At 33.4% G+C, this 72,089-nt stretch overlaps 1 protein-coding gene and 2 pseudogenes across 1 annotated transcript; all 3 read right to left on the bottom strand.

Annotated features, from left to right (window-relative positions):
• Positions 1 to 36,855: 36,855 nt before the first annotated feature.
• LOC142608795 (uncharacterized) lies at positions 36,856 to 39,580 on the bottom strand (annotated as a pseudogene).
• A 6,438-nt stretch (positions 39,581 to 46,018) lies between these two features.
• On the bottom strand, positions 46,019 to 49,489 carry LOC142611396 (putative receptor-like protein kinase At3g47110). The gene is made up of 2 exons (XM_075783512.1): positions 46,786 to 49,489; positions 46,019 to 46,446 (listed from the first exon to the last, which is right to left on the bottom strand). The coding sequence occupies exons 1-2, from the start codon at positions 49,487 to 49,489 to the stop codon at positions 46,019 to 46,021; spliced, it is 3,132 nt and encodes a 1,043-aa protein (XP_075639627.1).
• Positions 49,490 to 63,035: 13,546 nt separating this feature from the next.
• Positions 63,036 to 66,324, bottom strand: LOC142609842 (uncharacterized; annotated as a pseudogene).
• Positions 66,325 to 72,089: the final 5,765 nt, after the last annotated feature.

Below are 72,089 nucleotides of genomic sequence, written 5' to 3'. Positions count from 1 at the left end.
ATAATCTAGCAGATCCCTTTACCAAAGCCTTGCCTCAAAGGACTTTCGAGTCACATTTAGAAGGAATGAGAATTAGATTAGTACACAATAGTCTTTAGGGCAAGTGGGAGATTGTTAGGATTAGTGCCCTTAAATCCTATTGTATGATGCTATGTATGATATTATGTATGACATTATGTATGACATGATGTATGACTTAATATTGTGATTGATAAAGTTATTTTATTATTATCTAAAATAATGATAACATGAATATGAGACATTATCATATAGTCCATAAGATGCATTGTATGTGATTTATGTGAAAAGTCACAGAAGATGTAAATCACAAGTTCTTTGTAAATTCAGAATTTATAGTTCGTAGTCGGTGATAAAATTGGGCATTTCATCTGCGAAGACTATAACGTGTCAACTAAGATGATTTGTCTTGATCATGGAAGTGAAGACTTCTAGTTGATATGTTGATATGTTTTAAGAGTTAAAACATATTGAACAGGACCGCTGTGAGATTTATTATTCTCCTAATGACTGTCAAATGAATAATAAATCTCACGACTTCTATTTGCATGAATTCTTAATCCTGAGAGAATAATGGACATGATCATGAAGTGTAGGTTGCTTTGATATATTAGGAGTGAGACCTGAAGTGACAGTCAAAACCTCAGTATGTTGGGCAGCCACATATAGTGTTGATGGAACATATATTCTCAATATGGAATTCATAGTCTCTTGATGGAGATATAAAATATTCCCTTGAGATAAGTTTAATGGTTTCAGTTATTCAGAGAGTTAGGCCTAACCACTTTAGTAAGAAATTACTAAAGTATATATTTATGAAATTGGATTTCATAAATATATAATGAATAACTTTAAAGAATTAAACCGGGTACTCAAGGATAAGATGTAGTAATTTACAAAGTGGCAGTCTATATTTATGACTTTGTGTTACTACGAATATTTTATGAAGGGGTTACGTGTATAATAAAGTCTTGGGATATAATTTATTAATAAGGCCTAGAGTGCAATTATATTTATATAGTGGTATTAAATATAATTAATGGTAACTTTGGACTTGTCAAGAGTTGACGGAAAAGCCCAAGACCCATTGGAGCTAGTGTCTTATTGGTCCCTTTTGGTCCCACTGCAAGCCACACACTAAAACCCAATTGGAATGGCACAATAGGCCAGCCCAATTAGATAATCAGTTGGTTATAAAGGGAGAAACATACAGAATTTTTATCAGAAGAGATTAGAAAAGAAAAAGAAACGGTGTGTGAGAGAGTGTGAGACACACTTTCATTCTCCCTTTGAAAAACTGATTGAGAGACCACACATCTTGGGCGTAAAGTGGAATTGGAGTGAAGATTAAAAGTGTTCCCAAGTGCTTCTAATCTTTGTTTTGAATTTCTCCACACCAAGGTACGCTATCTTGTTCTTAAATTCTGAAATTTACATAGTGCACGTTATCAATCATGAATGAAATAGATCCTAGTTCGTTGCTTCTGCTGTGGGTTTTGTATGAGATACAAAACCAGAATTTTTCCTTCAACGCATCCCTTGATTAATAATGGGTTGCACTGCTAGAATACTCCGCCAGACATATGAAGGATTTCTACCTTTCTGAGCATTCACAAAGTCAGTCCCCGGGAAGTATTTACTTTTAAAAACCTTATAAAATAGAGAGTTTGAACCTTGTTGCAACCTCCAACCTTGCTTTGCTAAAAAGGCAAGGTTAAAAGATCTCAAATCTCTAAAGCCCATACCACCGCTAGCCTTAGGCGTACATAATTTTTCCCAACTCATCCAACTCATTTTACGCTCTTCATTTTTTTGCCCCCACCGAAATTGCCCCACCATACTATTTAATTCATCACAAAGGGACTTCGGAATTAGAAAACAACTCATAGTGTGAGTTGGGATTGCTTGAAAAATAGCTTTGATCAAAACCTCCTTCCCCGCCATGGACAAAAACTTCTCTTTCCAACTTGACAGTTTACTAGCCACTCTTTCTTTAAGTTGTTGAAAGGTTTTACGCTTATTCCTTCCCACCAAGATTGGCAAACCCAAGTATTTCTCATGTTGGTGGATGATATCAGCCCCAAATCTATGCTTTCCATACTCTTTGATCTCCTCAGATGTATTCAGACTAAAAAATAAGGAGGTTTTTTGCATGTTTACTTGCTACCCTGTTGCCTTTTCATACAGCATTAGCAATCTTTGGATTTCTTCATAATCAGCAATAGTAGTATTACAAAAGAGTAAGCTATCATCAGCAAAGAAGAGATGAGTGATGCGAGGGCTCCTCTTGCACACCTGTAAACCCCGAAGAGTGCCTATACTTGCTGCTTTATGTATTAGTGCTGAAAGACTTTCTGCACACAAAAGAAACAAGTAGGGAGAGAGAGGGTCCCCTTGACGTAAGCCCCTAGACGGGGTAATACTCCCATGAGGAACACCATTAATGCAAATATAGTATTTAACAGAAGTAACACAATTCATAACCATAGTAATCCATTTTTGATGAAAGCCCATTTTTCTCATAATATGTTCTAAACAACTCCATTCTACCCTATCAAAAGCCTTACTCATGTCAAGCTTTAAAGCCATGGACCCTGTTTTTCCACTCTTCTTTTGGCTAATACTATTCATAATCTCAAAAGCAACAAGCACATTGTCAATAATCAACCTTTCAGACAAGAAAGCACTTTGATTTTTAGTGATAAGAGAAGGTAAAAGAGTCTTAAGCCTATTAGCAAGAACCTTGGAAGCCAGTTTGTAGACAACATTAGATAGACTAATGGGTTTATATTCTAAAACTTTTGTGGAGCTCTTTACCTTAGGGATAAGAACAATATGGGTTTCATGGAAATTTTGAGGGGCAGTACCATTATTTAAAAAATCCAGCACAACAGAAACTACACTATTACCTACAACAGGCCAAAAATGCTGATAAAAAAGAGGGGGCATACCATCCGGTCCCGAGGACTTAAGTGGATACATTTGGTCCAAAGCTTTCTTAACCTCAGCAGCTGTGAAAACTTTGGTGAGCATTTGGTTCATCTGTGGAGTCACACCAGTATATATTGCATCAAGGAATTCCTGGCAGATAATAGGTTGGGACGTGGTGAAGAGTTTCTGATAATATCCTGTAATGATTCCTACAATCTTATCTTCATTCTCATGCCAAGTATCATTCTCATCCATGACACCCAAAATAGTGTTATGTTGTTTTCTAGTTGAGGCTTTCTCATGGAAAAATCTTGTATTTTTGTCTCCCTCTTTTAACCAAGGGTTACAAGACCTTTGTTTCCACATTCTCTTTTCCATATCCAACAAATGATTGACCTCTGCCCTCTATTGACACACCTCCACAGTGTTCGACATCCCGGTGGATCTTGCCTCTAGAGTCTGAAGCAATTCTTGTGCCTTAGCTAGCTTTTTCGCCACATGGCCAAACTCTTGCCTATTCCATTTTGTCAAAGCTTCTCTACATTTGTCCATACAGGAGGAGAAAATGTTTCCCCTGCCCGTAAGTTCACCTTCAGCCCATGCCTCCTTCACAATATCACCACATTTACCATCCTTGAGCCACATTGCTTCGAAACGAAAAAGCTTAGGATTTTTCCTCTGCTTTACCCTCGGATTCATCCTCAACATCAAGCAACAATGATCTGAAGCCAAGGTAGCCAAATGATAAAGTCTGGCACCAGGGAATCGATTCAGCCACTCTGTTGTTGCAAAACAATGATCAATCCTTTCCCGTATCCATCCCAAATCCTATCGATACAAACTCCAAGTAAACCAAGAGCCCACGTAACTAATGTTATTTAACCCACAAGAATTGACATAGTTCCAAAAATTATCAATCTGCCTAAAAGGCCTGTCCATCTCCTCTTGCTTCTCTGTAATACTGAGGACCTCATTAAAATCTCCCACACACAACCAGGGGAGATTACTTCTTGCAGCAAGCTGAGATAGGCGTGCCCAAGACTTTGGCCTCCCACGGGTATCAGGATTACCATGGAATCCCATCAATCTCCAAATCCTAATGGAACCTCCAGAATCAATGAAGGCCTCAATATGCCAGCGGGAAACCATTTGTATATCCACTTTGACATCTGGCTTCCAAAGAAGAGCAAGACCACCACTCTTCCCATCACTAGGAACAAACAAGCCCTAAGTCAATCCTAAGGAGTGTTTTATGTTAGACATCCGTTTCATGACCTTCTGAGGGAGTTTAGTTTCCATAAGGAAAACCAAACTGGGAGCTTCAGCTTGCACTATCTTCTTTAGTGCGTTAACTGTACGGGGGTTCCCAAGCCCCCGACAGTTCCAACTTAATGTATTCATTGCTTCCAGCAGGGTTGCTTAACAACCTCCACCGATCTAAACTGCTCCTTAAAAACCTTCCCCAAAGACACTGCATCCTCCAATTTCGACCTCTTTGCAAGGACCAGAGCATCCTCTCTTGTATCTTCCAGTGCCTCCAATTTCCGTTTTGAAATTTCATTATGATCTCCCATTACCACTTCCTCAGAGATTTGTGACTTCTCCAGACGTTTCCAAGTCCCCTTAGAGTTCATTTTACCACATTCATCTTTGACAGATATACAAGTCTTTTTTGTCGCCCCACTTACATTCTTTTTGCCTGAACTTAGAGTGTTAGTTATCACATCCCTAGGGCCCAAAACAAAAGAAGGAGTGACCATACTTACCTCAGACGAAGGCCCACTCTTAGTCGGTCCACTTGATGGGGTGACCCCTAGCCCACCTGACTTTGCAACAACATCATCAAGTTGTATTGCTAAGGAATCCGAAAAATCCTCCACGGCTTGAGATTCCTTTGAAGCCATATCTCTAATTGTCGTATCAATCTCCCTTAACTGATCCTCAAAATCTGCGGGAATTGAAGTATTTTAAATTGAAGGGAACTCCGGATTTTGTGGGATATACCTATCGATTGGCGCATTATTTCCAAGATTATCGGGATCTTGATTTTTCCTCCTGGCCATACCCTCCATATTTTGCCCCTGATCCATCACAATCCGCCGTATACTTTCTCCATTAGCTATCTTTCTATTGTCCTGCGGCATGTCATGACCTCTAACCTTGACCACTTGAGTTTTCTGTAAGCGGTCAGGAGTAGCTTGGAGCCATGGACCATATTGCTACTCTTCTCTACACAACGAACCATTACTTTGTATCCACAAGCAACAATCCTTCTCATCGTGGTCAAGATGACCACACCAAAAACAATAAACGAGGAAACGCTCATACTGGAAAGATACCCATCGTCTGTCTGATTCATCCAACCGGACCATTCTTCCCCTATACAACGGTTTTGTGATATCCATGTGGACCCTTACACGGATACAAGTACCCCAAGCTCGGCCACTCTTAGGAGCATTGACTGAAATTACCTCACCCAAAGGGAAAAGTGTTTCACCAGAGCAGCCTGGGAAAAAACGGCACTTGTAGGACAAGTGAGTAAAGTTCCACCGTCTAGGAGTTCAGAGAAACCCTAGGAGTGGGGAAAATTTTGTGTAGCAAACAACTATTGATGACTATGTCTCTTGTTTTTGAGTTTAATGCAGAGTGAAGTTTATCAAAAAAAAAAAATGTTTGGGTTTGTTATTGATTTTTATTGTATTTGGTTGCCAAAACTGTTGTCTTCTATGTTTGTTCTTCTCATAACGTCTGTAAGTCTCAAAAAAAAATCCTGCCTTTTTCTTTTCTCTATCATACATTGGTAGTTTTTTTATTACTTAATTTTACACATTGGATGTGCTGACAGGCTCTAATATCAACTAAAGTTTTGATATTTTCCTTGTGTTGCAGTTTTTATTATATTTATGTAAAGAGTGAACATGTTGTCACCTCAAACCACTACAATTTATGTAGTACATTTAAAATGGCCACTTACAAGACGCCACATACTATTTAGTGGGTTTCACTGTCATTATTCAGAGGCCAATGACAATATTCCAAGCGTTAAAGAATAAAAACCAATCAAATGTAAACACTTGTTAATTTAAATGACATAAGCAGTCTAATTAAATGTTGTCATGTGTTATTTTAAATTAAGCCACTATTGCTAAACAAATAATGTCATATGTCTCTTAGAGAACAAGACATAAAGTCCCTCCTTTTAAATTATGACAAATGTCATTAAGGATAGCCAATCACATGTCATCACACCTCCCTAAGACTCTTATAAATAGAGACCCTTCTCAATCCTAAAGGGGGGATTCACACACATTCAGAAGTCTGGAAGCTCTATCGGAATTAAGCTCCAAAGCCTCCAAGAACATCAAGAACTCCAACCTTCGAATAACATTCGAAGCAAAAGCATTCAAGTCATCCTTCTAGATCTCAAAACTCATTGGAATCAAGCTCAAAAGCCTCTATAAATACTAAGAGACTACAAATCAGTAAAGCTCTATGGATCCAAACCTCCAAAGCCCCAAAGAACTTTCACTAAAAATCTTCGAAGATGGAGATCATTCTTCCAAATCTCAAAGTTCTACTGGAATCAAGCTTCAAAGCGTCCAAAAACCTCAAAGACTTTGATCCATCAAAACTTCATCGGATTTGAGCTCTAAGGCCTTGAAGAACTTCCACCACAAATCTTTAAAGATCAATAAAATTCAAAGAACCCACAAAGAACACGAAGTACAGGAAATCCCTAACAAGCACACAACAAGAGATTCATCGCAATTTCATTCCAAAGATCTTTCAATCCACTTTCCAATCTAAGTGGTGGACATCTTGTGTTCAAGTCAAGACTAGAATGACGCAACACTTGAATTGAAGACTTTTCTAAGGAGATCGAATCAGAGAATTGTTCTATTGTATTAGAATCTAAACATAGAGAATTGTACCTACAAATTCATCAATACAAATTTACACTTGTGACACATTGTCAATTGTTTGATTTCCAAACTTGAGATTTTGTGTTTACAATTTATTAAGTCATACTAGATCACGCTGGTGAAGATAGATCATCCTAGCCCTAAAAAGGTGAAATTTCATACTCTAAAGCTATCCAAAATCAGATTTTTATGTGAGTTCCAGTTAACTCAATTGGCAAAATATATTATGATTGCATAAGAGATCTGAATTCAATTTTCACTTACACCAAAAATTGGTTGGTGTCTTGGTTTAATGATAGAGAGCTATTATCAAAAGCGCTATTATTAGGAGTGGACGTCATAAGTTAAAACTCTCTAAAAAAAGTCATATTTTTATTATCTAGTTTGTTTTTGGCTATTTACTCAATTTTTGAATAATTTTTTAAGATTCATTAAAAGTTAGAAAAAAGATGTTATATTCTTTTGCTAATATTATATATTGTTAACTAGAGAAACAATTTTCCACTAGATTTGTTAATTAGTTTTAAGATTTATTAAAATTTTTTTAAAAAAAAGTGTTATATTCTTTTGCTAATATTATATATTGTTAACCAGAGAAACAATTTTCCATTGGATCTGTTAATTAGTGAATTGCCCGATAAAATTCTTGAATCCATTCTGTCACTATTGACGCTGAAAGAAATGCAGAGGATGAGTATACTCTCTAGAAGGTTGAGATATATGTGGACATTTGTGGCTCATAACTTGGTTTTCGATGATCCAAACTTGCTATATATCTTTTTTGAAGAAACTGTCTGATGAGAAGTTTAAAGTTAAATTTGGATAAGCTGATGTATGTATTTTGTAAAAGTGGGTGTGTAAAATAGAATTTTTTTTTTTTTTTTTTTGCAAAATGAACAGAAATTTTACACCCACTGATGCAATTGCTCTTCTATTTTATATGTACAATTCAGATTCCAAGATCGAACTAGTAACTACCTCTCATTAAAATAACTAGTTAAATTATCGCACAACCTGCGGTGCAACTTATTACTAGTTTTCACCAATATTTCATTAAGTTTACCAAGAATCTTGTAACTTAATTGGTTGGCACTTCAATTTCCATTAGAAACATTCATGATTCAAATCCCCCAACTATCAATGCATACAAAAAATTGAATAAATTTCATTGTAAAAAATTGTAATCTTTAGGTATTTTATAGACAAAATAGAAATCACACTATATATATGTGTGTGTGTGTGTGTGTTCACAAATTGAAAATTGCATAATATCATGGTTAATATAGATAAGCATATTTCATGCCTACTAAAAAATGCATATATCCTTCAATATATATATATATATATATATTATTCTTGATTGTGTGTTACTAATTTTTTCCCCTTTCTGTTGGACATTGCTTGCAGGATATAGTGTTTCAATTGTTTCTCACATAAAAAAAATGTTTCTCATATAAATCTTAGAAAAATTATATTAAAATTTCATTATGATATAACAAAATATATATATTTATTCTATTACACACACTCACACACTCACACACACACACACACACACACACACATATATATATATATATATATATATATATATTACATGTGACTGAAAGGAGTTAGGAAATTCAAAGGACTAAAATTTATTTTAGTGAATTCACAAATATTTAATGAACTGATATTTTGATATAAATGCAAACTTTGTTGATTTAAAACTCTAAATAAAGAGAATTTCAAGGTATACACCACATCACACAACCACATACTCTCTAACATGAGATCTCTGCTTTTATATATATATATATATATATATATATATATATATATATATATATATATATATACACTACTATTATGCTTATGCGATGCACGACTTAATTAAGAATCATGTGTAAATTAATGAAAATAAAAAATTATTTTAATTAAAATTAAATAGATAATAAAAAATAAAGTAACCTTTTACACTACTCTTTTTTTAAAACAAAGTAACCTTTTACTTTAAAATATATAATGAATTTATATTGTGTAAGATTAAATTTTTATAAACAAAAAAGAAATCATATATAAGCCCAAAATTAACTGAATGGAATATGGTAGATAACTATGTAGCTAATATAAAAGGAGATGCCTAAAAATATATAAAGTGAGTTTGCATAATTAAAGCTCAAGTGCATATTTAAATTAAAAACCTTGAATTCAATAATTAAAAAAAAATTGAAAGCATATTTAAGTGGTAACCTCAGTGTAATAGTTAAGAATTATGAACAACCCAAATTACTAAATATTTAAAAATAAAAATAGATAAGCTTACATAAGAATTTAATTTTTGTCTTTGAAAATGAGATAGGAGGCACTGAATTTCATCCTATCAAAACAAAATGTGTAAATATAAATTTCAAGAAATTTTTTTGAGTAAAACTCAATACCAAGATTATTGTTTGATCGAGTGCTTCAAAATCTCAAGGAAACACCCTAAAATAAACATGAATAATAATAAAAAAACAAAATTAAACAAATAACAAATAACCCTAAAAAATGATACATACTTGGACATTCAAAATATTAATAAAAAAATCATGAAGCTTGCCTTATTATTTATAGTGACTTTTTTTTATGAACTATTTATAGTGACTTGAAAATCTAAAAATGTGAGTCATGGTATAATAAAACTATTATCCATAATCATTCCTATATTTATCCAACAAACAAAATTTCAACCACAGTAAGCTTCAACCGAAAAAAATAAATAAATAAAAAATAAAAAGTTGATAAGAAGTTGTTTCAATTTAAAACAATAATTTCAAGTTGCGAAGAAGTTGATATAAGGAAAAAAAAAAAAAAAGATGGAATTTATTTAAAATCAAATACCATAAAAATCAAGTTGTTAATGTTAATTACAAATTTTTATTTTCTGTTATGCCATGAAAATGATGTTGTTAATTAACATTATTAGCTTTTTTTTATACAAAAAAATTAACTTAAAAAAAATATATTTGAAAAAAAAAGTTGACAAAAAATTTATTATCAATTCCTCCCCTTGTGTATATCCTCCCAATGAAAGTGGTTTATATATATATATATATATATATAAATTGCTACTTTTTTTATAATACACTATACGTTAAAAAAAAAAAAAGATTTGATGGATTAGATAAAAAATTTGGATTATAATATACTACTCCTAAAAATTAAAGATTAGATAAATTAGATGAAGAATTGACATTGTCATCAAATTAAGATTTTTATCAACTTAGAAATTACTGGAGAAAAAAAAATTATACATATATATATATATATATATATATATATTAAAATCCAAATATCTATAAAAAAATATCTACAATTTGATGAAATCAATTGACGTGACAATGGTTTTTAAGTCCAACTTTTATTATATAGTATAGTATTTCATATAATATGATATAATACATTGGTATTGATGATTCACTTGGCCGGACTTTCTAAGTGATTCATGTTGGAAATAGCTTGAAATTTGGAAAATAATTATAGCTAGTCCCATTTGGACACAAGTTGACTAGCATGTGTAATAAGTGTGGTAAATGAGAATTAAATTCACTTACCCCTACCATTAGCAAACACATTTTGGTCCACCAACAATTATTCCATAATAATGCAATCTGCTGCTGATACAAGGCCGATAAGAAGAATGGCTACTTGAGTGGCTTCGTCACTAATTGGTTAGTTAGTTATATTGTATTGACAGTTTGTTACTATATGATTGGTTACAAAAATTCCGTTAGTGGCTGTGTAAATATTCATGTTTTTGGGAGTAGAAAAAAAGGCTGGATAAGTAATAGGTATGTATCAGATTAGATGAGGAAAGTCAAATCATTTTACAGCCGGAACAAAATGCCTTTTAGTTTTGTTTAGTACTCATGCCTCCTATAAACAGCCGAATCTTTAGGGTATGTTTGGTTAGGGTGGTTAAAAAAAATAAGTAAATAAGAGAAAAAATGGTTAGAAGATGTTCAGTTGGAAGGAGAAAGGGGGAGAGAAAATTAGTAGACCTCAGTTATTTTCTCTCTGAGCCTACTAAATCACAATTTCTCAAAAATACAGAGAAAACTTGCGTAAATGTGAAATGACTATTTGGTCCTTACTGTTTCTTTGTTAGTTCTTCTCCCCTTTTTTTTTGTTTATTTATTTGTTTGTTTGTTTGTATTCTGCTTGCTTTCTTTCTTCATTTTAACTTTTTTTTCTTTTTTTTAGTTTTTTACTCGCTCCTTTTTTTTTGCTGCACCTACTTCTTTTTTTCTCTTCAATCTTTTGTTCCTTTTTTTTTTTTTTTTTTTTTTTTTTTTTTTAAATCTGCTTCCTTCCTTTCTTCGTTACTATTTTTTTTTTATTGACACTTTTTATTTTTATTTTTGTGCTTATCCATAAACTATATACTAATAAATTGTTTGTATCTATTTTATATACATTAAAAAAATTAATGCTATCTAAAAAAAACACTATTATGTAATAGGGATATGTGTAAATACATACCAACTCAATTTTCTATCTCAAACAGAAAAGTTTTCCATCTCTCCACTTTTCCACCCTTCCAACCAAACACAAATGAGAGAAACTAAAATATCTTCTATCCTCCCACTTTTCCACCCCTTTCTTCATTTTCAATTCTCCCACTTTTTTACTCCTCTAACCAAACGAATCCTTAGTTTCTTCTCCAAAAAAAAAAAAAAGAAAAAAAGATCTTTAGTCTTGAGTCTCTTGAGTTTTTTTTTTTTTTTTTTTTTTGGTTTTAAAATCTAGGTTTTCATTATTTTTAAAACAAAAATATTATGAAAATTCACAAAAAAATTTATAATATTAATTTTAAAGTAGTCAATTAGATGTTCTAAATTCAATTAGACATCTCAGCAAAATATATATATATATATATATATATATATTTAATTAGACATGAAATTGGAATAATTGAAGAAAAAAATATATATGAAGAGGATAAAAGTATGAGACAGATCTTTCTTTAAGAAGAACAACGGAGTGAGGTCGACGGATTAATACCGCAAGGATACATATCGGACGGATCCAACATTTGGTATTCGTCCAGTATGATTAGTTGTCATAAATTCTTAATTGTACGTCACACGATATGTTTGACATGGCTTTGCTTGACCTCCACACAAGCGTGCACACCTGGAGTTCTTGCGTTACACGTTTGACCATAATAAAAAGACTCCTATATGGAAAAGCGCTCAAGAAGGAATGGAGAGTAAAAAGAAGTATTGTCCTAAAAGGAAAAGGACTCCTGACCAAGGCAGGAATGATAACCCTACACCAATATAAATACCCCAGAAACCCTAGTATCAAGGTACGCATAATTATCTCGACTCTAGCACTCTAGGGTTGTAAAAAAAAAAGACTCTAACTTGACCTTCAGAGGGTTTTTGGCCGGCACCACACCGGTGCTCTCTTTTAGGTCCTCTATTTTCTTTTTGCAGGTGTTGCTTTGGTTTGAGGAGTGCTTGCAGCTTACTGGTGATTTTTTAGCCAAAACTTCTACTTCCACCCATTTGGTGAAGTAGTCAATACCAACCACCAAGAACTTCAGCTGCCTTACTGCTGCCAAGAATAGATCCAACAGTCATAGTTCACAGGTTGAACGTATCACCCTCCTTCTCTCCAGTCTGACAGAAAAAGCGAGTGTTCGCCCCCGAACGAGATCGAGCCATAGCGGAAAGGTCCAAACGCTACAAGAAGCAAACTTCATACGCGAGGTGTACTACCTTAATTGGTTGGCGAATGTAGTAATGGTCAAGAAGTCCAATGGGAAGTGGAGGATGTGCGTCGACTTCACGGATCTGAATAGAGCCTGCCCCAAGGACAGTTACCCACTCCCACGCATTGACACCCTTGTAGACTCCACCGCAAGACATGAACTTTTGAGCTTCATGGATGCTTTCTTCGGTTACAATCAAATCAAATTGGATAAGATTGATCAGGAAAAAACCTTATTTGTAACAAGCCAGGGACTTTTTTGCTACAAGGTAATGCCTTTCGGGCTTAAGAACGCGGGAGCCACGTATCAGAGATTGATGAACAAAATGTTCGTGCATCAAATTGGCGGAAACGTGTAGGTTTACGTGGACGATATGTTGGTAAAAAGCGTAAAAGTGTCTGATCATTTGAAGGACCTCCAGGAAACTTTTAATACTCTTCGGACATACAAAATGAAGCTGAATCTGAACAAATGCGCGTTCGGAGTAACCGCAGGAAAATTCTTGGGATTTATGGTGTCCCCGAGGGGCATTGAAGTCAACCCGGAGAAAGTAAAGGCGATTATGGAACTGTCTCCTCCAAAGACGGTAAAAGAAGTACAAAGCTTGACCGAGAAGATAGCAGCCTTAAACAGGTTCGTATCTAGAGCAACGGACAAATGCCTCCCATTCTTTCGAACGTTAAAGAGATCTTTCGAGTCTACGGACGAGTGTCAAAAGGCATTCGAAGAGTTGAAGACATATCTCTCCGCTCCGCCGTTGCTTAGCCCATCTATGCTAGGGAAAGAATTGTTCTTGTACCTCGTCGTCTCCTCAGCTGCGATCAGTGCAGCTCTTATCAGAGAAGAAGGAAAGGTACAAAAGCCCGTGTACTTTATAAGCCGGGCACTAAGAGGAGCAGAAGAAAGATACCCACCGATGGAAAAACTCGCATTTGCTCTTGTGACTACGGCCCGGAAGCTCAAGCCATATTTTCAAGCACACACCATAAATGTCCTAACAGATAGACCCCTACGGAGAGCAATAAGCAATCCTGAAACGGCTGGACGGATGGCTCTATGGGCAATCGAGCTAAGTGAGTTCGATATCCAATATCAGCCACAGATGGCAGTGAAAGGACAGATATTGGCAGACTTCGTTGCCGAATTCACTACCGCAGAGGAGCAGGGGGCAGAAGAGATGCCCACCTGGAGAATTCACACAGACAGCTCTTCCAATAAGTGCGTTGGGGGTGCTGGAGTCATACTCCACACCCCGGAAGGAGACAAGATTGAATGCATGATCCGTCTGGACTTCACTACTACTAACAACGAAGCAGAATACGAGGCCCTGGTTGCGGGACTGGAACTCGCAATAGCGGCAGGAGCTAAGAAGGCGGTCGTCTACTCCGATTCACAAATCGTGGCCAGTCAGGTTAATGGGAGCTATGATTGCAAGAATGAGAGGATGAAAAGGTACCTTAGGGAAGTGAAGGGTCGAACGAGTGACCTCCAATTCACGATGATTCAAATCCCAAGAGACGAGAACCAAGAAGCGGACCGACTCACAAAGGCAGCTTCGGCCGAACCAATGATCGTCCTGGAACAGGTATTGTCCTTCGTCCAGTTTTCATCATTATTAGATGACATTAGCATGCAGGAGGTAAGCAATGAGGATTGTTGGACGGCTCCAATTATGGCGTATCTTAAGGAAGGCCAGCTGCCCGATAACAAAGAAAACGCGAGGAAGTTGAAGGTTAAAGCTGCCCGGTTTGTCTTGATCAAAAACGTCCTATACAAACGAGGATTCTCCTGACCATATCTAAGATGCCTCGGCCATGGAGAAGCAGACTACGTGATGAGGGAGATCCATGAAGGGGTTTGTGGAAACCATTCTGGATCAAGGTCTCTAGTGCACAAGCTACTCCGAGCAGGATACTGCTGGCCAACAGTGCAAAAGGATGCCCATACATACGTTAGAGCTTGCGACAAGTGTCAACAATTTGGCAATCTCATTAGGCAGCCAACGGAAGAACTTACCTCAATGACGGCTCCATGGCCGTTCGCACAATGGGGGTTAGACATCATGGGTCCATTCCCAACAACAGTAAAGCAGTTGAAGTTCTTGGTGGTTGGTATTGACTACTTCACCAAATGGGTGGAAGCAGAAGCTTTGGCTACTATCACAGAGAAAAACATCCGTAGCTTTGTGTGGAGAAGTATTATTTGCAAATATGAAATTCCAAGGGTGCTCGTTTCAGACAACGGGAAACAATTCAACAACGACACCTTCAGATACTTTTGTTTTCAACTTGGAATAAAAAATCACTACTCATCGCCCGCCCACTCGCAGGCCAACGGACAAGTTGAAGTCACGAACCGGTCCCTGTTGAAAATTATCAAGACCCGGCTCGAGGGGGCAAAGGGCATCTGGCCGGACGAACTACCAAGTGTTTTATGGGCATACAAGACAACGGCGAGGACATCGACAGGAAAGACACCGTTTAGGTTGGCGTATGGTACTGAGGCCCTCATACCGGCAGAAGTAGGATTAGCAAGCTACCGTGTGGAAAGCTACGATGAGAGCAAGAATGACGAAGCTTTACGTTTACAACTCGACCTTGTAGACGAAGTCAGGGCAGTAGCTGCACAAAGACTAGCGCGATACCAAGACATGATGGCAAAACATTACAATTCCAAGGTCAGGCACAGGGATTTCCAGGTGGGAGATCTGGTCTTACGAAAAGTACTCGGCGCTACAAAGGATGCCTCCCAAGGAAAACTGGGTCCTAACTGGAAAGGACCGTACAGAATCATTTCATGGCATAGGAAGGGAATGTACTACTTGGAGACGTTAGATGGAAGAAAACTAAGCCATCCATGGAACACAGAGCACTTGAAGAAATACTACCAGTAGTCGAGGGGCATAAACAACATCTACCTCCTTTCCAGTTTATTTTTAAACAGTCATAGTTTTTATTTATTAGAGCTAAAATTTTTTATTTTTCCATGAACAATATAGTCTACCAGTATGTCATAATGAGAAGAGTTTTTATTTAAAACGTATGAAATGTATTGTGCTCAAAATCTACAAAGTCCACATACTGGACAGATTATCCAAAATGGGTAAAAATTTACTAACCCCACGAAGTGGACGAATCTACACTAAGTCCACATAATGGACGGACATCTACTAAGTCCACACAGTGGACGGATTATCCAAAATGGATAAAAATCTACTAAGTCCACATAGTTGACGGACCCCTACTAAGTCCATATAGTGGACGGATTATCCAAAATGGATAAAAATCTACCAAGTCCACATAGTGGACGGACCCCTACTAAGTCCATATAATGGATGGGTCATCCGAAATGGATAAAAGTAAAATCGTCCACCTAATGGACGGATCTCTATTAAAGACCACATTATGGATGGATCATCCAAAAAGGAATAAAAAATTATGTCAAGTCCACACTATGAAGGGATCTCTAAATCCACATTGTGGACGGATCACCCAAATGGATAAAAATTGTCCACATAGTGGACGGATCAACCTACGAGGATTGTTCTCATATTATTTCACATAGCGTACGGTCCATAAAATGGACGGAACGACCTCTAAAGTGAGAAACATACCAGTTAAATTGTGGGACGGACCGACATCATAAATGAAAGATGTCTTCATTGCATTCAACTCACAATTGGACGGACCCCCGCGACATGATTAGACTATTACATGCAGCAATAAATTAAAAATACACGACAAGTAAAAAGCAAGCGAATAAGCTAGTAAGATTTCATAAGATGAAATGTTCACAATTAAAATACAACGGTTCAACAAAATAAATTACAACGGTTAAAGTTTTGACTGTGATACATTAAAAATAAAAAAAAAAATAAAAAACTGCTACTGATGCTTTGGGGAAGTATTCTCAATCTTTTGATTGTCGTCTGGTTGATTTAGAGGGAGAGTTTGACCTTCATCAGCTGGAGCAGTGACGGCAAACACATCGTCTGTACTCTCTGAACGGACGGATTGCGCAAGTGTTTGCCCTTGAGCGTCGATGGAGACATGGGACACGTCCAGATCGGGATACGAAGACTTGACCTGACGGATGGCGTCGTCGAATCCGTCAGCAAATGAGCTCCCAAGCTCTGCCAAAAGAAGGTCGGAGTCACGATACTCCTGGACCGCAACTTCTTTTGCATCGCGGAGTTGAGTCTTGTTGTCCGTCAGCTCTTTTTCCTTGTCTTTTAAAATTTGACGCAACTGCTCATTCTCCTTCTCCAGCTCATCTCTAACCTGCTCCGAGCATTTAAGCTTCCTATCCATGTTGATCTCCCAGATCTTTAGGTCGTGAAGCTCATCCTCCATCGCCTTATTCTTCTTCCTAAGACGGTTTATAGTTGTCTCGTGATTGAGACAACGACCCATTAGCCCTTTCATCATTAGCATGGCCTAAAAGCAAAATACAACACTATGTAAACGACAGATGAAAAGGAAGGTTACAAAAGCTAGAGGACGGGTTAAAAAGTACCTGTGCAATAGTGAAGAGGCCTATCTCTCCCATCGCCTCCGTCGCGTGGTTGCCAAGGTCCTCATAATCGTCAGCCGTCATGATGGACGAGAGTCTTTCTAGGGCATAACTTGAGTCTTCTCGAAGTAGGACGGGTGGTTTCTCACCGGTGTGAATTGGACCCTTCATCAAACCCTTACCCTTGTCATGCCTGACGGGTGGTTTCTTAACCTCCAACGCTACGACGGGCTCTGGGGTGGTCTTTTGCTTCTTTGGCAGACGGTCCATCTTCTCTAGTTGATTCCGTTTTGATGGAACAGATGGAACCGTCCCCTTAGCTTGACCGACCTCTTGCTTCTTCTTCGCTGCTTGCTGCTTGATGAAGGCTCTTCTTTTGGCAGCGTCCATTTCTGCACATCAAAGACGAATGTGAAGTGTTAGAAAAGCACAAGTAAAAAAGACGGAAAGAGTTTATGACGAGTTTACGTTTACGAACTCTGTTGTCGTAGCGACAGGCGGCAGAAGTGGGTTCAGGGCCGTCACAATACCAATGGAGTGTGTCGAGGGTGACTAGTTGAGCCCACGTCCTCTCCTCAAGCTTCGTCTTGTTGAAAATTTTCTCCAGGAAGCTCCACTCCTCTAAAGTAACTTGTGGACAGTCCCGAGCTACAAAAAAGACGGTTAGACTAACTTCCAAACAAAATCAAATGTTTAAATGGACGGGAGCTAAAAGCAATTGCATACCCGACGGAGGCATTATGCCCCATGTGGTGTCGACGGGCATATATGTGTCGTCTCCTAAACGACACATCCATTTGTCCCCTTCCAAGAAAAAATACCTACTCTTCCAGTCCCTATTGGAGTCGAGTGTCTCACAGACAAGCCTCAACAATGGGCTCCTAGCTACGAAACTGTACAATCCTTTTGACTTAGTGATCTCCGTAGGACGGTAACAGTGGAAGAATTCTTCCACCATCAACCTTTGTGCACCGTTGGACATAGCCCCGTACAAGACCTCCACGCCTATGAAAACTCTCCAGGCGTTTGGGGAGATCTGAGTGACGAATAGGCCAAGATATTGAAGCAGTCGACGGTGGAGAGAACTCAAAGGGAATCTGAGCCCTGCCTTCAGTGCTTGCTCATAGACCCCAACACCGTCAACCCCTCTATAGTAACATTTCTCAGACTTGTGGGGGAGACGGAGACGGACGCTGTCAGGAATTTGATACTTGGCCCTAAGTGTTTTGAAATGGAATTCTATGATTGTGGACCTAAAATCATTGACCGTCCATAGCGGTAGCATGACGAACTCTCTAAAACCATTTGGACCGATCACAGATTGAACGGGGGCATCGACACCATCTAAGTTATCACTTGACGACTCTGAACTATCAGTCTCCAAACCCTCGTCATCTAAGGAAGGAGAGGTATAGGACGGATTCCTTTCTTCACTTGAAGTGTCAGGATCTCTTTAACCTGACGAGAATCCCTCATCGTAGCCCGCCCCGTCGCGGACAAACGATTGATTACTCGACACACTAGACATTACCTACATATATGACGGTACAGCCTAAGACACTGACGGATCTACAGAAAGTACGTATATAAAAGAAGAAGAAGAAGAAGGGTTCAGAGCACATACCGGATCGAGATCGAGCAGATATGAAGTGACAGATAGTCTAGCAGGACGACACGAATGCACAATATAAATGACGGATGCGCTCTGATTGCAAATCTTTTATAGGAGGACAAGAATGAAGGAAGAAAAGGCAGGCTTTTATAGAAATAAGGACACGGAATACGAAGGGACACCTTGTTTCAGGGGAACAGCAAATCAATAAGGGCCACGTGTCCTTCATCATAAATATTGGCCACATGTCCTTCGTCATAAATAAGCCTGGACCGTCATGTCTCAATAGGATGCCATAAGGACGATTGCCACTCCATGAATCCGTCGGGTATTTAGCGACGGATTCAAGGAGTGAGGGGGCAACTGAAGAGGATAAAAGTATGAGACAGATCTTTCTTTAAGAAGAACGACGGAGTGAGGTCGACGGATTGATACCGCAAGGATACATATCGGATAGATCCAACATTTGGTATCCGTCCAGTATGATTAGTTGTCATAAATTCTTAATTGTACGTCACACGATATGTTTGACGTGGCTTTGCTTGATCTCTACACAAGCGTGCACACCTAGAGTTCTTGCGTTACACGTTTGACCATAATAAAAAGACTCCTATATGGAAAAGAACTCAAGAAGGAATGGAGAGTAAAAAGAAGTATTATCCTAAAAGAAAAAGGACTCCTGACCAAGGTAGGAATGATAACCCTACACCAATATAAATACCCCAGAAACCCTAGCATCAGGGTACGCATAATTATCTCGACTCTGGCACTCTAGGGTTGTAAAAAAAAAAAAAAGACTCTAACTTGACCTTCGGAGGGTTTTTGGCCTGCACCACACCGGTGCTCTCTTTTAGGTCCTCTATTTTCTTTTTGCAGGTGTTGCTTTGGTTTGAGGAGTGCTTGCAGCTTACTAGTGATTTTTTCAGCATCATTAATATATATATTTGTTTATTTATTTATAAACGTATAATATAAAAAACCAATGGAAGATCAGTAAAGATCAAGTAAAAACATGGCTCAAACTTTTAACCATAAAAATCATAGCATATTTATTCAAAATGAAAAATAAATAAATAAAATTCTAAACTAAGTAAATGATACTTAGGTCAGATTGCTCTAAACTACGCTTTGTAGTGTTACACTTTATCATGGTTGATTAAAGTTTCTGTTAATAACTTGAATTGGAGTTTGTGACTGGTCCTGTTATTTTATTTGACACTTAGGGCATATCTTTTTACCATGAACTTGCATACTATAGTGCCTGAATATCTTGCGAGAGATTTGTAGCTGTTCGCCGTTAAATTGATTAGGATGGTATTAGTTGGATGAGTAATTAGTGAATGCGATCTTCATCAAAAATAGTAGTCATCATGGAAATCCATTAGAAATCGTAAACAAAAGCGTTATAAATAGTTGGATGTGATATGGCAACCCGATTTTTCCTTGCAAGAGATTTCTAAAAATTTTCTAGAAATGTCGGTCATTTGATTTTTGGTGTTATTAATTGGATGAGAATACTAGATATTCTTGTTGGGAATACTAGGAAGTGGAATTGGCTTAAGGTTGTTGACTAATGTGATTATTAAAACAAGAGAAGAGTAGAGTTGAATTTTTAAGGGTTTTGGGATTAGCAATTTAGCATGATGAATCATGCAATGTTGAGGATCAATTTTTGCTCAAGATAATGTCAAAATTAAATATGAATGAAATGTTGGTCTTTTCTGTTCACCTTTGGGTAACGATTGAAAGGGAGGCAATGTGAAGTCCTATTTAAAAAGTAAACATATAAATTTTCTAACGTGCCAACAAATCTATATTACTTCATATTATGTATAAATCAACCTGCACAAATCTACTCTCCACTTGAATGTATTTTGGAGATCATTAACCTTTCTTTTCAAAACATTATTGTATTTATTGTCTCAAGAATTTCAACAAACACTGTCGCAACATCTATCTTGACACTAGGCATCTAAGCTACACAAAAGCCAGTGGCAACCACAAGAGCTATCATTTACTCAATGTTAAAGGGGCATCCCAAGTAACAGTCTTCACCCAAGCATCCTCTTAGAGTCTTATATTGTTTTTTTAAGAAAGTTTTGATACTACTTTTTTTTTAAATAGAAAAAGCTATAGTTATCACCATGCATCCTTAGCATGATAGTCACTCTACAAGTATAAGTGCTTATGCAGTAGGGGATAAGAGTCAAGATTCAAGTTTCCAGAAGGGATATTCACACATATATACACTAAGGATGTGTTTGTTTGGAGGTGAAATAGGGTGGATGGAAAATTTTGGACAGAAAATGGGAAGGAAAACTTTTTTAAGTGTATTTGGTTGGATGGAGAGGAAGGAAAATCAATGGTGGGATCTAGGTGTTTTCTCTCCAGACCTACCAAAAAGTTTTCTCTCCAAAATGGAGAGAAAACTGAAAGGAGAAAATAAAGTTGCTTAATGGACAAAAATACCCCTGTCTAGCTCCTATCTTTTTTTTTCCCCTTGTTTTTTTTTTGGTGCTAGGCATGTTGCCTCCCCCTTTTTTAGCTTTCTTTTTTTTTTTTTTCTTTCCTCTGCACGTTGCTTTTTTTTCTTTTTTTGATTTCCTGGGCTGAGAGTGGCACATTGCCTCTTTTTTTTTTTTTTTTTTACTTTCTTTTTTCTTTTCTTTCTTGGACGTTGCTTCTTTTTTTTTTTTTTTAACTAGACATGATTTTTATTTTTTAATAAATTGGGTGATTGCTTTTTTTTAGTTGCTTGTCACTTTTTTGTTTTAATCGAACATTATTTTTTAACAAAGGTGTATGAGTAAATTTATATAAACTCATTTTTTTCCATCTCTCCACTTGTCCACTCCCAACCAAACAAAAAACAGAGAAATTAAAATATTTTCTATCCCTCCACTTTTCCACCCCTCCAACCAAACAGACCCTTAGATTAGGTTAGAATATAATTTCTATCTTGCATAAAAATAAATAAATAAATAAAGCTATAATTAAAATAAACAAATAATAAAAAATTAAAAAGTGAGGTTCATGAGTTTAAGCGGATATTGATAGCTCAAGTCCAATGAGCCTGTTTCTAAATTCAGCCACGGAGAGTGTGCGTTAGGCCTTGTATCAGTATAGAGTATGGACTTGAAATTTAGCCCACATTTTTACTTAGTGGGCCCAGAAACTAAATTGGATTTGGACCGGATTGACGTTTGTCCACCTTCAGATTTGCTTCACATAGCCACCGGTGCAAATGTATTTCACGATAAAATTCTAAAAATCAAGTCATAGAATTTGATTTTCTTGGCTTTATGATCTATGTAATTTTACTAGCGGGTTAACTCTCTCAAAAAAAAAAAAAAGTAATTAAACTAAAAGTTTTGAATTTTTCTTTTACTGAAAATAACAATGAATATTTACTAATAAATATGATTATATGTGTAAGTGCACAATTACACCTGGTCCCAAGAACAGTTATGGGCTCAGGCCCAATGAGCCTTAAACAATATGAATTTGTAGAGTGTGGGCTTGAAACCCAGGTTAGAAGTGTGTGGGGATTAAATGACAAACTAAAGATTGCAAATATTTGGAAACAACAAGGAATATTATAGATAGGCCTCCTCGGATGTAAGCCGAGAGCTGTTCTTATATTATATCTTTCTCTTAGCCTTTTTTCTTTTTAGGTTACAAAAAGTCCGTCCCCATTTTTCTTCCAGGTTCCCCCTTAAATACTCCTCTTTTTAATACTTTGTACACGTGTTACCCCAACTCCTCCCTTAGCCTAGATATTTCTTTTCTTAGTGCCTTTGAACAGTAACTAGAAGTTTCCCTTCCACTGTTCAGGTGTCACTTCCCCATAAATGCGGCCAGGGTGGTAGGTGCAGGGTCTTTAATGTGGAGGCAGCAGCCTTTATCTTTGACATTTCTTCAACACCGGTGCTTCTGGGGCGTTCTAGGGTTCACCCCTCTTAACCATTGGCCTTAACCGTGTCATCCCATAATCTTTACCATGAAATCCCAAGTTCTTCGATGTTCATCCGAGGGTAAGCTCACCCTCGGCTGGATCCTCGGATCCTCGGCGTATGGGCCGACCCATAGTACTAACAGATTCTAAACCCAGGAGCAGGTCGGCCTTCCTTAACACGGCCCAAAAGGCCCACATTCCCATCAGGCTCTTTTTACCCCCCACAATATGAATGTTTATTGAATTCTTTGCTTAATAATTAACAAGGATATTTAGTAATTAATTATTTTAAGTATGTCCAATCCATCTTAGAAGGTCGTTCTGTTTAATATCGTAATTCAAATTCTTGTTAAGAATTATGTAGCCATTTAACTATTATATGCAATGGCTCCTTGAATATTTTTAGAAGGATCAAAGTATGAATAACCCTCTCACCCAAAATGTATATATAACATTAAAAAAATGAGGCTATATGCCTAAAAACAACTATATAAAATTCCACCCTATCCCACACACCAAAAAAAAAAAAAAAAAACCCTCCGCCAATGAAGCCATGGTTCAGTTTTACAAAAATATTAATATTCTTAGAATAAAATTCCTCCTATTTGGAATCCACTAACAATTCAGTTGTCTCTCTTATACATTGGATGAGGGTATTTTTTATTTGGGTATGGAAGTTGGAAAACACAATTAACTCGTGGGATTCTCACTATGAAGGTGTTTTTAATATGGCTATGGAACATGGGATTCTTTAGGGCTAGAGCTTCATTTTTTTTTTTTTTTTTGAAAGCTAAGGCTTTAGCATCTTTAAACATAAAACACTGGCAATAATGCTTGTTCAAACTAGGGGTGGCAATTCGTGTATACTTGTCGAGTTCGTGTCATGTTGACTCATGAGTATTCGGCTATATAGGCCAACCATAACCTAACAAGTTTATTAAACAGGTTAGGATTTCTCAACCCTAACACAACCTATTTATTAAACGGGTTAGTCATGTTGACCTGTTTATCAGATTTTATCAAAATGAAAAAAAAAAACACTAATTTTAGTATTAACCAAATTGATATGAATTATGAAAAATCAAACAAATATATTTTTTAATATAAAATTTAGAAATAACAAGTAACTGTATCACAAATAATCATTCAAAATTAAAGCATTTCTTAATATCATAAGTAATCAATCATAATATGTTAAATGTGGAGTTCAAGAATGGTTTGTTTCTAGCTGAATTCGAGTTCAGCTGGTCTTCCAAGAGAGAAGAAGTGAGACAGGAAAGGAAAGAAAGGATTTGGACTGAATTAAAGCATTCTTATTACTTGATTCTGTACAACAACCACTTCCCTCCTTTTATACAAACTCTGGCACTAGCTGTCAATAACAACATAACTGCTACTAGTAACCACTCACTCCTAACTAACTCTAACTCACCAGTTGTTACACTCACAAACTAACTACCACTACTAATTCTTATATAATTGCACTCATTCTCATACAATACAATTGTTTGCTGCTATACCCTGTCATGCCCAGCAATACCGTTCCTAACAATACCCCCCCTCTATTAAAGCACCTTGCCCACAAGGTGAGGAAATTGTTGTTGAAGTAAGTACAAGCTCTCCCAAGAAGCATCTTCCACACGCTCCCCTTACCATTGAACCAAGACCTGAGTGATGGACCTGTTTCTCAAGTGATGAGTCCTTTCCTGCAAAATAGCTACAGGTTTAGGTCTAATGATGCCCTCGGAATCCACAGAAGGTAAGGAAGGAAGAGGAACCACATGCTGTCCCAACTTGCCTTTTAGATAGGAGACATGGAAGGTGGGATGAAGCCTTGAATCTGGGGGCGAATCCAACTTGTAAGATACCTTACCAACCTTCTATAATATTTGAAAGGGCCCATAATATCTAGGCGACAACTTCCCTAATTGTTTCTGCCTCATAGTCATCTATTTATATGGTTGCAACTTGAGATAAACCCAATCACCTTCTGCAAACTCCCTATCAATTCTATGCTTATCAGTAGTGGACTTCATCCTTTCCTGAGCTACCAAGAGGTTATGTTTCAATAAGGTAATGAATTGCTACCTGGTTCTCAAATGCACATCTACACTCTCAACCTTAGTTGTGCCTGGTATGTTATCCATTAATCTAGGAAGAGGATAATCATATAAGGCCTCAAAGGGTGTCAGCTTGATAAAGGTATGAAAATTGGTATTGAACCAAAATTTAGCTAATGGTAACCACTCCACCCAAGAGTGAGGTCTGTTTGCTGCAAATGCCCTTACATAATGTTTTAAGCTCTTATTAACTACTTCAGTTTGGCCGTTTGATTGGGGATGGTAAGCTAATGAAATAGCCAACTGCACCCCCTGCAATCTCATCAGTTCTTGCCAAAAGTGAGAAGTAAACACAGGATCCCTATCACTCACAATTGTAGCAGGCATGCCATGCAACTTGAAGACATTTTGCTGATAAAGATGGGTCACTTTAGTAGTAGTATAAGGGTGGGATAATGGCATAAAGTGAATAAATTTGGTAAACCTATCTACCACCACCAAAACCACATCCTTCAACTGTGACTTGGGAAGACCTTCAACAAAATCCATGCTTACATCCAACCAAGGTTTTTCAGGCATTAGCAGGGGTTGTAAGAGTCTAGCTGGATTACAAGTCTCAGATTTAAGTCTTTGGCAAGTATCCCACTCTCTAACATGCTTCCTCACATCTGCTCTCAGCCCAGGCCAATAAAAATCTCTCTTAACCCTATACAAGGTCTTAAGAAAGCCTAAATGACCCCCTAAAGGACTATCATGAACTTGGTACAAAACAAGAGCCTTTAAATCACCACAAGTACCTCAATAAATCTTCCTTTTGTACAAAAGTAGGTTATTTTGCAATGAATAGCCCTTTGAAACTTCCTTACTTGAATGCAAAGCCTGTAAAATACCCTGCACCTGCTGATCTGTGGCATAGCTAGTTTTAAGGTCAGTTAACCAAGCTGGAGAGGGAAAAGAGATCATGCATAAAAACCCCATCTTAAGAACCTAAATCACTCTTAAAGGTATAATCCTCAGTTCCAACCTTCCTCGATAGTGCATAATCCACTGGATTATCCTTTCCACTCTTATATTCAACTACAATAGCATACCTTAACAATATAGCAAACCACTTTTGCTGAGTTGGGGTACCAATTTTCTACTCCAATAGATACTTTAAGCTTTGTTGATCAGTCTTAACAATGAAAGGTCTGCCTACCAAGTAAGCCCTCCATATCTTGACAGTAGTAACTAAAGCCAATAGTTCCTTCTCATAGGTAGATAAAGCCAAATTCTTACCCTTTAGAGCTTGACTGTGGAAGGCAGTAGATCTACCTTGCTGCATCAAGACTACACCCTGCCATTTGCTTGAAGCATCACACTCTATCATAAATGATTTGTCAAAATTTGGTAAAGCCAACACAGGTGGGTGAACCATAGTTGCCTTGAGTTGCTGGAAGGCTAACTCAGCCTCTTCAAACCAAGCAAATGAACCATTTTTCAACAAAGCTGTCAAAGGGGCTGCAATCTATCCATACCCCTTAACAAACTTCCTGTAATAACCAGTGAGACCTAAAAACCCTTCCAAGGACTTTATATCTATAAGGATAGGCCACTGCAGCATAGCAGCAATCTTCCTAGGGTCAATAGGTACCCCTTCACCAGTGATAAAATGCTCTAAATACTCCCCTTCCTTACAAGCAAACTTGCATTTAAATCTTTTAGCATACAATTTAATAATAGTCAAAACTTCCAAAATAGATCTAAGATGGATGACATGATCAGACAATGAATTACTATAAACCAGTATATCATCAACGAAAACTAGCACAAACTTCCTAAGGTAGGGCTTGAATACTTGATTCATCAAGGATTGAAAGGTTGAGGGAGCATTGGTTAGGCCAAATGGCATTACCAAGAACTCATGATGGCCTTCATGTGTTCTGAAAGCTGTTTTGGGTATATCCTCTTCCTTCATTCTGATTTAATGATATCCTCTTCCTTCAAGCTTTGAAAAGATAGTAGCCCTATTCAACTCAACCAACAGTTCATCAATGATTGGAATTGGAAACTTATCTTTAACAGTGATGTTGTTCAAGGCCCTATAATCAATACACATCTTTCAAGATCCATCTGCCTTCCTTACTAACAAAATAGGAGAAGCAAAGGGACTATTGCTATTTCTAATTGGCCCCACAGACAATAACTCCTTCACAATTTTCTCAATTTCATTATTTTGACAAAAAAGGGTATCTATAAGGTTTTTGGCAAACTGGTTGAGTACCCTCCATAAGGGTAATTTGATGCTCATGACCCCTAAGAGGTGGTAAACCTATAGGAGTCTCAAAAACTTCTCCAAACTCTTGTAATAACGACTCCACTTTTGTAGGCACCTTATCTTCTGGCATATCACCTTCTGCAGAAGTAATTTGTAGCAACAAACCCTTCTTCACTAGACCCTTGAAAAACTGATCACAATCCATTAAAGAAGTACCTGAAGATGGACTCAAACCTTGTAACAAAACCTATTGATTCTTATAGCAAAAACACATGGTCAAAAGTTGGAAGTTCCATTGTATTTCTCCAAGAGTACTCAACCACTGAGTGCCCAACACTACATCACAACCTCCTAATGCCAACACATGAAATTAGATACAAAATTCTAGCCCTTGGACGCACACTGGTACACTACTACAGAAACCTTGAGTCCTCACAATAGTACCATTAGCCACCTTAACTTCCAAAGTTCTTAAAACATCAACCCTTAGCTGTAAACTAGAAACCAATAATGCATCAACAAAATTGTGAGTACTTCTTGTTTCTACAAGTATCACTAACTCACTACCATTAACCTTACCCATAACCCTCATTGTGCCTGGTGTGGGAGTTCTTGTTAAAGCATACAATGTGATCTCCACATCTTCTTCTTGATCAGTTTGCTTATACCCAGTAATCTTAGAAGTAATATCACTATCTACATCCTCATCCATATAAGTAAGGTGCACTCCAGATTTTATCCCTTGAATTATATTAATACCTTCTAAAAGGAACAACTTAACACTCTTACATTTATGCCCAAGTCCCCATTTCTCATCACAATTATAACATAACCCCTTCTTCCTTCTCTCATCCATTTGGGCAGGAGTTATTTTTTTAATAGGTATCTTAGGTTTAGTTTCTACCATTGCATTACCCTTAAGCAAACCTAAGATAAAATTCTTATCTGATTCTTGTTGATAACAAGTGGTTGGTAGGTAGTGATGAATAATGAAATGGAAATTAGAATGACACTTGGCTAAATGAATAATTTTGTTTTATATATTGTGGACTTTTTATGGTTCTCGAGAAACTTCTTATGATTGCTTATAGCCCACTAAGAGACATAGTTATCCTTTTACAAAGGTCTTAGTCTAAAAGTTTTTTTTTTCTTTCTTTCTTGGCTATGTGTGAAATTTTCTCTTTCTTTCCTTTTTTGCATTTTTTTGTGTGACCAAGTCTAGAACTTGATATATGCATGTGCTTTGTCTATTTAGTCATGTGTGTACATGTTTTTTCTTCTTCTTCTCAATGTTGTTGTTAAAGGGAATCATTATGCTTAACACGTAAACCATATTTAATGATACTCATGGAAAATGTATAATTATTTTCTATTAGCTCTAGTCTAGTAATTACATTAATCTATTGATAAGTCTTAGTTTAAGTGTTCAATTTTAATTCCCCTTTTTATATATATATATATATATATATATATATATATATATATATATATATATATATATATATATAAAAGGATAATGTAAAAACCCTATCCAAATGATTAAAATGATAATTTTTTGAATATGTTTACAAGCATGGGTCTTTGTTTATATAGACAGATAGGTGGCATAGATGTGTACACCCAAAATAATACTTAGGCAATTAGTGATAACTAGAATAGAAGAGATTGTTTGTTGGACACTATTTTAATATTTAAATGAGGGGGAAAACACTAAAAAAAAAATCTCACAAATCATAATTGAAATTGGTTGATGATACGATATAACTAGTAAAGAGATCGAATCAAGAAGGTTTGGATTTGACCTGATAAAATATGGGTCATATTTAAATGGTCGGGTTGTTATTTTATATGACCCTTACCTAGATTTTAATGGTTCAGTTTGACCTGGTCTAAACCTTAGTTTTCCTCGTGTAGAGGAAAATAATAATAAAAACAAGGAGAAGAAAAAGAAGAAGAAGAAGAAAGAAAGAAAGAAATTTAAACGTACGTGTTAACATCTTTTTTCTTTTTTCAGTTAATATACATAAAAGAACAAAAAAATCTCAAAAATAAAAGCCAAATAATACATAAATCGCTAAATTTATAGTCCGATAATTAATTTTAATAGTTGATTAATCTAATAATTTCACAAAAGAAGAAAAGAAAACACTTTCACTTGTTATAAATAAAACACGAAATTTTAAATCTCCTATAAAATAACTATATAAAAAAAAAACTTTAAAAATAAAATAACATACTAGGTAAAGGAAAAACACAGTAAATAATTAGGGAGAAAATTTATAAATAACTTATCAAAAAAAAATCTCAATATTATTAATAAATTAAACATTAAAAATATTTATATTTGAGAATTGTATTTCAAATTGATGGGTTGTGTGACTAAAAGTTACATTTGCTACTCAACATGTATTCTTCCTGAATCTTGGCCAGGCCAAAGGCTTCATTCAAGGATTGAGGGTTGAGCATCCTCACAAGTAAACCTATCTCATCCTTCAAACCACTCAAAAAGCAACTCAGCTTGTGTAAAGGAGAAAGACCCTTGATCCTATTAGACACAGCTTCAAATTATGCCATATGCAAAGCAATTGTTGATGTTTGCCTCAACCTTGTCAACACCTCCATAGGATCGTCATAAGCAGTAATCACAAACCTCACATGTAAAGCTTGCACAAAAGACTCACAATTAGAAAGCACTCCAGCCTCCTCTGCTTCTTGGAACCAAATCAAGGCCTTAAACTCCATATGAAAGGAAGCTATTAACAACTTTTCTATAATTGGGGTTTGATAATACCCAAAGTACTAATTTCCTTTATAAACCCAACTAGCAGGATCATCACCTGAGAAGCGTGGAAAGTCTAGCTTCACATGCCTTGCAAAGGATAAAGTTGAGGAATTCTAGTTTGTAGGCATGATTCTCTAAGGAGTGTGGATTGACATCTGGAGAATTCAACTTCTGTAAAATGGTGTGGATATTCTTATTCATCTCATTCAAGGTTCTAGTGTGAATTCCTTGAATCTTTTGGATTTCTTGAATGTCTTTGTCGTGATGGTCTGAAGTGGTACGAAGAGAAGCAATAGCTTCATTTACCATGTTCATGGCAGCAACATGTGTTTCAGTCATGGCAATGCAGGACCAAGGCTTTAATACCAATTGTTAAATGTGGAGTTCAAGAATGGTTTGTTTCTAGCTGAATTCGAGGTCAACTAGTCCTCCAAGAGAGAAGAAGTGAGACAAGAAAGGAAAGAAAGGATTTGGATTATATTAGAGCATTCTTATTACTTGATTCTATACAACAACCACTTCCCCCCTTTTTTGCACACTCTGGCACTAGCTGTCAATAACAGCATAACTGCTACCAGTAACCACTCACTCCTAACTACCTCTAACTCATCAACTGTTACACTCACAAACTAACTACCACTACTAATTCTTATACAATTACACTCATTCTCATACAATACAATTGCTTGCTGCTATACCATGTCATGCTCGGCAATACCATTCTTAACATAATATGTCAAAGAAAATAAACTACAACAACTAATAAGTTTATATACCTAAGGTTTGAAGGGTATATTGGTAAAATGTCATTTAATTAAACAGATCAAACAGGTTAAACGGGTTTCATGTGATGGACATTAATCCAACCCATTTATTAAACGGGTTAGTCGTGTCAACCTGAATATGACACGAACCCATTAAGCCTCAACCTATAACCTACTAATTTTGTATCGTGTCGTGTCGTGTCGGGTTCGCAGGTTGTGTCCAATTTTGCCACCCCTAGTTCAAACATATCAATCCAATAAAGTGTGCAAAAAGAAAATGTAGAATAAACCCAAGTTTAATGGTTTTATACTTCTATTATATCAATTTCTTCCATCCAAAGAGTTCTTTATCAACACTCTAGAAGTGTGGAAACTAAAAAAATATTTCAAAGTTTCACAAAACGTCTTCTTGACTTTATTAGTTTCCTATCATTTTGAGTCAAAACTTTGAACCCTAAAAGTGCAAATATTGACAATTCCATTTGTAGCCAAATGGGAATGAAAATAGCAACAACAGAAGAAAAAAAAAAAAACCATGTATTTTTTTAATCTTTTGGCTAAGCAATTCAACGTTAACTAGACCAGTCCCTCAATGAAAACAGGTTTGGTCAATTAATGTGTCTTAGAATCAGAGGAAGTATATTATGCTTAAAAAGGATTCAAGAGTCAAAAATTCCAACATTTAATAAAATAAATATTACTACATATTTTGAAAATCTAATCGTTAAATTGTATAGTTTTTTGCTCTTAATACACATGTTAAATTTTGTGTCAATTGAATATTATTTATTATATGATCTATAAGTTTATATTTTATGCAAAATCTTAAATTATAAAAACTTGTAATTTAAACAATTTATTAATAACATAACTATTAATCTTTAATTTTCTAGAAATTTTGCAAGTATGGAGAATATAAGAAGAAGATGTAATTCAATAATGAATTTGTCAAAATTCATTTTTATTAAAAAAATATTGAGTAAAGTAATAACCTAAAACTACAACTAATTTTATAGATAAACTATCTTCCGAACCAAAATTTTCCATTCTTATACCAATTTCACATCAAAGAGAGCGTGTCAAATCCGCCACAGTTTCACAAACCGTAGCCAATGAAGTTGAGCCACATAGTGGAATTTGACCCATAAAACAAAAACTGTCTTGTTCTTTCCTACCCTCTGGCAATTATAACTTCTTAGGATTCATTATCAAATTAATGGTCCATGTATGTTAATAAGCTTCATTATCAACATGTGGCATGCAGTCAATCCATGCAAAAAGAATCAATCTCAATGTCCCATTGATTACTCCTAGCTCCTTGGCATTGTGCGGAACATAATTTTTCAAGGACACATGCACATAGGCCCACTTTTTAGTAAACAAAATACAGGAAAACTGGAACAAGTCATGAGGTCAGAAAATTAAGCAGCACTAGATACGTTTCCCCTGATCTGTGGGTCCCTTATACCATGATTCTAATCAAACGGTCAAGGAATCTTCAACCAGTGCGGCTTGAGGAGTTTTCTTTTTCTTCAGGGGTTATTAATAAACTTAAATTTAATAAAGATAGAACCTCAATATATTGAGTTATCTAAAAAAAATGTCAATACAAATATGTTACATTATATTATTTTCTTTTACAAGTTTTTATATCTAATATTATTATGAATTTTCATTATTTATTATTGGTGTGGTAGGTAAATGTAACCATTTTATTTTGTAAAAATTTGTATAACATTTTTTATTTTTATCAATTGTCATTATCTATTTCACATTGTTTTTATAAAAATATTTTAAATTGAATGACAAAACTCAACCCACGTGCATTGTATTAATTATTGACTAAGGAACCACGCCCATCTATACATATATAATAGTCTTAAAAAAAATCCATACATATATAAATAATACACTATATATCTACTTAACTAATCAAATGGTTGAAGAATTACTAACTTTACTATTTTTTTAATCACTAATTTTATAACAAAATATTATTATAACATGATACCTATACGTACACATGTAGCAAACTGTAAGCGCGAGTTTTGTGTCCTAAGCCCAAGAGGTAATTGCATTAGGGCCCAAAGAGTCCAACACAATAAATTTGTAGAGAGTGGGCTTAAAAACTAGGTTTCAATGAATTGAGCAACGCACATAGTGGATTAAAGATAATAAGAAGGCAAAGAAAAAGAAAAACAAGTTTTATGCAAAGAAACCCTTCCTCAGCAAAATCCGAGGAGAGTAGTCCTTGAGTATATTTCTTATAGACTTGGATACAATTTTAGTTCTTGTTATTACAGTATTTTTTCCTACCGATTCTCCAATCCCCCCTTTCATTTCTGGAGGATCTTTTCCATTATATAGCTCCCTTCTCTTGATCTTGGCCTTCTATTTATTGATTATGTAGGTCACTACTCGAGTGCTTGTTCCATCAGACGCCCTTCCAAGTCTTCTGTGAGTTGCGGCAACCAAGACGACACTGTTCAGGAGTCTTCTCCACATAAATGCGGTTAGGGTGTTTGGTGAGGTGGATTAAATGTGGTGGCAGCTACCATCTCTCTAATCACGTCAAGGCTAATCCCTTCTCTAAAGCTCTTCATCTACAGTGTGGCCCCCTCTAGAAATGTGTCATTGACGTGGCCATAACTCGCTTCTCCGCCCTTACCATCTAAGTGTATGGACTCCTCGGAACTGTATTGGCTTCCTCGGCCTTGGGTATGACATGTGGCATGATTTCCTTATTAAATTTCTGTACCCCACACAAACCATCTATATTTCATAATTATTAAATTATATAAAGTTATATTATATTTATTAAATTAACTTTATTAAATTATTATAAAAGTTATATTACATTCACACAAAAAAATTATAACAAAAAATAAAGCACACAATCAATATTAGACAAACACTCACATAAATAATATATAAATTTATAATAAAAATAGATACACTTACAACTCTCAAAAATTCAATCTTTACTCTTAGAGTCAGAGATATTGATGGCCTAAATAGCGTGTACATGAGCATGTCATGGCCTTGACCGTGTGTCCATTATGGGCTGCGGTGGTCTGGGCAGCATGAATGCGGACATGCCATGACCTTAGTTGTGTGCCCATATGAGGCTGCCATAGGCATAGAAAAAAGAGATTAATGAGATAGAGATTTGTGATTTATGTTGTTGGTTAGTTTTGGGATGAACTTGTTGTTTAGTTTTGGACTAAATTGATATATGCCAAAGTGTGCAAGATTTAAGTCATAGTGAGCAAAAAATATTTTTAAAAATAAATTAAACTAATAAAATAATATTTTATGCATACAATCTTTTTTTTTTTTTTATATCAACTCAGAGGTTCATTTGAACCCCCTAAAACATAAGTAAGACCGCCCCTACCTCCAAAAAATTAGCGAGCCACTTATAGATGTGAATTGTGTGGTCACTACTTGACCTATCTAAACCCGATCTTTGAGATCGTGTAAAACCACCCGAGTAATAGTGACACTTATTACTACTTGAAAAATTACAAAAACCTCATCTCAAATTACTCTACTAAATACTATTAGAGATTTTTTATTTTACAATTGACCGACCTCCTGGAGTGGTGCATAACTGTGGCCTATCAAATATTTATGTATAAGTGTTGCACACATAATATTTCCACCACGAGTTGGTGTTCGACATCCCATATTCACAAAAGTCAAAGTTTGAAGATAGCTTGTCCTTGGTACCGACACGTGTGAGAGTGACCTCCTTACACGCTTTTGAAAAACCCCACTAAATGACAACCGCCTCTCTCGCTTAACTGGGTAAGGGTTACCACCACCTCCAACTTGGATAGTTGCTTCCTTCCTTGACGATGAAGGCATTAGCAATCAGCAACTCATTCACAAGTGTCCCCAGTGGGTCCATGCCACGTTGTAAAAGAGATTGTAAGGTCAGGATTTTAAAACCGCATATCTAATCCCAAAATATACTAAAGCTTAGTGTATATTATTAACAGAATAAACAGATACAAAGATCAAATTGAGCATTTCAGCAACAAAAAAAAAAAAAAAAAAAAAAAGATCAAATTGAGCATCACAAATCTTTAAAAAGAGGACATAGTTATTCTTTAATAAATCCACTAGAAACCCTTTTTTTTTGGAGGAGCTGATTTGATGAAATAATTCTTAGGTACTTTCAATGCTGAAAGTGCACTTTTCTTTTACATTCATGATAGACTTACCTATTAAATTTATGTTGTGATCTACAATAAATATGAGAGAAAGGAATGTCATTTTACTGCACTCTAAAAATGCTTAAGAATTTTTCGATTTGATGTAAGATGCGAGAACGGAATAGTTATAATTGGGAGTAGCAAATATTTTTTTTCCCCACTTTTGTAGCTTATAATTGAGACCTACACAGTATAATAGTTTCAAGTGCTTCATCAAAAAAAAAAAAAAAAAAAAGAGGAATCCACATGTATGTGAATGAACCTAGCAAAGTGCATGATTCTTTCTGTTAAAGGATAAGAAGATAAAGCTGGATATGCTCACTAACTTTTGAAAAATACGCTAATACAACAATACAAATTGATAGAGAGATATGTTTGTTAGGAAAATACAGGTTTCTAGCTGATGTAGACCCTTGGCATGTTCGAAGGAGCTGCGATCTTGGATTATTGTATGACATAAACACAATCATGGAATATGGGCAAAGATTAGCAGAATATTAGTTTTTAAAAGCTTCAGAGCTTATCCTTAAAAAGCAGCCAACCTCCTCAAAACAATGTAACGAAATGACATTATTGTTGACATTTTTGAGCACTTAATTAAACCAGGTTGATTCCACATGGTCATTTATTATAAAATTTGAAATTTAACGTGATAGTGGTGATCTTGAAGAGTTAAACATGATGTTACATGAAGTGAATACTTTCGGTTTTATACGAAACAATGATGCGGATAGAGGGAAACTTAGGACTTTTAAATTAAATGCTATGATAACACTTACAATGGTCATGAACTAGATTTTCAGCGACACATATTTTGAATTGCTTCGAAATGATCAAGAATTGGACATTGCTATAATGGACATCTTCAGGCTGCTAATGACTGGAGGGGACCTTTGGCCACTCTCCACGTACACCATAATTAATCTCCAGCTAGTTTGTCATTATGATAAAATCTTAAAGTTGGTATGCAATGATTTAAAGTCAACTTTAATTGGGACTTGTTTTGCAAGGTGTACCTTTACCTAATAATTTGTAGGACTATAAATGAATTAAGTTGTTTATGAACCTTCAAATTTGGCTTCAAAAAAGAACTTGTTTTAAGTTTAAATCTAATTTTAAATTCGATTATTAAATAAGTCAAGCTCAAATATAATAATGTGTTCGTGAATATGAGCTCTCAAATTAACTATATATAACACTATATATTGTCTAAAATTATATTTTTATAGATTTGAAATTGGGTTGTATAAGTTTTTTTTTTTTTTTTTTTTTTTGCTTAATACTACATGCTAGAACCAAAAGTGCAGTATAAATTTGTAAATTGGTTAATATGGTATAAAATTATTATTTGTAGTTTATTCATAACATGAACAATCTATTTGTAGTAAAAATTCATTATTGAAGTAATCTTTCGTTGCCCTACCAAACGAAAGAAGTCATTATCAAAGAGTTCGCCTTAAATTTTTTAAGTGGTAAAACATTTTAGTCATGATTTTACTATACATAGAAAAATAATAAGTTAAACAAATAGCTTGTGAACAAGCTCGAGCTTGCTCAACAAGTAATGAATAACCAAGTTTGGACATATAATCTTGTTTGGTGATAAACTTAAGCTCTACTCATGTTCGAAATAAAATAGAATAAATTAGTCTAAATTTTTAATACTCAGTTCAGTTCGTTTACAACCCTAATAAATTGTACCATAATTTAAATATATAAATTAAGGGTTTTGATAAAAGATATCCTAAGGACATTCGTTTAGGAAATATTTATAGAAGCATTTTATTTTAATAAAAAACAATTTATTTTTTTATATTGTTTTAATATTTTTTATAAAAATAATATCAAAACTTTTCAAAAATAATTTATTAAAAAATGTCTTAAAACATCCGTGACTTGGTGGTGTATGTGATTTTTTAGAAAAAACAAAAGTTTTTTTCTCCCTTTAACTGGCCAAAGCTGTCAAAAAAAATTCTTCACTTGACAAGTGGTGTCAAACTTGTGGGTATAGTTACTTTTTGAAAGAATCCCGACTTTATTTGAATATCAATGCAATATGTTATAAAGAACCGAAGTGTGCTTCACCTAATTGAAAACTTACCTGGGGCAATGTATCCAATGGAACGTTTGAGCCCAACTGACAAGGTTTGAGATTTGGAGGGATTGTTTGATGCTACAAAGAGGAAATTCACCGACCTGAAATCACCAACATGAGCTACCATATCTTCATCAAGAAGTATGTTGCTTGGCTTTAGATCACAATGAGCAATTGGGGTTTGGCAATGGTGATGAAGATATTCTAATGCATAAGCAACATCAATAGCTATGTTCAGTCTCTGGATAAATCTCAAACTCTTCCTTTGATGTTGCTCATCATTTTTAGAATGCAACCATTGATCTAGGCTTCCATTGGACATAAACTCAAAAATTAGACTTTTAAAGTCATTCCCTTCATGATCAATGCTTGAGCAAGCAGAGATAATCTTGAGGAGATTGCGATGATGTATACTTCTCAAAGCATTGCATTTGCTAATGAAACTCTTGGAAGCTCCTTTTTGTTGAAGGTTCAATACTTTGATTACAACAATTGCTCTATTTCCAGAAAGAATTCCTCTGTATACTAAGCCAAAGCTACCCAAACCAATTAAATTGTTTTATGAAAATCCATTTGTTGATTTTAGCAGTTCTGCATATGAGACATGCAACTTCCTATCTTCAAAGGAAGATGTAGTTAATGTTCTCTCTCTTGAGTTTCTCACAATAAAACATGTCGGGAAACAATACAACAAAACCAGTAAAAATATGACCATACTAGTAACAGAAACTATTATTTTGAGGTCAAGAAGCTTTCCAGATGAACGGAGAGTTTTCCTAGTGCATGGTGGTAAATGTAATTCTTGGACACCACCACATAGCTTATTATTTCCAAAGATTGAAATCTTGCTTGCATTTGTAAAAATCCCTTCACTTGACACTTCGCCCTCCAAATCATTATAAGAAATATTGAGATGCCTAAGTGACATGAGCTTATCGAGAAATTTAGGAACATTCCCAGAGAAGTTATTTTGTGAAAGATCTATTTGTTCTAAACCTCTTAATGTCTTCAAAGATTGAGGTATTGCACCTTGAAATGAATTACCCTCCAAATACAAGTTCTCCAAACTAAGACAACTCTCAAGGGTGGTGAGAATTTCGCCTGATAATCTATTATTTGAGAGATCTAGCCAGACAAGATGTATTAAGTTGCCCACTTCAAACGGCAGTGCACCTATCAAGAAATTGTAAGACATATCCAAAAAAATTGAAAGGGAAGAAAGATCAATAACTTGTTTTGGAATGGTGCCAGTGAGATTGTCACTAGAAAGATTCAGTAAAATCAATTTTTGGCACTTTCCTAGGCTTGGGGGTATATTTCCCTCAAATTTATTCTTCTGCATAAAGAGCGTTGTCAATGTAGTTAAGTTGCCCATGGAGGAAGGGATCGGCCCAGAAAATTTGTTATCATTCAAATATAATACCTATAACTTTTGAAGCTTCCCAAGAACATCGGGGAGAGTACCTCCGAAATAGTTAGAATATAGTGCTAGTAATTCTAAGTTAACAAGGTTCTCGATACTAATAGGGATGCCACCACAGATCATATTCTCATGGATAGTAAGATATCGAAGCTGGGTGGAAAGGTTGGCTATTGAGTTGGGCAATACTCCTCCAAAATAATTATTATTAAGATACAAGACCTCCAAATTAGTACAATTACCCAAGAAATTGAGAAAATTCAAGTCACCATCTTTCACATATCCAAGTTTATTGGAATTAATATAAAGTCTAACCAAGCCTTGCAATCTTCCTAGATTTTGAGGGACTGTCCCAGTTAGACCATTTCCTCTAAAGGCAAGACCTTGAAGTTGAGAAGCATTTGAAAATGACGCAGGAATAGCTCCCATGAAATTGTTAATAGCGCAGTAAAATATTTGAAGGTTAGGAAGAGTAAGACCAATATTTGGTGGAAGGCTTCCATGTAGCCGGTTTTGAGCAACAGAGAAGAAGTTTATGGAAGATATATTGTAAATCAGAGGAGGGATGGTACCAGAAAGATTATTCACAGAAAGCTGAAAAAATCCCAAGCCTGGTAGATGACCAAGTTCACTAGGTATGCTTCCTTGAAAATTGTTTTCAGAAAGACCAAGAGCATACAATGAAGAAAAGTTTCCTATCCAAGCTGGGATATTTCCTAAAAGGTTTTTCACATCAAGTCTTAGATACACCAACTTTGACAATGAGCTGAGGTGGTCTGGAATCTGCCCGACAAGCTCGTTGTGACCAACAATAAGCACTCTAAGTTGTGAACAGTAGCTCAGATTAGTTGGAAGTTTACCGCAAAAGGAATTATAAGTCAAATTGAGATGCCGCAGGCGCTGTGGACGCCCCACTTCTTGAGGAATTTCACCGTAGAAGCTGTTGTTTTCTAGGTTAATTCTTGTGAGGTAAGTAAGATTTCCTATAGAGGGTGGTATGGAGCCAGACAATTTCTTAGCTGTCAAATTCAAAACCATGACTCATTTACTAGAGGGGCCACATGTAACACCTAACCAGTTGCAGAAATGAATGGAGTCATTCCATGAGCTCATGATTTGAAGTGGGTCTTGGGTGATTTTTATTCTTGAAGTCAAGTAAAGCCAGGTGATCTGTCTCATTTGCAAAAATTGGAATTGTTGTAGATTTCAAACATGAGCTCATACACATCAGAAGAATCCCATGAAAAAATATTAAGAAAAGCCACTCGTAATTGAGACAAGAGTGCGTCATTTTGTTGGAGTTGCAAGTTTGATGTGAAGGATAGAATTTGAAATAAAAATTTTAATTAGAGTTAATAGAATTATGTGTTAGTAGGACACAACTACAACTTGTCAAGAGGAAAACAAATAATCACTCTCCAACGGTGTCGTTTCAAAAATGAGTCATTAAGCAAAACACGCAAGAGACATGTGAATCGATACAAAACAGTTATATATTCAAGGATTCAGACTCACAGTTCCAACGACAAACTAAGATGTAGTCTACTTAAAACACTTGTTAATTAGTGATTAGTGCCCACTGTAGTTTGTTGTATCGAACTTGTAATTTTATTATTACCATTCAATGGTTAGATTAGAGCCTCTTGATTTATTTATCAAGATTCAATTTCTCTTCTTTTAATAAAAATCTTAGCTTCTATTCAAAAACTTCGACCTGTAACCCTTTATTTTAATGTTGTTTTAGTTTTTAAACCATTACATTATTATCTACAATTTTAATTCCATATTTTATGAAGTATATCAAAATATGATAATGACATTTTATTGAATATATTGTTTAGCTCAATCTATTTGTAAGTATCTACCAAATCAAAATATACATATATAAAGATGCTTTGCAAAGTCTTCATTCATAATATCCTGATTTATCAAAAAAAAGAAAAGAAAAGATGCTTTGCAAACAAAACACATAATATCATAATAGGAGTTTCCGTCTAACAATGATTAACTGCACTAATTAAGAAAATAACTTGCTTTTGATAACCTATTAAGATAACTTTCTCCATAGAAATTGCAAAGTTTTCGACTCAAATAAATTATCAACTAAACAAATATAAGAAAAATCTCATAATTAAGCTTTTATATTCATCATTAAAAAAAACAATAATGAAAATCCAATTGCAAAAGCCAAAATATGTCACTAATCTAATTATTCTGTTTGACTAACTATTGTTTTTTTTTTTTTAGTGTCAATATAGAGTTTATAGTACTCTGAAAAAATAACCATTGAGAGTACTTTCTCTAATAAAGCTACAAATTTCTCCATCCAAAAGGGAAAAAAAAAAAAAAAAAAAGAAAAGAAAAAGAAAAGCAAAACTTAGCAAAGCCTCATAAGCCAACATCTAAACAGATAACTAAAAAAATTCAAGTTCTCACTTTTAAAAAAACTACTAATTATTAACCCAAACTCAAATCAAATTAAAGTGATGTAGAAAAAGAACCAATAATAGGGAATAAAAACACCTAAAATGCATAAGCCAAAACAGATTTACTTAAAAGAAAAAAAAATTGATTCGATCATTTAATCAACAATAAGAAAAATAGCCATTAGTGGAAAAAAGTGGTACATAGCAACAATAAAAAAAAAAAAAAAATCCACCACAAGAGAGAGAAAAAAAAGTATTGACTTTTTTGTTGTGGATAAAATTTGGAAGGATTAAGTAAGAGAGGTGGAAAGGTAGTTATATAAAATTTATATGAAAAACAAGATAGAAAAGGAAGGGTTGAAGGAGATGAAAAGCTAGACAAAGTAAAATTGTAGAATTTAAGAGGATATAAAAAAGAAAATTTAAGAATGCATAAAGGGAATGAAATGGAAAATTTAAGTAGATAATGATTGGAGAAGATGAAGAGTTGAACTAAGAAGGAAAATGTTGAAGGAGATAAACGGTTTAATAAAGTAAAAATTGCAAAAAGAAAAAAATGTTGATGACGTGGTACAACAAAAGCTTTGTAAAATTTATTGCAAGGCTTCCTTTTGGTATACAGTGGTGTGTATGGCTCAATAAATTTGAGAGCATCCAATAGAAAAAGATGAAACTCCCCTAATTTGATTACCATGATGCTGCAGAATTTAAGTGCTAGTATTATAAAGCAAAGGAGGGAACATACGTACCGGACAGATAGTATTGGCTTAGACTAGTTGAAGAAGTTACAAATCCCAACACTGATCATGCTTACTAACTACTAAACAACATTACAATTTATATAGAAGAAAAAGAATACTATCAAATCTGGGATACTGTAAAAAAGGTTATCTCTATCAAGACCCAGGTCCACCAACTAAGTTGGTGGGGAATTTAAAAGTCAAATTAGAATTGATAGAAAGTAATTATTTGAAGTAAAATTTCTAGATGCTGTAAGTGCAGCAAGCTGTAGCTGGGTAAGTGCGGTCGGCGACGACCCATTTCCTGAGGAATAATTTCCATCAAGAAAAATGTTTTATTTATTTTTGAAAATTATAAAAGAAATTAGTTCACAAATTTATTTACAGTGACCTATTGTGTTAAGGCGACAAAGGTTGGTATACTATTGGTCCCAAGTCCAAAAAAGAGAGAGAAGGATAGCTATAAATTAATTGATGACATAAAATTTAGTTACTTTATTATAAATGAATCATTTAGAAATACAAGTTGGGGCGATGTTGACACTCCATTTTTGATTTCACAACCATGAAATTAAAATCTCTTCTTGAACAAAATTGTACCTGAGGACTAAATTAAGAACATTACTGTTTTTTTGAGGGAAAAAAAAAAGAACATTTACAATTTAGAGAAAAGAAAAGTGTGGTATCAAAGCTGGGATAGTTCTTGTAACTTTAAGACCCAAGTACATGGTACACTAACTATGTTGGATTGGAAGTCAAATTCAGGTTCTTCAAAAGTGCGTTAGGCGACAACCCATCTCTTGAATTGAGATTAGGTGCAATACCCTAGGTATTGCACCTGATGCTATTACTATAAATGGTTGAGATTGAAAGTTGCTTTGCAACTTTCAATTTCAACCATTGATTCAAAAAAGTTAAGAAAAAAAATTAAAAAAAGTCAAAAGTAAAAGTTAAAAATGTGAAAAGTGAATAAAAAATTTGTGAAGGATTTGGTTGAATTGCACCCGGTGCAATACCTAGGGTGCACCGGATCCTAATCCATTTCTTTTAGGGAAGAGGGTTTGGTTTGGTGGATTTTTATTATTTATAATTAATTAATTTGTTTTTAAATCATAAAAGAGGCTAGTTCACAAGTTAGTTACGACAGCGTATTCATACGTGACATAAATCTAGTCACTTCACTGTAAATGAATCTTTTTTTTTAATACAAGTTGGGGTGTTATAGTCTTATAGACACTCCATTTCACGACCATGAAATTTCCCATTTATGAACAAAATTGTATTGTTCATAAAAAAAAAAACAAAATTGTATTTTATGACAAAATTGTCATTTTACATGTTTTGAAAATTCCATAGTTAACATAGGACTAAAATTCATGACATAATAGTTCATCATGAAATTTGAAGGTACGATGGTCTTTTCTGAGTGAAAATCAAGGTTTTTTATTTTTTATTTTTTTATGGAGAAAATCAAGGTTTTGGTAGAGAATTCAAACGAACATTTTTTATTGACCATAGGATGGTCTCAAGATATGCATGCATTAGTTATTTTTTATTGGTACTTAAAAGATTGATTAAAGGTCAACTAAAGATGTGGGTTCCAGTTAGCTCAACTGGTAAAGTTTTTCATGGTTGAATAAGAGATCTAGGTTCAATCTCCGCCTGTATAAAAAACTGATTAGTGTCTTGGTCTGATGATAAAGAGCGCTCGTCAGGAACGGACGTCATAGGTTGAAACTCTCTAAAAAAAAAGGCTCAACTAAAGACTTAGTTCTCATTTATTAAAATGGCACACGGTAATAAGTATGTAAGCATAGGATAATCCTAGGATATATCGTGGAAATTATGAAATCCATATTCTTTATTTATTTTTAATGAAGTTTCAATCTATGACGTCTGCTTCTAATGATAGCTCTTTATTATTAGACCAAGACATTAATTGATTTTTGGTATAATTGAAAATTGAATCCGAGATTTCTTATTCAACCGCAAGAAACTTTACCAGTTGAGCTAAGTAAAACTCATAAATAATAACAAAAAAAATCTAGTAAACATGTTGGTCGACACTTTGATTAGGTGGTAGTGTGTCAATTTGGTTATTTTTAGTATCAATCGATTCTTACCATCAACATTTACATGCATATTAAGAACATAAATTGAGCCAACTAAAACTCACAAATAATAATAATAAAAAAATCTAGTAAACATGTTGGTCGACACTTTGATTAGGTGGTAGTGTGTCGATTTGGTTATTTTGAGTATCAATTGATTCTTACCATCAACATTTACATGCGTGTTAAGAACATAAAGAATATACAATTTAACGGTTAAATTTTTAAAATTCGCATCTAATAAAAAGATATATGAGAAATTTTAAGGGTTTTAATCACTTGAACAGAATATTTTGGCATTGATGTCTTGTTTCATAATTACCCCAAGTATATATATATATATGCATTCACCTCTTATGACCAAAAGGAGAACCCATAAAACTTTTGATATTAATAGGTCCATAAAACTTGTGATTTAAAAAACGGCCAGTCACAGCTCATAAATATGATATGAAATGAAAATAGAAAGTCAGATTGCAAAAAGAACTAGGCCTCCTATACGAGAAATTATTAAGGTCACCAGAAGAATTACTGAAGTGGTCTTCATGTTCCTTCTAACCAATAAAATGTAACTATTTATGCAAATGTGACATCATCTAGTTTTTTATTTTTAACTCTTGTGCTGATTAAGAATTTGACTCACATTTGTATAAGTGACATTATTTTATTAGTTGGGAGGATCACTTTAATAGTCCTCCGGATGGACCTAATAATTTCTCCCCAGATACCTTCAAATTTGTGTTTCTTACCTTTTGGTTATTAGGATTGACAAAATTGATAATTTTTATTTATGTAAATTGTAACTGACGAATGGTTGTCTCATCCACCATATTTATTTATTTTACACTTTCCTGTAATTTCTTACTCACCAAATAGAGAAAGTCCTCACTTCTAAGAGAGCCACCAAAAAAAAAACTAATATTATTTCACTATTGCAGACTTTCTCAGTTCTCACCATCAAACAAATATAGACCATAAAAAAAAATCCCAATGAATATTATTGATGAAAGAATCAATTTAAAAAGTCTCAAGACATAGAAGAGGGAGAATTGCACAACTGCAAAACATATGAACCCTATCTTTTTTTTTTTTAATCCACTTTATGTTATGTTTTCAAATTGAAATATTTTTTTCTAATAGCAAATGCAGAGGTGATTATGGAAGCCTAATGGAGTAGAGTTCGGGTAGGTAAAATGTCAAATTTCAAATTACATGTAAATAACTTAAATTCGGGTCAAACCACAGGTAGATAAATTATCATTAGCCATTTTGTCTTTCTTTCCCGTTGAACACCACCTTTTTCTCTCTTCTTCAATTCCATTTAAATTGCACAAAAGAAACTAACAGAGGCAAAAACCTCAAACACCTCAACGAGTTTCTCCAACAAATTGGCCAAGCCCATCATTATAAACACCCCTTTCATTCCCACAATCAAAGTCAACATCTTAATTAAAAAATAAATAAATAAAGTTGATAGGGTAAAAAGAGTAAAAAAATTAAAAAGTTAAAAAGTGAGAAATGTTTTTTTACTCAACCTTACATCTCACATGGGATGGTAATTGCATGTACTGGATCCAAATCCTAGTTTGTTATATCTGCTAAACTATAACAATATTAAAATTGATTTAAAAGAAAATTCAGCCCAGCCCAAGAAGAGCCCAACCGTTCATAACATTAAAAAAAAAAAAAAAGTTTTCAGCCTCAACTGACCATACCAACGTCACAAAAGCGGAACAAAATCGGCCAGCCGAAACCAAAAGATAATTATTAAATTCTTTATAAACACAGTTTGTATTTTAGTGATTAATTAGCTATATTACGTGGAAAAGCAAAATGAGAAAAACGAAATCAAGAATAGAAAATGACATAGGAATAGCCAAATAGGTTCCATGAAATAGTGTATCACAATGCAAACCAAAGGAGGGATCGCACATCCCATAATCAAAACGACATAGAAATATGGTTTAAGCAAAAGTCATTGACCAATAATAGTAAGCCATTAATATGGAAAATAAATACTAAAATAAATGGTGCTAACTGTAAAGATCGCACAGTTGAATGTCACCACCCTATAATTTATGGCCAACACGAGCCTTGGAAATATTACTCCATCAAGGGCCATTGCTACAAAACAGAAAATAAAATGAATTAATTAATAACGCAACAAGTGTATGAGTGTATGACCAATAGAATTAGGGAAGAATGAAACAACTCTAATTATTTTCTTGCAACAACATGAACTGACGCCAATTATATTCCATTAGTGTTAATAAACAGTAACCTGCGAACTTGACATTCCTAATAGCGATTGATATTCTTTTCTTTTGCTTCTACATTTTTTTTCTCCTCAATTTTATATTTATGTTATTATTATTACTTTTTACTTACAAGGAAGTGAACAATTTGTATGTCCATTAATAATTAAAAAAAAAAAAAAAGAGACTTAACATACCTAGTTCATTCTTCTTCTGTTTTGCTTCTTAAGTTTAAGAAATTTGTCTCTAATTGCATTCATTTCATTGACAACAACATTTGTAGGAATCCGCTCATTTGGTGATGTTTTAGAACACAATAATCCAATTTGGAACACTGATATCAAGCAATCTTTTATTCTGCTACTAACATTGACATTGAGATCTTCAATTATTTGTTTTTCTTCTATGTCATCATCAACATCTTCTTCATCCTCCTCAAAGAACAATGATGAATCAACATAACCCATGATATGTTCGGGTAGAGCCATTGCAGTGAATTGGTGAATGCTCATACCATCTTTGAACATTTCATCAGTTGGCCTTTTTCCAATGAACATCTCCAGCAAGAGTATCCCATAGCTATAAATGTCTCCTAGCGTTGAAACTTGACCACCCATCCCATACTCTACAATTCATCAATACATAAGTAGTAACAAATAATAGTCCTATGTGCTTGAAATTTAACTATAATGCATTATGCATTATTGGCACGTATAGCCCTTCATAAAATTCTGTGGATATGTGATTTTTTTTTTTTTGTATGTGTGTTTTTTAGAAAAATCAAAAAGCTTTTTTTTTTTTAGCCCCTTCAACTGGCCAAAGCTATCAAACACTTTTCTTCACTAAAAAGTGGTGTCAAACTTGAGTGTAGAATAACTTTTTGAAAGAATCTCTACTTTAGTTTAATATCAATGCAAAATGATATTCAAGAAATGAAGCGTGCTTCATGTACTTGAAAAATTACCTGGAGGAATGTATCCAATGGAACCTTTGAGCCCAAGTGACAAGGTTTGAGATTTGGAGGGATTGTTTGAGGCTTCAAAGAGGAAATTCACCAATCCGAAATCACCAACATGGGCTACCATGTCTTCATCAAGGAGTATATTACTTGGTTTTAGATCGCAGTGAACAATTTGGGTTTGGCAATGGTGATGAAGGTATTCTAATGCATAGGCAACATCAACAGCAATGTTCAGTCTTTGAATAAATCTCAATCTCTTGCTCTGATGTTGCTCATCATTTTTAGAATGCAGCCATTGTTCTAGACTTCCATTGCACATAAACTCAAAAATTAGACTTTTAAAGTCATTCCCTTCATGATCAGTGCTTGAGCAAGCAGAGATAATTTTGAGGAGATTACGATGACGTATACTTCTCAAAACATTGCATTCATTAATAAAACTCTTGGACGCCCCTTTTTGTTGAAGATTCAACACTTTAACAGCAACAATTGCTCCATTTTCAGAAAGAATTCCTTTGTATACCGAGCCAAAGCTACCCGAACCAGTCAAATTTTTCTTTGAAAATCCGTTCGTTGATTTTAGTAGTTCTGCATATGAGACACGCAACTTCCTATCTTCAAAGGAAGATGTAGTTAATGCTCTCTCTCTTGAATTTTTCACATTAAAACATGTAAGGTAAAAATATAACAGAACAAGTACAAATATGACCATACTAGTAACAGGAAATACTATTTTGAGTGCAAGAAGCTTTCTAGATGATCGGAGATTTTTCCTAGCGCATGTAGGTAAATGTAATTCTTGGACACCACCACATAGCTTATTATTTCCAAAGATTGAAATCTGGCTTGCATTTTCAAAAATCCCATCACTTGGAACTTTGCCCTCCAAATCATTATAAGAAATATTAAGATGCTTAAGCGACATAAGCTTTCCGAGAAATTTAGGAATATTCCCGGAGAAGTTGTTCCGCGAAAGATCTATTTCTTCTAAACCTCTTAACTTCTTCAAAGATTGAGGTATTGTTCCTTGGAATGAATTACCCTCTAAATACAAGCGCTCCAAACTATGACAAGTATCAAGGGTGGTGGGAATTTTCCCTGATAATCTATTATTTGAGAGAGATAATTCAGAGAGATGTATTAAGTTGCCCACTTCAAATGGCAGTGCACCTACCAAAAAATTTTGAGACATGTCCAAATAAATTGAGAGGGAAGATAGACCAATGACTTGTTTTGGAATGGTGCCAGTGAGATTGTTATTAGAAATGTTTAGTGAAAGCAAATGTTGGCAGTTTCCTAGGCTTGGGGGTATTCTTCCCTCAAATCTGTTGTTCTCCATATCGAGCATAATCAATATAGTTAAGTTACCTAGGGAGGAAGGGATTGGCCCAAAAAATTTGTTATCATTCAAATATAATGCCTGTAACTTTTGTAGCTTCCCAAGAACATTTGGGAGAGTACCTCCCAAATTGTTATAACATAGTGCTAGTATTTCTAAATTAACAAGGTTCCCAATTCCCATAGGAATGCCACCACGAATCATATTCCCAGCCATAATAAGATATGTTAGTTGGGTGGAAAGATTGGTTATGGAGCTGGGCAATACTCCTCCAAAATAATTAAAACCGAGAGCCAAGCCCTCCAAATGAGTACAATTAATCAAGTCACTGAGAAAATTCAAGTCACCATCGTTCCCATTTCCAAGTCTATTCCTATTAAGATTAAGTCTGACCAAGCCTTGCAAGCTTCCTAGATTTTGAGGCACTGTCCCCGTCAGACCATTTTGACTGAAGTCAAGAGATTGAAGTTGAGAAGCATTTGACAATGACACGGGAATAGGTCCCGTGAAATCGTTGCCATAGCCAAGAAAGATTTTCAATTTTGGAAGAGTAAGACCAACATCTGGTGGAAGGCTTCCATGTAGTTGATTCATTGTAACAGAGAAAACTTGTATGGATGAAATATTAAAGATTAGAGGAGGGATGGTATCGGTCAGATTATTCAAAGCAAGCTGAAAAAATGTCAAGCCTGTTAGACGACTAAGTTCACTAGGTATGCTTCCTTGAAAATTGTTTTGAATAAGACTAAGAGCACGCAAAGAAGAAATGTTTCCTATCCAAGCTGGGATACTTCCTGTAAGGTTGTTCATACCAAGTAATAGATACACCAACTTTGACAATGAGCTGAGGTGGTCTGGAAGCTGCCCAATAAGATTGTTGTAAGTAGCATCAAGCACTCTAAGTTGTGTACAATAGCTTAGATTAGTCGGAATTTTACCACCAAAGGAATTTCCACTCAAATTGAGATGCAGCAGGTGTTGTAGACGTCCCACTTCTTGAGGAATTTCACCGTAGATGCTGTTGTTTTCTAGGTTGATTCCTGTGAGGTAAGTAAGATTTCCTATGGAGGGTGGTATAGAGCCAGACAATTTCTTAGCTTCTAGGTCCAAAACCATGACTCGTTTACTGGAGGGGCTACATGTAACACCTAACCAGTTGCAGAAATGTGTGGAGTCATTCCAGGAGCTCATGATTTGAAGTGGGTCTTTATTGATCCGATTCTTGAAATCAAGTAATGCCATGCGATCAGTCTCGTTTGCAAAAGCGGGAATTGTAGCAGATTTCAAACATGTGCTCATGCACATTAGAAGAATCCCCTGAAAGAATATTAGCAAAACCCAATCGTAACACAGCCAAGAGTACGTCATTCTGTTGGAGTTGCAAGTTTGAAAGGAAGGACAAAATCTGATACCAGAGTTTGCTTTCTGTCGAATACAAAAATTCAATTAGAGTTGATAGAAATATATTTTATTAGGACACAGCTCTATGTGGAAATGCAAAACTTTAGCACAGACTCTAGATAATGAAATAATGTCTTGGAGATTCATTTTCTCACACGAGCGTAAATAAGAATGTTCTAGAAGAGAAGGCTTTTGGCTTATAAGAAACGGCCATATTCCATAATAACCTGATTGTTAGTTCTGTTAAATAAAACTAGTCCCAAGTAGAATTCAGGTGCTATTGTCCTGCTAGTAATAATGATTCTGTCAAAAGTTTTTGTTTTTGTTTTTTTTTTTTTTGGTTGGTAAAACTAGTGATAAGCCAGTGCATTGCACGCTTTTAAAAAAAAATATATATTTATTTTGTAAAATAGTATTATTTTATTGTAATGCATGGAAACTCATAAGTATTGCTATATAAAATATTACTTAAAAGTAACAATTTAACAAAAACATAATCATAATCCGGAGAAAAAAAAAAAGTAATTTTTGCTTCCAATCATTGCTAATCAATAAAAATTATCAGTGAAACAATGAATAAAAGTTATTTTCTATCATTTGAGTTAATAATATTACATAAAAATTCCACTAAAATCTCTTAATTTATTAACATTATTTATCTAACACTTAGAAAGATTATTATATAAAATTTGAGACTATACTATGATATATATATATATATATATATATATAATTTTTATATCATTCTTAAATAAAGGAAAGAAAAATATGGGAGAGTAAAATTTATTTGATAATGAGATAAAAATTAGGAGGTAAATAAAGCATCTAAAACAATTTTTTCCGTTAAATGTAGAGTGTTAATTTTTACCATGTATGTTTTTAGTGAGTTTCAATGAGAATAAAAAATATATAGGTACCCATTTTTTAGGAGATTGCATTTGCATAAAAATGGAGATAAAAATTTTTATTTGAAACATGTAAGAAAAAATTGTATAATTTAAGGATAAATATAAAAAATTCTAACCCAAATATTGGATACAAAAATATTGACATAACTATTAGAAACTTTCATATATACAATGAATTCCACAATCATAAAAATACTAATAAATATTTGGATTACAATTGGACAAAAGTTATACAAGATAACAAAATTGAATATCACCTACTAATTAACATCAAAATAATGGCAACAATTTCTAAACAATAAAAATACATAAATCAATCTTTTGTCTTAAATATTGTTCAATTTTTAATTCGATATACAAGAAAAGAAAAACAATATGTAAAATGAAAAGTATTAAAGCAAATCAGAGAATAAGGTTAGAAATTAATATATTATAGATGTGTAGAATAAGGTTAGAAATTAATATATGAGAGAGAGAGAGAGAGAGAGAGAGAGAGAGAGAGAGAGAGGGACCTCCTATAATGGAGAACAAAAACAAAATACAATTGTAAAACAAAATTTTCATCAAAATTTCTAAGCTTGACGGTTATTATAAAAGGGATAAAAAGAGAATATATTTATTAAAAAAAAGTAAGGGGGGTGAGGTGAGGAAGATGAAAGGTTGGGGAAGAGGATGAAATACATGTAGATAATAGAAGTAAATATAATTATAATTGCTAAGATAATGATGTTATATAAAAGTAAAAACACTTCGTGTTAATATATATATATATATATATATATATATATATATATATATATATATATATATATATATATATATATATATATTTATATATATAAATAAATAAACATCAAAAACTAAAATTTAGGAGAATGTTGTAGACCTTTTATTGTTTTTTTTTTATATAGAAAATAGATAGATAGACATTTTGTTGTTACATGTGAACAATTTTATTTTCACGTGTTAAAAAAAATGAATTCTAGGCTTCTTTTCTAATTGTGATATATTTAATTATGGTTCCAAAATTCCTATCAATTCCTATAAACAAAATTATGGTTCCAAAATAAGATTCTTAAAATAATCTCAATATATAAAACCCAATATCTAATTAGATCACACATATATTACTCAATTAAAGAATTTTTTCAACAAATTATATTTTTATAAAATAATTGAATAGTCTTTGAAATGGGAATGGTTAGGAAAATAAATAGACAAATGACAAATTAAGAATTAGTGGTCATAAATAAGAATATGAATGTGAACTTAAATATCATACTAAGGAAATGTATTTATTTAATTTAAAATTTTAATTATGTGCCTCGTGTCTAGTATTATGGCTAATACATTGACATGTACAAATAATGTTTTAACATGTGGCATTGTTTGTCCAATTATACCAATTAAATATAAAAGTTGCCACATGTCATTGTCGTATGCTTTGAAAATGAATAAGTATGATATCGTAGCATGCATCTACCAGTTTTAGAATCCAACTTTTATAATATATTATAGATAGATAGATAGATAGATAAATAGATAGATGGATAGTTTGATATCCTAATTCAATAAGGATTGTGAGGACGCGAGGCTAAAAAAATAAGCAACTTCAAGTCAGGTTTTTCTTATTATAATTGAGCTAGTCAAGGATCTACGATTCTAAGAATATATACTTATTTTATAATAGGATATTATTATAATTTATTTATTTATTAAAATATTTGTAAGATTACATATTAAAATTCATTAATAACAAAGTATTTTTCTTATAAAAAAATTTCATTTTAGGTGTACTAAACTATTAATATTTTTTTAAAGTTTATTTTGCCCTTTACAAAACCAAGGGCAAGGATCATTTTTTGTTTCACTAAAATAAATAATGTCATATTACCTTCTATTTTGTTTAAGATTTTATCTACTCATGAGCTAATTTGTTAGTTATTGAATATTGTAAGGATTAAGTTTTTCCAATCATGAAAGTTGAAAAGGAAAGAGAAAAGTAGAATTTTTCATGATTCAAAAACTTCAACTTGTAACCATCTATTTTAAAATTTTCTTTAATTACAAACCACTACATTATGATTTAATATTATAGTTATGTATCTTATGAAGTAAACAAAAGTGTGATCATGATCTTTCCTATTGAATATATTACTTATCTCGATACATTCATAAATAACAACCAAATCAATATATACCCATATAAAAGATGCCTTGTAAACAAAAGACAAAATGACATATTAGGAAATTTCGCTCAACAATTATTAGCTGTACCAATTAAGAAAACAACTTGCTTTTGATAACCTTTTTTTTTTAGAGAGTTTCAACCTATGGCGTCTGCTCTTGATAATAGCTTTTTATTATCAGACCAAGACACCAATCAGTTTTTGGTGTAGGCGGGGATTGAATCTCAGATCTCTTATACAACCATCAGATACTTTACCAGTACAACTAACTGGAACCCACGCTTTTGATAACCTATTAATATTACTTTCTTCATAGAAATTGCAAAATTTCCCACACTAAAAGTCTATCAAATAAAGCAATAAGAAAAATCTCATAATTAAGCTTCTATATGCATCATTATATATATATATATATATATATATATATATATATATATATATATATATATATATATATATGTAATGAAAGTTTAATTGTAAAAGCCAAAATATGTCACTTATCTGATTATTTTTGTTTGACTAACTATTGTGTTTTTCTGAATAACAACCACTAAAAAGTACTATAAAAAAAATAACTCTTGAGAGTATTTCTCAACAAAAGTTACAAATTTCTCCATCCAAAAGGATAAATAAAATAGAACTTAGCAAAGCCTCAAAGTTCAAATTCTAAATGGATCGCTAAAAAAAGAAACTAAAATTCTCGCTTTCAAAATAACTAATTATTAACCTAAACTCAAATCAAATCAAAGTGATATTGAAGCACTTAAACACATAAATGCAGAAGCCAAAATAGATTTATTAAAAAAAATGTGATTTGACAATTAATCAACAATAACAAAAAAGAATCATTTGAGGAAAAAATGTGGTAGAAAAAAAAAAGGATTAGGTGAGAGAGGTGTGAAGAAAGTTATAAAAATTTATATGAAAAAAATAAGATAGAAGAGAGGATTGAAGGAGATGAAAGTTTGGGCGAAGTAAAACTCTAGAAGTTAAAAAGATATAAAAGAGAAAAAATAAGAATGCATAATTGATATGAAATAAAAAATTTAAGGATGCATGAAGGAAATGAAATGGAAAATTTAAAAAGACAATGGTTAGAGAAGTTGAAAGATTGAACTATAAAGACAATGGTTGTGAGTTCCAATTTGCTCAATTGTTAAAGTCTCTTGTTCTCAAATAAAAAATTTGGGATTTGCTCCTCAACTAATCAAAAAACTAATTGATGTCTTAATTTAAAGATAAAGAGCAATTATTAAGAGTGGATGTTATAAGTTAAAACTTTATAATAAAAAAGAAAAAAAGAAGGCAATGGTTGAAAGAGATAAAAGGTTGAGTAAAAGTGAAAATTTCAAAGAGAGAGAGAGAGAGAGAGAGAGAGAGAGAGAGAGAGAGAGAGAGAGAGAGAGAGAGAGAGAGAGAGAGAGAGTAAAAGATGTTGATGAGGTGGCGCAACAAAAGCTTTCCAAAATTTATTGCAAGGCTTCCATTATTAGATATAACTAGTCGCGAACCTATACATTGCGTGTGATAATTATTATTATGGTAGTTTTGTTTTTATTTTTTTACAATTTAAATTAATTTAATAATGAGTAATGTTTTTCCTAATCCATATTTACAATCATAAATGTAATAAAGGAACAATCATAAATCATAAATATAAATTTTGTCGTACCAAAATGAAAATAATATAATTTTTCTCATAAATTCAAAAGGCAAGTCAATGAAAATATTCATTTTTAATAAAAGTTATTTATAACATTTTGTGAATCATTAAAAAGAATATAAAATTTGAAAATTATTCTTTTAGTTTTAGACAAACTTTCTCAAACCTTATTTTTTCTACCTATAATCCAAAACACTGAAAAATGTAATTAAAAATTAATAAAATTAACAATGATTAATTGGACCAATTAGGAAATCTAAAAAATGAATTGTTATTGATAATCTATTAAGGTTATTTTTTTTGTAAAATATGTAATTTTGTCCACCAAAAGCATATTATTTAATAAAAAATTATTAGCAAAATCTAAGAATTAAATTTCTATATATGCATTGTTATAAAATAATAATAAAAATAAAAATAAAATTGCAAAAGCTAAATTTGTCACCCATCTGACTTATTTTCATTTGGCTAACGTTTGCTTTTCTTTAAATAAATGACATTATAGATTACTTCTAATACAATTATTAAGAATACTTTGTCCATGACAAAGGATTAAAAAATAAATAAAAATTAGTAAAGTCTCATTTAACATCTAAATTGAGCACTTTAAAACATCGTGCTATGTAATAGAATAAATACCAAATTTTAATAAATACCAAATTATCTAAATCATACTATGTAATAGAATAATATTATATTTTTATAGGCTATATTTAATTCTTTATAATGCAATAGGATAAAATTTAACAATCAAAGAGACAAAAAAAAAAAAAAGTTAAAAAACAAAACTGAATCACATTAACCTAAAGTAGAGTTTTAAATAATATAAAAAATTATCAACCTAAAGTAGAGATGCAAGAAAAATAAATATAAAAATCCATGAAAAAATTGAGAGAGAGAGAGAGAGAGAGAGGGAGAGAGAAACCTTTTTTTGTGAGGGAAAACTATGCATAGAATGGAAGAGGTAGTGACAAATTTATAGTAAGATGATGTGAATAAGAAGAGACAAAAATAAAGGAAGATGAAGGGAAATAGGAAGAATGATATTAATGTAGAGGGTAATTGGGTGATGAAAAGATAAGAGAGGGAGAAATGTTAGAAAAGTAATGGAGAGATGAAAAGGTAAGGGAAGGAGAAAGGTTGGAGAAGTGCAAATATTTTAAAAAATAAATGTTAAAAACATTTATAGAAAAGTTGGAAAGAAAAAAGATAATGACGTGGAGCTGATGTGGCTCAACTGGAACGTAGCAACAATAAATGCTACGCTTCAACTTTTAGATATATATAGATTAGAAGACTCTAAATATACTGTGCTTTTAGTATGTATGGGTGTGTAAAGTCAATAAATTTGATCATTGCAATTTTTTTTTTTTGGATATAAGATAGAAATTCTACTCTAATATAATCTAAGTGTATATGTGTGTGAAAACTCTATTCTGGAGACTTAAACCCCGGCCCTTGCCTCTCATACCTCACAAGCACTTATACTTGTAGTGATCACTACAATTTAAATCCTATGAAGTTTGACCTTGAAATGTTACCCAATATCTTTGAACTGAATAATGCAGGGTTTTATCTCAATCTAAATTAAATAGAAGCTATAGGAACAATTCCTACTTTAATTTTAGGGAGTAGGAGTGGCTTTAATTTTGAGTGTGCAAGAGTGTTTTTGGGGATTTACTCTGTTTTGACTGAGACAACAACTCAACATGATGTTTATAAGTGTATGTGTTTTTCCCATAAGATGAGCTTTCATTTATTGGCAACTAATAGTACTTGATTTGGAATCTTTGATAAAAGTTTTATAGTTCGATTGACACTTTTTAGTATTTTTAGTAGAGATGTCCAAACTTCAAATCCCTCATCTTCAACTGCATTATAAAATAAAAAATTGGAATTTTTGTTTAAAATTTAATGCGATTTAATTATGAATTATGAAATTGAATTTCATCTTTCTTTTAAATAAAACTAGTCAATATGCGATACATGTGTATGCTATTAGTACACTTTCGAATATTTTTAATAAGATATTATTTTTATAGGTCAAGTATAATTCTCATTATGTACTATAATTTTTACAAAATTAATTGATTTTATTACATGTCTTCGATTATATTTGGAAAATTTGACCAAACAAGTTACGTTTGATATGAATAATGTCTACTTTGAGTCAGTTTAGCGTAAGTATGATAATTTAGGCTCAATCAACTTTAAATTACTTTGAATTAGATTGTTTAAGTTCAGTTCATTTCAAATTATCTTGCTTAGATTTAGTTCACTTTAAACCATTTTACTACGAATAATTGACAATGGAGATCCCAGGCTGCACACAGTCTGGTTTCTCAAAAAAAAAGAAAAAAAGACAATGTAGATAACTTAGAATCAAAACTTAGCACTAATTAGTTTCTTAGCAGCTAGAGTCATTTTTTTTTAAATTTTATTTCCATGTTTGATTGTTATTTGCATATTCGACAAAGATTCCTCTTGAGGTAGGTGTATTCAAACCTCTACCCTAATCCACAAAATCATATTTTACTTCGAACCATAATTTTATCTCAAACCATAATTTTGAATTAGTTGCATTAATTCAACATAAAAGGCCAAACTTAATAAAATTGATTTCTAATCAAACATTTTGTTTGTCAATTTCTAGGGTTTTGGCAAGGAATATGTTATATGTTAGACTAAGCACTTACCTATTGCACCAAAAGCTATAGTTAATAGCATAGTTGTCAAAACGTGAATTGTATCGTGAATTGATTTTTTATTTTTCCGTATCTTATATTGTAAGAAACACAAATACTTAATAAATTTTTTAAAAATTATAGATATACATATATAAAGGGTATATTCATTATAAATTTTGAATATATTCAACAAATGACTAATTTATCATCACTTATGTAATAATATTTAAAGAGCTAACTAAATAAATCAAACTAGCATGTGTTTATAACATAAATATTCAAATTGCTTAAATTAAAAAATGATAATATATTACAAATGACCTAAAATAATAATTCATTTTCATCATATTGTCATATTGCCTAATTAACTCCATTTAAGTCAATATTATCATCATGTTTATCATTTTGCAAAGTTATTTCTTCATTAAAATTTTCTTCATCTTCATTAACAATTACTATCTCTTCTTGTTTTTGTTTTTATTTTTTTTATTTTAATGTATTTTTTAAAATATTTCTTCTTGACATTCTAGTTTCTTGGACTTGTAACCACTGTTTTCAGATCCAGACCGGACCGGGAGGTCAGACCGTGAAAACCGAAAACAAGGATCAAAATTGATTTTTTAAGTATAAAGAACTAGATTTTTTGTTAATTCCTTGAACCCCTAAAACCGGGGTTGGACCACATGAACCGGTGGCAAGAACCATGCGGTCCAACCCCTTGACAATTTTTTTTATAAAATTTATAAAAACAACTTAACACAATTTTATTCTACTTAATTAAATTATCCATCTCTTACAAGGAATAAAAAAAATTATAATTATAATCCTACAAAGATATTCAACTTTACTTCAAAAATTAATCATAAATTTTAATGTTAATTTTCATGATTATTATTTTATTTTATTAACTTTCTTATATAATTATTAAATATATGCTTGAAAATCATTAAATTTCCCTCACATATATAGATATATTAGTCAATTTTGCTAGTTTTATAAATTTAATATCTATATTGCTTTAATTAATTATTAAATTAATTATGACATCATCATGGTTCGATCCCGGTTCAACCTCGATTCGACCTCAAAAACCTTGAACCTCTCCCTTTTACGGTTCAATGAACGGTCCGAGTTTCAAAACTATGCTTGTAACCATAATGACAAAAAAAATTATATTTGTCAATTAATATCTTATTCATATTCATAGTATAGAAATTAAATTTGTAAATATTGAAGTGAAGTGTATGTGTGTACTGTTTAGTCTAAATTTTGTAGGATAAAAAGAGGAAGAAAAAACACTTATGAATATGTTATTTTAGTAGGCCAAATGAAGTAACTTAATAATTTTTTGTTAAAAACAAGCCTAACAACTTATTAGATTAAAATAAAAATACAAATTGTAACAAAAAATCACATTTTAAAACATTTGGCTACGTATCGTACGATACATACGATTTTACAATACGATATATTTCATACGATACGCACACTGTATTATTTAATTTATGAGCACTTATGATATACCGATACAATACAAAACGTTTTACACACGATACGTATCACGTATCGTACGATACTGACAACTATGGTTAATAATAAGGAAATAACTTTATTCCATTAAAGGGTGACAATCTAATGCTAACAGGTTGACTGAGACTAAGGGCTCAATCTGGCCTAAGTCTCTATAGGATGTTGGACTTGGTCCACCAAGCCTCTGCCTAACATTATATTAATGGGAATATATATCATGATAAATACATGAAATAAATTGGTGAGTGATCTAACTATTTCTCTGGGAGTCTATCCCCTAAAATTGTTTGTTTAGGGAACTATCAAGTTCAAATAGTATGAGATAGTGCCGATCCTCCAAAATCAAGTTTGATAATCAAGGCCATATAGATCGATAACTTTATGGGAGTCTAGAAGCTGTAAAACAGTAATACTTTGGAAAGTTTTGTTTTGTTTTGCTAAACAGTAAATATTTTGGAGAGTTTAGTTTAGTTTAGTTTTGCTAAACAGTAAATATTTTGGAGAGTTTTTTGTTGTTGTTGCTTAACAGTAATATTTTGGAGAGTAGCTCTATTAATAAGTGTGAAACCTTGATATATGTATTATAAAGCAAAGGAGGGATGATATACGTACCGGACAGACAGTATTGGCTTAGACTAGTTGAAGAAGTTTCTAAGTCCCAACAGTACTGATGATGACCACGCTAGCTAACTAGGACTAGGATAGCTTCCTTGTGAATTGTACAGGAGAAGCTATAGAACGTTACTATTTATAAAGAAGAAAAAGTGTAGCATCAAGAGTGTGTCTGGGACGCGACCAAACTTGTAGCTTATTCGAGTTTTTAGCTTATTTTTGCTACTACTCATGATTTCATTACATTTTTTGGTACTATTCATGAGTTCTACTATATTATTAAGCTAATTTTTAACTTTTTTTTACAGTACTTTCAGCTAAAAATTTTTAGTTTCAATTAAATAAGTTGTTCTTAAATGAATCCCAAATTTAGGAAACTATAAAAAAGGTTGTCTCCATCAAGACCTAGGTCCACCAACTAAGCTTGTGCGGAATTTAAAATCAAAATTAAAATTGTTGGAAAGGATTTGGAAGTAAAATGTAGATGTTGTTACTCTGTTAGTGCGGTAGAAGATGACCCATTTCTCACTAAAGAGAAATTAATGGATTGATTACGGTGACCTATTGTGTTAGGCGCACTAGCATGTGTTGCATCCAAATTTTATTTTAACATATAAAAATTCACTTTTTTTTTCAAAAAAATTATAATATAACGTTTGACATTACACTCCACATCAATAATTTTATTTTTATATGCCATTCTTTTTTCTTTTTTTTTTAAATCATTTTTTCTCTTTCTCCTCTCGGTGTTTCTCTTCTCTCTTCCCTTCATCTAATACATCTCTATCTCATAAACAACCCATCAATAATCAACCACCTTTCCACTAGCAAACCTACCACCACTCCCACAACCCACCGCTACCTCAAAGGCTTAAACCCACCACCATTCTCACAACTCACCACCATCTCAAACGGCTCAAACTCACAACTCATGACCACCACCATCATCAAAGCCGTCAACGAAGACACCAAATCCGACAAACCCACAACAATCTCCTCTAACAAACCAACAAACAAGAGAGAGAGGGCAGAGAGAAAGAGAGATATGAGTGAGGGAAGGAGGCGGAGGCACTTGCTGAGGTTAAAAAAAGAAAAGAAAAGAAAAAAGCAGGATTTCCAGCTAAATGCTGTAATCTCACTCTCACTTGCAAATATCTATTTCTTCAAATCTAATAGATTTCCACCACGTTTGACACTTTCTGTCCTACCTACCACGTTCCCTTTTTCGCATTGGAAGAACTTTGGAGCATGATAATTCTCCACTGTGTAGTCACTTTGCTTTTTTCTTTTTTTAAACCTTTTCTACATTTATTTCTCTGCCTTTTTCCACATTGAAATGATTGAATGTATCGAGTCTACCGACCAAGATTATTTTTTACATCGTGGTTGACAAAATATTTAAATTCCCTTGTGATATTACAGGGTACATATGCGAAAGCATTTACATAATAAAAAAATGTGTAGAATTTATATACTTTTGCTTAAAATTTTTTTGTATAATTGTGTAAATTTAAAAGTTTGTTATGCTGATCGTTGATATTATTTATTTTGAATTTAGTTATTTATTATTATTTTTTAGTATCTCGATGATGAAAAAAGAAGGTGGATGATAGTTATTATATGTGAATAAAGAGAAACAATTAAAAATAATAATTGATATTTTAATGAAATGTAGTGTAAGATAAATAATCTAATGATGAATATTTTGAAAAGTGAGTATGTAAAATAAAAAATAAAGTAAGTTCTTATGCTAATATAAACATGAGTTTTTGCACGAACTAATGCGAATGTTCTAGCTAGCTCCACCTGGGTTTAGACTTGGTGTGCAATTATGAATTAACCCTTTCCCTTTTGCAAGAAGTTGTTGCCACTGCACTTTAAAAAAAAAAAATTTATTTTAACAGTTGAGATTGAATATTCTTTTTTTTTTTTTTTCTACTCTCAATTTAAGCGATTGATAATAATATTCTTGAACTCTATTTGTGTGTACAGTACATTGTTTTTAAACATTGGAGTCATGATTTAAATCTAGATAAATATGAGTATATGACCCAAACCCAATTGGGTTGAACTCAAGAGCAGCTCAACTCGAACCATTGCCATGTCTAGTTATGGCTTAGATTAAAATATTATTCATGTATAATTGAATTTATGCACTTCTTTGATTTAGGATAAAGTTCTGAAATCTTTTCAAATGGGTATATGAACATAAGAAAGAGTACCCGAATATCCTCATCAAAGAGTAGTTAAAAAAAAAAAAAAAAAACCTTATTCCTTGTCCGTAGTCCATACCTCTTCGGCGACTTTCCCATCAAGTGTAGCTTTAGGTGATCGGTTAAGAGTGTAACAAGCTATACACATTGCTTTAGTTTAGAAGATTTTAGAAAGCTCAACATTCAGTTTTATGCATTTGGCTATCTCACTAATTGTTTTGTTAATTCTCTTAGCCATCCTACTCAATGGAGGTGTTCCTCTGCTGTAAAGTACCTCTTGGTACCATGCTTTTCACAAAATTTCAAAAATTCACCATCCTTGTACTCAATGCCATTCTCAAATTTAAGGCACTTGATATTCCTTCTAGTTTGGCTTTCCACTTCATCTCTTTTTATGAAATAAATCCAAACCTTTTTAGAATAGTTATCAATTGAACTCATAAAATACATAACTTACATCCATTATATTTGTAAGTGAACTTACACCCACAATAAAAATTCTCCCTGGTGAACTAGTATCATAAATAATTCATTACTCTTATCTTTTGGTAAGTTTAGAATTCTTTACTCCAACTTGTCTGGACTAGTTTTTTTTTTTTTTTTTTTTTTTTTCTTTGATAATTTAATAGTTAGGAGTGAGAGAATTTGAACCTTAAATATCTTTGTCGGAAATGCTAGAATGTGTCAACCAATTGAATTATAAGACTCTTGACAATGTTTAGACTAGTCTAACTATTGAAGCATCTTAGTATACTTCTATTAATTAGGTCATTTAACTGCTAAGTTTATTGATTGTATTCCCAACCAATGAGAGAGAAAGAGAGAGAGAGAGATCTAACTTATGAACTTGAATCTTTTTTGAGGATTTTTGAACTCAGTTTAGATGTTTGCAAATTTTCACAGAACATTATAAATTTGTTGAGTGTTACGATTTTCACATTTATCTCAAGATATTTGATATGAAAAACTGATGATTTTTTTTTCCCATTCATTTGAACGGGTACATTGTGATAATGAGAATTCCTAACTGAAGGATTTAAAGTTTTTCATGAAGAATTAGCATAGGAAGGTCATGTCGAAAGAAGGGACACTGGTCGATTTACAAATCCACCCCTTACATGTTTATCACACAAAAGTGTGGGAGCCCATTGCTTCTTTTCTCTCATTATTGAATTCATTTGTAAGTAAACCCAGCCCAGCCCAAGCAGACCCAACCGTTCACAACATAAAAATAAAAAAAAGTTACTTTCGGCCTAGTGCAATTGAGCTGCCCATATTGCCTCAGCCGGATTGACAAGCCTATATGAGACTACAGAGGGTGTGAAAGATCGAGGTGGTATCCAAAATATAGTTATTATGGATTGCTCATTAAACACGGTAATATTTTAGTGATTAGTTAGCTATATAAAGTACAAAACCAAATTAAGAAAAGAAAATGGCACAGGAATAGTGTATGGAATATATATTACAATTCAAACGAGGGTTCTTACATGACATATTCAAAAGAACATAGGAACATGGTTCAAGAAAATGGCATTGACAAATAACAATAGCCGCAGAAATAGTACTCCAACAAGGGTCATTACTTCCTTCCAATTCGGTCATGCTACAAAACAGACAATCACATGAATTAATTAGTGCAACAAGCGTATGATTAACGTGAACAAACAGCAATTGTATTCCATGAATCAAATAAAATGACTGAACATACCTAGTTCATTCTCCTCCTGTTTTTCTTCTGAGATTTAAGAAATGTGTCTCTAATTGCAGTAATTTCACTGACGACAACATTTGTAGACATCCGCTCATCAGGTGATGTTTTAGAACACAACAATCCAATTTGGAACACGGATATCAAGCATTCTTTTATTCTGCTACTGACATTGACATAGGGATCTTCTTCAATTATCGTTCTTTCTTCTATGTCATCATAGACATCTTCTTCATCCTCCACAAAGAACATTGATGAGTCAACTATATCCATGACATGTTTTGGCAAAGCCATTGCCGTAAACTTGTGAATGCTCAGACCATCTTTGAATATTTCATCAATAGGTCTTTTTCCAATGAACATTTCTAGCAAGAGTATTCCATAACTATAAATATCTCCTAGTGTTGAAACTTGGCCACCCATCCCGTACTCTACAATTCATCAATACATATTAAGTAATAGATATCTCCTAGTTTATTATGCATTCCGATCAAATATAGACTTTCATACAATTTTGTGAATATGTGACTTTTTAGAAAAATAGAAAATTTTTTTGCTTTTGGTTATTCGATCAAGTGGCCAGTGGTGTCAAGCATTTTTGCCCACTCAAAAAGTGATGACAAAAGCATATAGTTACTTTTTGAAAGAATCCCTACATTAGGCTACTATATCCGACAAAAAGTGATGCTTCAAAGAGGAAATTCACCAATCCAAAATCACCGACATGGGCTACCTTATCTTCGTCAAGAAGTATATTGCTTGGCTTTAGATCACAATGAACAATTGGGGTTTGGCAATGGTGATGAAGATATTCTAATGCATAAGCAACATCAACAGTTATGTTTAGTCTATGAATAAATCTCAAATTCTTGCTTTGATGTTGCTCATCAATTTTAGGATGCAACCATTTTTCTAGACTTCCAATGGACATAAACTCAAAAATTATACTTTTAAAGTCATTTCCTTCATGATCAGTGTTTGAGCAAGCAAAGATAATCTTGAGGAGATTGCAATGACGTATTCTTCTCAAAGCATTGCATTCGTTATTAAAACTCTTGGAAGCTCCTTTTTGTTGAAGGTTTAATACTTTAATTGCAACAATTGCTCCATTTCCAGAAAGAACTCCTTTGTATATTGAGCCAAAGCCACCTGAACCAATCAAATTGTTTTCTGAAAACCTATTTGTTAATTTTAAGAGCTCTGCATAAGAGATGCTCAACTTCCTATCATCAAAGGAAGATGCAGCTAATGCTCTCTCTCTCTCTTTTTGCTCACAAGAAAACATGCAGGGAAAAAATACAATAGAATGAGTACAAATATGATCATGCTAGAGGTAGGAATTACTATTTTGAGTGCAAGAAGCTTTCCAGATGAATGAGGATTTTTCCTCAAGCATATAGGTAAATGTAATTCTTGGAGACCACCACATAGCTTTTCATTTCCAAATATTGAAATCTTGCTTGCATTTGCAAAAACTCCATCAATTGGCACTTCACCTTCAAAGTCATTAGAAGAAATATTAAGATACTCAAGTGACAAAGACTTGCTTAGTAACTCAGGAATTTGTCCAGAAAAGTTATTTCGCGAAATATCTATTTCTTCTAAACCTCTCAACATCTTCAAAGATTCAGGTATTGCTCCTTCAAACGAATTTTCCCCTAGATACAAGCTCTCCAAACTAAGACAAGTCTCAAGGGTGGTGGGAATTTTGCCTGATAATCTATTATATGAGAGATCTAACTCAGCAAGATATATTAAGTTGCCCACTTCAAATGGCAATTCACCTATCAAAAGATTGAGACATGACCAAAGAAATTGAAAGGGAAGAAAGACCAATAACTTGTTTTGGGATGATGCCAACGATATTGTTACTAGAAATGTTGAGTAAAAGCAAATTTTGGCAATTTCCTAAGCTTGTGGGTATATTCCCCTCAAGCCTATTTCCCTGCATAAAGAGCATTGTTAGTCTAGTCAAGTTACCCAAGGAGGAAGGGATTGGCCCAAAAAACTTGTTGTCATCCAAATATAATACATTTAACTTCTTAAGCTTCCCAATAACATCAGGGAGAGTAACTCCCAAATGGTTATCTTCTAGTCCCAGATCGTTTAAGTTGACAAGGTTCCCAATCCCAATAGGGATGTCACCGCGGATCATATTCCCACCCATAGTAAGAGATTGTAGTTGGGTGGAAAGGTTGGCTATGGAGTTGGGAACCCAAGACCACCAGACTAGAACAATTACCTAAAAAATTGAGAAAATTCAAGTCTCCATCTATCCCATTTCCTAGACTATTAACATCAAATTTAAGTCCAACCAAGCTTTGCAAGTTTGCAAAATTTTAAGGCAGTGTCCCAGTCAGACCATTTATAGAAAAGTTAAGTTTCTGAAGTTGAGAAGCATTTGAAAATGACACTAGAATAGGTCCAGTGAAATTGTTTGCACCGCCAAAAAAAATTTGAAGGTTAGGAAGAGTAAGACCAACATTTGTAGGAAGGCTTCCATGTAGCTGGTTTTCAGTGAGGGAGAAAAAGTATATAGAAGAAATATTAAAGATTTGAGGAGAAATGGTACTAGAATGATTATTCATAGAAAGCCAAAAAAATCCCAAGCTTGATAGATGGCCAAGTTCACTGGGTATGCTTCCTTGAAAACTGTTTTGGAGAAGACTAAGGACAGACAAAGAAGAAAAGTTTCCTATCCAAGTTGGGATACTTCCTATTAGGTTGTTCGCACTAAGACTTAGATTCACCAACTTTGACAATGAGCTTAGGTGCTCTGGAATCTGCCCAACAAGATCGTTGTAAGCAACATCAAGCACTCTAAGTTGTGCACAGTAGCTTAGATTAGTTGGAAGTTTACCACCAAAGGAATTCCAAGTCAAATTGAGATGCTGCAGGCACTGTAGACATCCCAATTCTTGAGGAATTTCACCATAGAAACGGTTGTTCCTAGGTTGATTCCTATGAGGTGAGTATGATTTCTCATAGAGGGTGGTATGAGGCCAGCCAACTTCTTAGCTTCCAGGTCCAAAACCATGACTCATTTATTGGAGGGGCTACATGTAACACCTAACCAGTTGCAGAAATGTATGGATTCATTCCAAGAGCTCATTAGTTGAAGTGGTTCTTGAGTTATCCGACTCTTGAAGTCAAGTAAAGCCAATCGATCAGTCTCATTAGCAAAAGTTGGAATTTTTGCAGATTTTAGACATGAGCTCATACACATTAGAAGAATCCCATGAAAGAATATTAATAAAATCCCCTCGTAACTCAGACAAGAAAGCATCATTCTGTTGGAGTAGCAAGTTTGAAGGGAAGGATAATATCTGAATCCTGATACCAGAGTTTGCTTTCTGTGGAATACAAGAGTTAATAGAAACTATGTTAGTAGGACACAGCTTTCTGTGGAAATGCAAAACTTTAGCCCCAACCTATAGATAGTGAAATAATAGCATGGATTTTCTTTTACTAAAAGTTAAAATTTAGAAGTCAATAGTAAAATAATAGCATGGATTTTCTTTTGCTAAAAGTTAAAATTTAGAAGCCAAAACAGTCTTGTATTGTGACTTTGAGTAGTTAATTGGAAATTTTTATGGTAGGAATTGAAAGTAGGATTCAGATGCTTCTGTCTGGCTAGTTATGATTCTGCTATACTGAGTCTCCACTCGATCTTCAGTCCACATCTAATTAGATAAGTTTGAAAGGTTGTGGTATTATAAACCACATGGACTTGAGAAAGTCTCCTAAATCAACATTTCATTGACCAAAAAGCTTTCCTAATTCATTAGGAATTGTGAGATGTGAGGCTCAAGAAATAGGTAGCATCACTTCATGTTTTATGATTATTCGGCTTGCTTTTTGTATATTGGTCCTGCTAACAGCTACCTTGAGGACAATGATTAACAATTCATTTTAAGAAAGTTTTGATACCACTTTTATGGGAAATGAAAAAAACTATCAAAACATTAATTACTTTTTTTTTTTCTTTTCCCATAAAAACTTTTTTTAAATGAATTATTAACCATTGTTCTAAAGGCATTCGTTAGCATTTCCTTTTGTATATATAGGTGTGTGGTCAATAAATTTTGCAAGTATCATGGAGAAAAAGAAGAAATTCCCGTAATGTGAACGTTTATAATTTATAAGTGCTATGAAGTTTGAACTGGAATTGTTACTTGATATCTTTGAGCCCAAGGATGAAATTTCTTGATTTAATGCAGTAGGCTGGTGGTTTGATTTCGAACTAATCAAACGGAGGTTAAAAGGGACAATTCCTACTTCAATTTGAGAGAGTAGGAACGACTTTAATTTTGAAAGAGCAAGAGTGCTTTTGGGGATTCAACATGACACTCGCAGCTTTGATAGAGTAAATATGATGTTCTTATAAGTGTGTGTTTTCCCCATATAATGAGCTTCTATATATTTATCGGCAACCAATGGATACTTGATTTGGAATCTCCATTAAAAATTTTGTAGGTCAACTGATACTTTCTGGTGTTTTCAATAGAGAGGTTTAGGATTTAAATCCCCCCTCACCCAACAATCAAATTTAAAAAAAAAAAATTCCATTTAAAATTTAATTGGATTTAATTAAAAACTATGAATTTGAATTTGTTCTTGCATTTGATTAAAACTAGTCGATGTTCTATGCAATGCACAACTTAGTTTGAATGAATAAAAAGTTTAATCAAGCAATTCAATTTCTTCAAATTAATTGAAAAAAATTAAAGCAATACAAAAGTGTTAAGGATAAAACAATATGTCTACAAAGTTGTATATGTGTCTCATTGTCTTAAATGCTTTTAAAAAATCTTGTAGAATCCAACTTTGCTTCCTCTGTTCTTCCAAGTTGTTAGAATTTGGGATTATAACAAAAATTTAAAGTTCAAAACTATGAAAATGTGAAGACATGGAAGAGAAAGATTAGTAGATGCTTTAAGGTTTCTTTTAGCAATAAATATAGAGTCATCATTTTTTTTCCATAATTGTTGAGATGATGAGTCATAAATAACAACTTGAAGAAGTTAGAAGTCCCAAGACTGATGATGACCATGCTTACAAACTTGGTCCACTAACTGAGTCTGAATTGGTGCGGAATTTAAAGTCAGATTATAATTGATAAAAGGAATTGGAAGTAATATTTTGATGCTTTTTAAGTGCATTACACTGTTGATCCCAAGCCGAGAAAAAGAGGAAATGTTGTAATTATTGGCCAATTGATATAAATTTTAGTCACTTTTTCTTTTTCTTTTTTTAGTAACTTAACCAATCTGTAGTTAATTGTCTAAACGTTCAGGTGAACCAATTGACTTTTGGGAGGTAATGCCGTAATAGATTGAAGTGGAAAGCTATGAACTTGAATCAATTAATGTAAAAATATATTCTGTTTTTTTTTTTTTTTTTTTTTTTAGTATTTGTTATTTATTTATAAAATTATTTACATCCATTGTATTTTTTTTTCCCCTTTAGAACTTGCATAGATGACTACAGAGTCTGTTGTCTTGGATCGATGTGGTGTTTATGCCTTTATGGTAATGTTAATTAGTCAATTAGTTTGCGTTTTAGTACAATTATTTTTCTTGAAATTTAAACAATTGAAATTTGTGATGTTATTCTATGGGTGGAGTTTGTGCTTCATAATGATATGGAAAGGAAAGTCAATAGTGGAATTTTGTATCTGAAAGGATGCGGTGAAGTTTTATTTACAGCGACCTATTGCGTTAAGATGACAAAGGTTGGAAATACTGTTGGTCCCAAGACTACTATGGGGTAGACTTGTTATTCACTACAATCATTTTTCGCAACTATTCTACGGGAAATTCTTAGATGGTCCTGGACTACAAGGTCAGCAAGCTGACCTTGTAGTCCCAACCAATAGAGAGAAGACATGTAACTAAAACTGTATGATGTCAATTTACATGCCATGTCATTTCAACAAATCCACAAATTTTAACATTGTTAACCCTTTCCGTTAACCCGTCCTCTATTCAAATTTCAAATTTCATTTGGGAATTGAATTGGCAGGTTGGTGAGAGCTTTCACAAGGTAAAAGCTTTCAAATTTCATTATTTTTGAGAATTCTCTCTCTCTCTCTCTTTCGCTTTTCCTGTGTCTCTCTCCCTTTGAGATATGGAGCTCCCTGTTCATCATCATCAATCATCACTTTGACTATCTCATTAGTTTTTATTTTTTGAAGATTTCACAAGACAACACTTCAGCTTTGTTTCTATTTCATTTGTCCCTGCCCATACGGCTATCTCATTGCCATTCTCATCATATGAATTTTGGTTTTTGACCTTGAATGTGAGCCACCCAAGTGATAAATTTTTTAATTATTTTACTTGAAAAATTTGAAGTCTTTTAGTTTTTTTTTTTCTTCTTATTAGCTTAGTATTATCTAGATTAAGTTCTTGCTGGGTTTCTTTTGTTTAATATTAAATGGGTCAAGCTTTAATCGAGTTCCTTTAGTGGCACTTTGTTGGCGTCTTAGGTTCTGTAATACATGAAAATAAATTTCAAATTTGATTTATAATTTGACTTTATCGATTATTAAATATGAGGAATAGTTTTAGTTTTTGCTTCCTATATAAAAAAAAAGTTTTAGTCTTTGTTGGATTTGATCCGATCAGAAATCTTTTGGAAGTGATTGGGATCAAAAGTGCCAGATTTAGGCAAAGCATCAATCTTCCACAGTTCTTTTTTTTTTTTTTTTTTGGTGGCATAGAAAGTGTTTGTTAAAATGCTTCATAGAGTTTTGGTTTGTCAAAAAATACATATACAAAGCCATAACAAGTTTAGACAAACCAATTTTAACAAACACTTTCTATGCCACCAAAAAAAGAAAAAAAAAAAAAACTGTGGAAGATTGATGCTTTTGCCTAAATCTGGCACTTTTGATCCCAACCACTTCCAAAAGATTTTTGATTGGATCAAATCCAACAAAGACTAAAACTTTTTTTTTTTTTTATAGGAAGCAAAAACTAAAACTATTCCTCATATTTAATAATCGATAAAGTTAAATTATAAATCAAATTTGAAATCCATTTTCATGTATTACAGAACCTAAGACTCCAACAAAGTGCCACTAAAGGAACATGATCAAAGCTTGACCCATTTAATATTAAACAAAAGAACCCCAACAAGAACTTAACCCAGATAATATTGAGCTAAGAAGAAGAAGAAAAAAAAAACTAAAAAGCTTCAAATTTATCAAGTAAAATAATTAAAAGATTTATCACCTAGGCAACTAACATTCAAGGTCAAAAACCAAAATTCATATGATGACAATGGCAATGAGATAGACGTATGGGCAGGGACAAATGAAATAGAAACAAAGCTGAAGTGTTGCCTTGTGAAATCTTCAAAAATAAAAACTAATGAGATAGCGGTAGTGATGACCGATGATGATGAACAGGGAACTCCATATCTCAGAGAGAGAGAGAGAGAGAATTCCCAAAAATAATGAAATTTGAAAGCTTTTACCTTGTGAAAGCTCTCGCCAACCCGCCAATTCAATTCCCAAATGAAATTTGAAATTAAAACAAAGGACAGGTTAATGATGTTAAAATTTGTGGATTTGTTGAAATGATGTGGCATGTAAATTGACATTATACATTTTTTGTTATATGTCTTCTCTCTATTGGCTGGGACTACAAGGTCAGCTTGCTGACCTTGTAGTCTAGGACCACCTAAGAATTTCCCCTATTCTACATGGTAGATTTATCATTTTTACGCTGACCCACCTTTTTTTTTTTTTTTCATTTTTCACAGTGAGCTACATAAAATATAATTGTGACAAAAATTGTGAAAAATTTTGGAACTTAACATCTTGTTTAGTTAAGGTATTTGAACAACAGTTTTCAGTGTTTAAATACTGAAAATTGTGGGCTCCAAAAAATTTTAGTTTTCAATTTTCACATTTGAAATTTGGATGAGCCCACTTATAAGACATATATAGGTGGTGGGCCCATCCAAATTTTGAAAACGATGTACCTTTTCTAAGCAAATACATAAAACTAGGGGTTTATGCCAAATAATTCAAAGGGGGTCAAATGTTAATTAAGTCCAGGCCCTAGAGCTTGAAGTTAACTGGAAATTCAGATTCTATATGATCGAAGTCAGAAAAAAGCCACTTCATAAACTGCAATAAAGGAAGACTTTTGACCATGTCTACTCTCTATCAGTAACTCCACTAGTAGCATGAAGACTTGTCTACAATTGGACATGGTTACTGCCTTTATTAGGCCGCATGGTGCAGTATCTGTCAGAAATGGTGTATATTGTATGAATTGAGGATATTCAATGTATTGTGTTGTGTATGTGTGTAGCACATCAATATATATATATATATATATATATATATATATATATATATATATATGTAAAAGGAGAGACCTCATGTGAGAGTGCATGAGGTCCTACCACGTGGCACTCTAACATTACATTTAACATTTTTTACCTTTTTTTATTAAGTTTTTTTTAACCGTTACCTAATAAATCATAGTAACTCATTTTTACTATTATATAAATTTAGCATTTTTTACCTCTTTTTATTATGTTTTTTTTTACTGTTACCCAATAAATCATAGTAACTTCTTTTTACTGTCCTGCCACGTGGCATTCTAATATTGCATTTAACATTTTTTATCTTTTTTCATTAAGTTTTTTTAACCGTTATCCAATAAATCATAGTAACTTATTTTTACTATTATATAATTTAGCATTTTTTACCTCTTTTTATTAAGTTTTTTTTTACTGTTACCCAATAGATCATAGTAATTTCTTTTTACTATTATATAAAATATGGGTTGTTCTTGAAAATTAGATCCATTAGACCAAAATTAATTCACTATAAAATAAACTACATTTTAAAAGTAGACCAAACCTTATGAAAAACTCAAGCCAGTTCTTACCTTACATATTATGACCCAAGTTTGACCCTTTTCACATGTAAATCAAAGCAAAAATTCTTACCCTCTTACAAACTCTCTTCTTCCTCCCCCATGTATATAGGTGATACTTCTACAAAATCTCATCCTTATGAAATCTTGACTT

The sequence above is a fragment of the Castanea sativa genome, chromosome 9 (assembly GCF_040712315.1).
Source record: "Castanea sativa cultivar Marrone di Chiusa Pesio chromosome 9, ASM4071231v1".
NCBI classification, from domain to species: Eukaryota; Viridiplantae; Streptophyta; class Magnoliopsida; order Fagales; family Fagaceae; genus Castanea; species Castanea sativa.
The sequence above is the reverse complement of the archived record's forward strand: the minus strand, read 5'-3'. Positions and strand labels throughout refer to the sequence as shown.

Bases quoted from the DNA above. Each gene is read 5' to 3' on its own strand.
- LOC142611396 (XM_075783512.1), bottom strand. From the start codon at position 49,489: ATGACGTACTCTTGGCTGTGTTACGATTGGGTTTTGCTAATATTCTTT. The intron at 46,447-46,785 runs GTAATTTTTCAA...GATGAATTGTAG, and splicing joins CATTGGATACATTCCTCCAG to AGTATGGGATGGGTGGTCAA.